General features: G+C 39.1%; 1 protein-coding gene across 2 annotated transcripts; it reads right to left on the bottom strand.

The window, feature by feature from the left end:
* Positions 1-16394: 16394 nt before the first annotated feature.
* LOC104150508 (chromodomain-helicase-DNA-binding protein 1) lies at positions 16395-69044 on the bottom strand. 2 transcript variants are annotated; one of them, XM_068925081.1, is made up of 37 exons: positions 68915-69044; positions 67014-67218; positions 52995-53199; positions 51855-51962; positions 50478-50545; positions 48202-48351; positions 47623-47903; positions 45892-46117; positions 44910-45010; positions 44478-44656; positions 43860-43987; positions 43311-43527; positions 42653-42742; positions 41597-41787; positions 40303-40491; positions 39797-39959; positions 37706-37858; positions 37342-37413; positions 35413-35562; positions 34569-34717; positions 34214-34310; positions 34025-34120; positions 33063-33239; positions 32722-32882; positions 31357-31398; positions 30451-30581; positions 29884-30022; positions 29006-29156; positions 27899-28021; positions 27379-27516; positions 24778-25041; positions 24203-24343; positions 21874-22052; positions 19865-19961; positions 19587-19644; positions 18423-18633; positions 16395-18219 (listed from the first exon to the last, which is right to left on the bottom strand). In XM_068925081.1, exons 2-37 carry the CDS (start codon positions 67064-67066, stop codon positions 17856-17858), a joined length of 5442 nt encoding a protein of 1813 aa, XP_068781182.1. In that variant the 5' UTR covers positions 67067-67218; positions 68915-69044; the 3' UTR covers positions 16395-17855. The 2 variants fall into 2 exon arrangements, with proteins under 2 accessions (XP_068781182.1, XP_068781183.1); XM_068925082.1 differs by lacking the exon at positions 24778-25041.
* Positions 69045-72089: the final 3045 nt, after the last annotated feature.

Raw genomic sequence — 72089 nt, 5'->3', positions numbered from 1 at the left:
ACACCTCCCATCTTTGCCTGCCCGTATGTACAATCAGTTCAAAGTGCCCTCTAGCAAACTGCTCTATACTTTTCTCAGCATCGCTGCCATCAAGCCAGAGAGCGAGACAGAGAGCTGGCCTTCTCGGCACCTCTTCCTCTAGAGAAAACAGCTTGGCATGATATTTAGGTGGCAGGTGGATTTGAAAAAGGCTTAGTTGCAATGCACCTTTGTGCCAAACCAAATTTTGTCTCAGCTGGGCCTGCCAACAGAGGACAGACTTACCCAGGCGGAGGACAGTGACAACAGGGAAACTGGAAGTGGTAGCTAAGGAGGAGCCCAACCAACAGTGATTAGGAGGGCCCACAAGAAACGCTACTCACGGTACGTGTGACTGGTGACTACAGAAGTGTTGCATTGCTTATGACGGAGGGGAGTCCTCCCTTGCTGGCTTGAAGATGTCTTGGCAGAAGGCTCAGCAGACACCTGCACATCAGGCACACCTGTGAGGAGAAGCATGTGCCAATCCAGGACACAGAGAAGCCACTGCTACACAATGGGAAAAAAATAGCCAGAAGAAAAGCTCCTTTCTGGGAGGGCAGCCTGACACAATAATGAACAAAAAACCCAGCATATTCTTGGTGATAAAAATAGCAAAAGCTCTTGGTGTTTAGTGCACTGAGACCCAATGCACATATTAATTGGAAAGAAAGGAGAAGGCAAAACACTGAGGAGACCAAGAGAAATGCAGAAGAGGATTTGGAAAAGTTTTCAGGCACCTACGGATTTCACAAGAATGGAAAGAGAACTGCGGGTAAATCTTCAATAGGCAGTTTGCCCACTAGAGCCACAGCTAGCCAGGAAGAGCAAACCTGTAGACTTGCATGGGGTTGATCCTTCCCAGGTGCAGGACTTGGCATTTCCCTTTGTTGAGCTTTCTGAGTTTCCTATCTGCCCATTTCTCCATCCCGTAGAAGTCCCTCTAAATGGCAGCACAACCATTGTGCTGGATGTATCACCCACTCCTCCCAGTTTTGTGTCATCTGCACGCTTGCTGAGGGTGCACTCTCTCCTATTGTCCAGGTCATTAATAAAGATGTTAAACAGTACTGGCCCCATTATCAAACCCTGGAGGGCACCACTAATGACTGGTCTCCAGCTAGACTTCGTGTCACTGATCTCAACCTTTGAGCCTTGCAGTTAAACCAGTTTTCAGTCCACCTCTCTGTTCATTTATCGAGGCTGTATTTCATCAGTTTATCTGTGTGGCTGCTATAGGAGACTGCACCAAAAGTCTTGCTAAAGTGAAGCTAAATATCACCCATTGCTTCCCCCTTATCCACCAAGTCAGTTATTTCATCGCAGGAAGCTATCAAGCTGGTCAAGCATGATTTCTTGTTCATAAAGCCACGCTGACTACCCCCAATCACCTTGCCCTTAAGATGTTTGGGAATGGTTTCCAGGAGGATTTTCTCCATCAGTTTCCCAGAGATTGAGGTGAGGCTGACTGGCCTGTAGTTCTATGAATCCTTCCCCCTGGCTTTCTTGGAGATGCGAGTGACATTTGCTTTCTACTAATCCTCAGGAACCTTCCTCAATCACCATGACCTTTCAAAGAAAATCGAGAATGGTCTCACAATGACATCAGCCAGCTCCCTCAGAGCTTGTGGGTGCATCCCATCAGGTCCAAAGGACTTGTGTAAGTCTAGGTTGTTTAAATGTTCCCTAACCTGATCCTCCTCCACTAAGGGTAAGTCTCCCTTGCTCCAGACTTTCCCACTGGTCTCTGGGGCCTGGGATTGCTGAAGGGAAGTCTTGCCAGTAAAGACAAAGAAAGCACTGAGTACCTTGGCCCTTTCCCTGTCCTTTGTCACCAGCCCCCCCCCCACCCTGTTCAGCACTGGGTCCACATTTTCACTAGTCTTTTGCTGCTGGTAAACTTGTAGAAGCCTTTCTTGCTGCCCTTCACATCTCTTGCCATATTCAGCCCACCCCTGCATGCTTGGACACTGTTTCTATATTCCTCCCAGGTCACCCGTCCTTGCTTCCACCTCTTGTCTGCTTCCTTTTTATGTATGAGTTTTGTCAGGCTCGCCTTGATTATCCATGCAAGCCTCCTGCCACCTTTGATTGATTTCCTGCCCATCATGGTGGATGAATTTTAACACGGTGATCCTTGAAAATCAATCATCTTTCCTGGACCCTTCTTCCTCCAGGGCCGTATCCTACGAGATTCTTCCAGGCAGATTTCTGTACAGGTGAAAGTCGATCTCCTGAGGTCCAGGGTTGTGGTCTTACTATTTGTCTTGCTCCTGCCTTGCAGGATCCTGAACACCACCATCTCATGGTCACTGTAGAGGCTGCCCTCATCTTCACACTCCCAACCAGTTCTTCCTTGCTTATAAGTATGAGGTCCAGCAGAGCACCACACCTCATCAGCTCCTCCATCACTTGTGTCACCAGTGCACTTCAGAAACCTCCTGGATTGCTTCTGTTCTGCTGTGCTATCCCTCCAGCAGATACTGGGGTGCTTCAAGTTCCTCACGATAACAAGAGCCTGGGAATGTGAAGCTTCCGCCTGTTGTCTGAAGAAGGTCTCATCTGGGGCTTTCTGATCAGGCGGTCTGTAGCAGACACCCCCCACAACGTCACCCCGCACTGGTCTACCCTCTAATCCTTACCCATGAGCTCTCAGTTGACTCATTGTTCACCCCTAGGCAGAGCTCCATGCATTCCCACTGCTCCCTCATCTACAGGTCAACTCCCCTTCTCGCTATCCCAGCCTGTCCTTCCTAAAGAGCCTGTACCCATCCACGGCAGCACTTCAGTTGTGCAAGCTATCCCACAACATTGCTGTGATCCCAAAGAGATCATATATCTGCAGCTGCATGCAGACCTCTAACTCCTCCTATTTGTTCCCCATGCTGTGTGCATTAGCGTATAGGCACCTAGTCATGCTGATCTCCAGAAAGGGTGTGATACTCCCTCCCCCTTCCCCAACATCATTCCTAGGTTAAAGCTCTCTTCACCAGGTTGGCCAGCCTGTTGGCAAAGATGCTTTTGCCCCGCTTGGTCAAGTGGATCCCATCTCTTCCCCAACATCATTCCTAGGTTAAAGCTCTCTTCACCAGGTTGGCCAGCCTGTTAGCAAAGATGCTTTTGCCCCGCTTGGTCAAGTGGATCCCATCTCTTCCACACAGCCTGATTCTCAAGGAGGGTCCCATGGTCATAAAAGCTGAATTCCTGTTGTTGAATCCCTGTTGTTGACACCAGCTGCCCAACCAGCAGATGTTGACACACTGAATCCATCCACCTCTCCTCCTCCAGTCCTTCCCCCTCACTGGCAGGACTGAGGAGAAAGCCATGTGGGCCTCCAAGCCCTTAGCCCTTGCTCCAAGAGCTGTACAGCCACTCTTGATACCTTCTAGGTCTCCCCTGGCAGTATCGCTGGGGCCCACGTGGAAGAGCCAGCAAGGGTTAAGAGTCTGAGGCTAGACAAGCCACAGCCTCCCTGATCTGAGCCCCCGGCCAGCAGCAAACCTCCCTAGGCAGCAGGTCAGGTTGGCAGATGGGGGCTTCTGTCCCCCCAGCAGGGAGTTTCCCACTGCCTTCACTTGCCACTCTCTCCTGGTGCTGCTGTGAGGCTCGGGCTCAGCCAGCTCAGGTGCTTTGTCAGACACAGCTCCCAGGGCACCAGACCTGCTCTGTAGCAGAGGAGGAGGAGGAGCAGAAGCCATCCTTCTGGTGCCAGCAGTCACCAGCTTCTAGCCTTTGTCATCCTGGGTGTCTCTATGTGCCAACCCAATAAGCACAGACTCTGCCTGCCCTCTTTTGGGACAGCTAGGGGTTCAGGCTTTTCAAGCTGCAGGGTCTCGGAGGAGCTTGCACATCCTGGATGGCTATGGGGACGCCTGATCATCAGCAGTCCCTCTGTCCTTCAAAGACAGCAGACTTGCTGAGTCGAGGGAGCAGGGGAACCTGACAGGCACAGCACGGCTAAGTACACATCCTCTGCCCTTGCAGAGCTTCAGACCTACAATCCTTACTTGCTCCATCCTTAAATACCACCTGTACACAGTCTCCACAAGCCTTGTAAACATAACATCTCTTAATTCCCCTCTGAACATGTGAAAATCTAGCTGCTCTCAGACCATTCATGTTCACTGCCTCCTGCCCTGTGAAAGCACAGGGCTGCCCCGGACTACCAGCACTCCTCTTGCTCAAGCCTTGATGCACAGGCTGCAAGGAAGCTCCAAAACTCTGGATTAACTGAAGTGAGGCACAGGCTAGCAAGGCTGAGAAGCACTGCCCTAGCCTTCACGATCAGTGGGCTGTTGGAAAAACTTACCTTCTTTCTCCCCTTTGTTCATTTTTGTGTACCTTATGGGCTGCACAACACTCTCAGGATGTTCTCCAAATCCATGGTAAAAGTTTTCTTTTCTTTATCCACGAGCTGCGACATCCACTCCAAAGGTTTTCTCTTGGATTCTACGACTCTGCTATAAGATGAGATTCTGCCAAATTCTCTTTCCTGTTTCTGATGTCATAACCTTTCCTAGGAACACACATTTCAAATAATAAAGGAAGTCAGAGGCAACCATAACAACATCCTCGTATTTGTGCAAAGATGGTCATTTTAGAATCTAATTGTTCTTCTAGTGGGAAAGTAATACAGGGACTTTACAGTCTGGAAAAATATGAAATTAATTGTACTGTCTCATTCTCTGCCTTTCAGTACCAGGGCTCAGAACAAGAGGATTGCTCTGCTCTAGAACCCAAAGCACAGCTAGCGCGTATTTTACATATGAATTGAATTTGACAGAAACGCACAGAGGAGAGGAAGCACCAAAATCTCACCTGTTGAACTATCCACAAAGCTCATAATAAACGCGAAGAATCTTATGGTTGATCTCAAATGTTTTACCTTTTAATAAATAATTGAATATCACCCAAACCTTTATGGAAAAAAAAAATTCTTATTAAAAATATTCAGTGCAGCATATTCCTTGAAATTACTGACCATCTCCAGTAAATTTAGAAAAAAAAAAATCAGTATTTACTACTTACACGTGATTGGGTATGCAAACATTTTTCAGGGGTTTTCTTTTAACCATTAAGGCATTAAACTTCCACATCAACGCAGTCTTAAAATGGACACTGCGCTGAATTTTCCACAGGAAGCATTTCAGTTCACCTGTTGTTGAACATAACTGAAAGTGCACCTCCCTCTAGCGGCTCAAACTAGTCCTTTAAATATCAGGCAGGAGAATGAACATTCTCCCCTCCATCTCCTACCATATTATTATTCATAATGAAATGTTAAACCCTAATTATAAAAATGCATCTCTATCGTATCAGAAGATTTAAAAGGAGAATAAAGGGGAAAAGAAAGTATGCACTATTACAGAGACGAAAAGATTTAAAGTACATTTACTAAATAAAATGAAGCTTAGTAAATAAAACAGCTTTCAGGCCAAGCAGTGCTTTCAGACTAACAAATAGGTCAGTACTTGCTGCTGACTCATACAAACACTTGTTCTTTTTACTTTCTAAGATTGTGTTAAAAGACACAAATAATAAAGCATTTAGTGTTTAAGAAATGATCTTAGAAATAATAAAGCGTTTGAAAGACTTGCAACATACAAGCAAGCAACTACAGTTGATGCCATAGTGCTGTCTCTTGGTCATTGTGTGAGGAGGAGAAATAATCACAAAGAAGAAATGAGGATAATCCATAAGAATCTGTCTTTTCAGAGACATTCCCCTTAATCAACAGGCTTGGCGGAAGAGACTAAAATTAAGATGCAACATCTGTGCGTAATAAGTACGGTAAATTGTTCTGTCTAACCATTTTTATTGAAATGACAGAACAAAGCAATTATTTTTAATTTAATGCAGAATGCTTGATGCAAATGGTGTCCAAAGAGAGTAACTCAGTAATTCATTGAAATTCTTCAGTGATAAGCTAAAAACTACCAGCTCCTAACATAGCCACTACTGAGGCAGACTTTTGCAAATTCATGCAGCTGTATGGGAGAGACAGTGTGAGGAAGAAACCTCAGGAAGCAGCGCGTAAACAGCACCCGTGGGAGAGCCATGACATCTCCACGTCTGCTGTGAAGCACCAACCTCAGGAGACCTGCCTCGGAGCGGGGGTAAAAGCTTTTCGGGTAAAAGCTTCACAATCTCTCACTGCTTTCCTTACGGGGGCAGAAAAGCTACATCTGCGCTGGCACGCAGCGCGGTGCAGCAACACGCTCAGGGAGCTGGGGGGGGGGGGTTGCTTGAGGCAAGCGTCAGTGTGGTCCTGTGGCTGGATGCTCACAGGGCTGGAGCGCCTTAGGTGCTCTCCTGGAGCATGTCTTCCCGTTTAGCTTCACCTGAAAGGAATCAAAGCTGTGTGCAGGGAGACTGCTCTGCAGGGCAAACCACGGTGCGGTAAGCGTAGGGAATCAGGAGACCACTTCAAAGACTCACTCCTTACCTGAACGAAGATCCTATTGTAGATGGATGGGAGGGTTTGCTAAGTGTTTCATGTTTTCTCAAAGATTCTGTACCTCCACAATGAAAACAATCCTGTACCTGGCTCAAAAGAATCTGAGGATGGTTTGGGACTCAAACCTTTTAAGTCAGTGTTACAAAAGTTTTGAGCTTCCGAAAACAACCTGCCAGATATGACTGCAGGTGTTGCTGGACAAAAGGATCTGAAAAATATGACAAAACAAATCAAGCTGCTTTTTCCTTACTGGGCTTCCAGGAAAAGATTATTTCCATTAATAATACCGAATTCCCTTTGATATTTTACTAAATTGCTATTCTATCGTCCAAAAATCTCAAATTTTTTAGTATCTAGAATCTCCAAATCCAGGCGGCCAAATGGATATTTCTCAAGTGTAATTATTGATTCATGGAGGCTGAGGATATCTATTCACCCTGCAGTAATTCCGATTCTTCAAGATGTTGCAGTTGAAGAATCAGAATTACTACAGGGTGAATAACTTCCTTAGCGTCCCCAAGTCTGCTGTTTTGGGGGAAAGGTTGTTTTTTGTTTTCTTTAGACAGTCATAACAACACATCTGTGTCTAAATTCCCTGTGTCCTTTCCAGGCTGCCGCTGGAGAACAGGAAGGTCCCAAAGCTCCCAAGAAGCCTGACTGAAAGAGCAGGCCACGGGGGCCAGGAGGCTCCCAGCTGCCACAGGGCACCTTCAGCTATGTGCTCTGATGAGTGACTTTGGAGCAACTTTGTACAAAAAGGGCTGGAAAGGAGATTTTTCAGCTGTGTCTGTGGAAGAGCGGTTTTAGGGCCAGTCTCCTAAACTTGGTATCTGCCTTGCTACTAGGTTCAGTGTTTGGCAAAGATCGAAAGAATTGCTGTCTTACGGATTTACTGGGTTGTCACACTCAAAGCAGGTGCAAGATACGCTGGAGTAATCAGCCACGATGTCTGGTGAGATAGTAGCTAGCTAATTCAAGAAACTACTTTCCAGAGACGATGCCAACTATATAGCCCAAAGGCTGCTTACTCTGTCATTCTGTGTAATTTCAGCACCCGAGAATACCAGTGTATTTACGTGGGGCACACCAACAAGGCCAATAACCAGACTTGTGCTGTGTTTAGTTGTAAGATTACATCTGTGCAATAGATGGGAAGAGAGAACCCAGGCAAGCTGGTGGCTGTTTTGCATTTGTTTTCTTACAGAAACGCAGGCAGGAGTCGTACTCATGATGCTCACGGGCACGTCTGCTCCAAAAAGTTACAGAACGAGCAACTTTATCAGAACAACACTAGTGCACTGGAACTCTTAGGCTGAGCTATAACATTTTAATTCAACATAGCGCACAAGTTTTGAGGTGTGGAGAGAAAGGGGACAAGGACTGCACGTGAGTTTCTATTGCAGAGGAGTAGAACAGCATTTACCCGCTGCCCATTTCTGACATTTGCAAACTGAGGCATAACTCAAACAGGTCTCTGCTAACATGTCTGCTTTTAACTTCCTTGTCTGGCTGCTCACAGCTGCTGAGTATTTTATTTTTAAGTGAAGAGCCAATGAAGAGCCTTGGTTTAGTAATCAGAGTTCCCACAGACTAACTCTTCTTCTGACAAGCGAAGGAGCCGCTCCCCATCTCCCTGCCTGCCCTGACAGGAGCGCTGGCACAGGCAGTGTTTGCTTCCCAGCTGCAACCCGAGGTCATTCCTGTAAGGCTTAGCAATGAGCTGTGAAAAGGAATCAGAAAGGCTAAGAGATGTGAATCACTCCTGATGGTTGAAAGAAGATATTAAGGGATAAAGAAACACCAAATTAATTATGATATTTGGAAGCATCGGGTGAGGATAAAGATGCACAAGCAATAAAATGCCCTAATTAAAGTATTCTGGTACTCAAAAACAACAGCCATTAAAGAGATCACTATTAATTGATTTGTGTTTCAGGTTCCCCTAGTGTTATGCTGGAATCATACCAACTCAGCTCATGAAAGAGAGGTTTCAGAGTGTTTGCGATACCAAACCGAGCGCACCACAGCGTGCCCGAAAGAAATAATGAGCTTTGTATTCTGTAGAGAAGTTAGAGTGTATCTTGTGATCATATACTGAATAACAGTAAAAGAAAAGACGTACTACATAACTATATACTTGGTGCTTACCATCTACCCTCTACAGTGAATGAAGTGGGGATCCCTAGAACCTAGAACTCTGTCATTAAAATTGCATTGACGGGATGGCATGCAGGGGTCTGAAGTAAGATTCTGCAAGCAAACTTGATTCTGGAGTGTCCTAACTTTTGAGTGATTCACATGCAAATATGAAATTACTCTTACATTCGTGAAAGACACTTTGAAAATATTCCGACATCTAAAAACATTCTTGCCTCAGTTTTCAAAGTTTACTGTATACTGACTGAAAGCTTTTCTTTTGTTAATGGTAGGCATTCAGTCCACCTGTTTATTCTGTATGTTATTACACTACAAATGAACTAAAAAAGAGTTTGACTCATAGGTAATAAGCAAAATTAAAATTAATAATTCCAATGTATTTTTTTAATTATGGAAGCATTGGTTGTGGTTCTCAGAGTAAAGTGTGAGTTGAGTTTTATACTTAAATAACATTTTGATCTTTCTATTATGTATTAAGAATAAATTTCCACCAAATTACAGGCGTGATCCTTACGTACAGATGGAATATTCCAAAATTCAAAAGTAAATTGGATAATTTACAAGTAAATTGATGCTTTAAGATACATAATACTTCCTTGTTTTCAAGACTGCAATTTAAAATAACATGAACTCTTTAAACTTGATGTTTAAATGTTCTCCCATTGCCTCTTAAGCTATGACTGAGCAATTAGTTTTTTGGGTTTTTTTTTTTCCACTTGCAGTCACGATTATGGAGCTTATCTAGAATTTAGAACTGAAGAAGAGCAGCCTGTGATCTTTTGAGGCTACACCCTTGAACTTCACAAAGGTAACATTTTGAGACCTATAAATATTTGCATACTGTAATAATTTGGCATACTGTCCCTTTCAGGTAATTTCCTGTTCATTTGTTCTGGTGTTCTTGTCATATTCTTGTCTGAGGATAAATATCGTCCATCTTATAACAGACTCATTTAATTAAAATAGAGCAGGGAAGTCTATCAAAGATTCTATAGTAATATACCAGATAAAAGGGGAATTTATACATTAAAAACTTGACCTGAACTTGATGGAATGGTGGAGGACCCACAGCGTACAGAGTTCCATCTCTAGGGGTCTGCTAGCCATGGTTATACACTGCGAACACCTCTCTCTCTCTTCAGTTCCTGGTTAGAGGTTGTCCCAGTACAATGCATTGGAAGGGAAGCATACAGTTTTAAAGCACTAAAACCAGAGAATTTAGCACCTGAAGTACATTTTTGGGTTTTTTGTTTGGTTGGTTTTGCTTTTCCATTAAAGCTGATAATGAAATATCTCTTTCCTGAACATGTTTTCTCTTTAAGGTTAATGAGTAACAAGATCCTAACTCTTCAGATGTAATTACTTCGAATTTGACATGACTTAGTGAACACTTAAGATCTTGGGAGATAAGGGTAATTTTCCAATCCTGTTTACTTTCATACCGGGAAAAAGAGTCAGGATTAGACCTTACCCTTCTAGATTTGATAGTTTTCATTGATTTCAGTGAAACAGAACTACACTGTTTGGTATTGGAGATCTTTTTAAACTGATCTCTTGCTTATTCCATTCTGGAAAGAGAATCCATTCCAGATTTCATATACAAAGAGAATCATCAGTCCCCCAAAATCTAATTTTTACTTTAAAATGTAAAATAGGAAGCTAGCAACTTATTCGCAAACCAAAAAGGAACAGAGGATTCCAGAAAAGAGAACAACGGAAGTCATTTAAGGTCATGGACTTCTGCAAATCTTACTGTGGATTCTCCATGCTGAAGTAGCTGTGTGTGTTGTTCAGTGATCCACGACATTTCATGGTTCCAAGATTCACAAGACACAGCACGTATTTAGGCTACTGATAGGCACAGATAGTTTCTCAGAATATATTCTCTGAAGTTATCTCAGAAATTTCTACTGTAAGATTAAAATCAAGCTTCACTTAAAAGAAAGATGGTTTGATAAGCTCACGTATCCCACAGCTTCAAAGATCTCTTTGCTCCTCTGCGGTTTACAAGCAATGTTAAAGAAACTTCTGTTAATGTCAGTTCTTCTGTACTCCACTGATACAGTCAATTTTGCCATAATGCAAACCAAAAGCAGTAGCTAGAGTGAGAAGATTCATTTCCAAATGTTCCAATTATTTTAGCAAATATTAAATGTATTGCAGTTAAAAGTCAGTTGAGGTCTTTGAGTACAGGAGGAATAAAAGCTGCTCTGATTCATTTCTTACATGTGATCAGTGGTATGTGATTTTCTGACATCATTTCAGGATGTTTATCTTCAGAGAAGACAGGCTCAAAACTGGGCTTGTTGAAACACCTGTGACAAATAAAATATTTAACTTTAGCAAATAAATAATAATAATATTACTCCAAGCATAATGAAACACATGTGTTCTTTGGGCTTCAGCCTTAGTGTATGAACTCAACCCAGATCTATATTTAAGCTTTCTGAGTGGACCAAAAGTTTATATTTTAAAAACCAAGACTCCTGAAGTCTTGCTTCTGAGTTTTCAGTAATTCTTCAATAGTTACGTATTCTTCATCTCACTTTCATTAAAGACTGCTAGACGTACTTTGACAGTAGCTGCTCTTAGAGTGACTGCATTTCAATTTTAGCATTTCACCCACTATTAAACTTCGACAAGCTGCCGAACTATCAAAAACAGGGCGACTGCAACATTAAGCAGCATCTATATTAAACACTTTTCAGGGTGGTAAGGCTTAAGTGGAAGGGTAACATCTCCAGCACATTCTGGTTTAACCAGTTCTAGCAGTTTTGCCAGCTCCTTGCTAGCAGTTTAAGAACAGACTTGCAGCATAACCTCACCCTCTCTTGCTCACCTTCCTTCCTCTACATGTTTTCAGCCCGACTTATTAGGCCCTCAGTTTAATTGTAAAGTCAGATGTGGACTGTCCATTAATCATTTCCTGGGAACACATCTGCCTTTGCAGAATTTTAGATAAGATACATGAATAACTTTTCCCTCCAGATGTCCTCTTTTTCTCTTCTCTGAATGCTCTCTGGGTGGATTTTGGGGAGGAGCAGCCTGCCTGGATTTCCAAAACCCTCACCAAAATGAGAAATCAAGCTTTGATTTTACAGGGCCATGCAGGCGTCACCAAGTGCAGCAGCCAGCCAGGAGCAAAGATGGGTATTGGCAGGCAACAGAAACAGCAGCACATTCAAAAATGAAACTGCAGAGCAGCTGCAGGCTACATGAGTGCATTGAGTTAGAGGCTTTGCAGAAAACTAATTAGATACTGCAGATATAACAGGGTTTGTAGAAAACCAGGGTAGGGTTGGGGAGACAGGTTAAGAAGCACTAGAGAGGTGAGGAGGAGGAGAAGGTAGGGGAGAGGTGTGGAAAGAAGGGCTCCACTCTCCTCCCACCTCATCTCTGGGGCAGGTTGACCAAAACGCTCAGTGAGGAGCTTGGAGGGGAAGCTGCGGGGTGGAAATTTGGGCTGGGAAGCTCAGGGGTGTCAGTGCCAGGTTGGGCTGGGGCACTCCAGGTTTGGGTAGCAGGGGTCAGAGGGACCAGTATTAACCTTGGGGCACCATCTACCTCAACCCTTAATCTGAAGATCACTTAACCAGCACCGTAAAGACTCATTGGGCTCTTCTTCCCCACAGAGGGTTGCCAGGCTCCCCATACAAAGGTACATTGCCGTCCTGCTAGGAATACCCTCCTTTTTGTTGATGCAAACATGGTATCTCAAACTACAAGAGATCAACTGTGCTAATTCCCAGGTCCTACAATTAGTTACACTAATTTCCACAAGTCTGGGATTAATATTTTTGGCAGGAAAACCTAAACAGAAAAATATTTCACATGGGTTTTAGTCATTAGTATGTATTTTCACTGGCTCTCATTTGTAACCTCCATACAAAAAGGTACTATGTTGTATTAAAAGTTTGCAAATCAGTTCCAGAATAGAGCTGGTACAGCTGGATTAATTTTCTTAATAGGAATGTGCCCGTTCTGTGGTTTGCCAACCAGCTCTGGCCTATGGCCCATTCCTCGCAGACCCCTTTACTACAGGCCCTTCAAATGTGGCCCTGGGTTGACCTGGGCAATGCACGAATTGCTCTGGCAGCCTGTGTCCTGCTACCCTTTTTCCGGGAGTGCTCCGTAGTACTTTGCAGCCATGTGGTTGGGAGCAAATGATCAGCACCTTCTATATATTCAATTGTGTAACAGAGCCCACGTGCTGCCAAGAAACACTCTTGGAAGGCAGGGTAAAATAGATACCCATTGTCCGAGTGCTGCCATCATATTGGCAAAGTATACCATGTACTTTAGTCCCATGGTGGCAGAGGTCTAGATGTACACACTTGCATACGAGGCCACCTTACCTGCTGTGGCCAAAGGTTGTGGGACACTCGTCATAGAAAGATTAAGTAGTTAATCAAGGTTCAGAGAGCAGCTACCTCAGATATAATTTGTAGATATTAATGTAGAACATTACACAGCTACATTTTTCCTTATAGCTAGAATAAAAGGAGTGCAATCAATTGAACTTTGACTAAGTAGATTGGGTTATAATTAGGTCTCAGGTGTTGGGTAAACACAGAATTACGATTAATCACTTACCTTTCAAACTTCTTCATAAAACCCAGATAGCACTATGTACCTCAAAGGACTGTTGCTCAGTGTACTTCCTGTGAACGGCTTTGAGAATCATGGAGAGAAGCCATATTATATAACAAGAGATGACAAATTAGAAATACAATCTTGATAATCCACAATAAACGCATGCAGATTTTCTATATGTAATTAATTCAGTTCATATAAATGATGAAGTTCTAGTGGAAACTGAAAAGCAGAAACTTAACTAGGACTTACTGCTTTTCTTTAAAACAACGTCCTGCCCCCATTTTTTCCTACAGAACATGTCATGTAGAACATCAGAACATATCTGATTTTTTAATTTATCCTGTTACCATATTTTAAGTGGGAATTGTATTGATACATACATTAAAAGCCTAATGCTTTCTCAATATTAGACTGTAAAATAAAGCAAGCAGCTTCTACAACTGGTTTATAAAGAGATTCTACAAATAGCAATTTAAAAAAGGAATATTATCTCCTTTGTATATTAAGTATTTCTAAACCTATCTTTTTTTTTTGATCAGGACAATAGCACTACTTTCTTTTTTACACAAATTAATAATCATCATTAAATGTTATTATTTGCCCCAAAGCAATTTCTAAATTGTTTATCACTTCAAAATAACAAAATGATAGTTATCAATTTGTAATAGTAGTGTGTGTGCGGGGGTGTCAAGTATGTGCCAGAAACATTCAAAAAGATACATTTTTTTTTTTTTTAGTATTAGCCATATCCAAAGGGAACTCATTCACTGACCTCACACAGTGCTGGCACAGACTAGGTAGACCAGAATGTCCTCCCCTACACCCCAATACTCTCAACTTAGTATCTCAAAAAGAACAACTAAATAACAATAAAGAAAATAATAAAGAAAAACGAAAAGGAGGTTAAGAAAAAAATCATGAACTCCAGAACCTCTTTTTCTTTCTGCTCCTAGCAGTGTCTCACACAATTTATTTCTCAAACATAGCTTTTGGAGCCCTTCATGTTAATAAAAGCTTCAGCATAAACTTTCAAGAACACAGTGTAACTTCCAAGGGCAACCATAACGTGTGTACTGCTTGCTAGAACGAACAGAGCTGCAAGCGACAGCCTTACATAGTCCTAACATAGTTCAGTAAAGCAAACCTTCATCAGTACAAGTGGACAACTCCTAACAGGTGTCTGTTAACCACTTGAATAGCCTCTGTACAGAAGCTACTCTCTCTCTTTGAGATTTTGACAATGAAGATATGCATTGTCTACAAAATTTATTTCTGTAAAGGTAAAAATAAGGGCACCACATTTCACCCACAGCATGCAAAAGAAGCTAGGATTCATTTAATTTTCTATTCAAATAAAAATTGAGCAGGCAGAAACTTGTAATACATCCTGTTTTATGATGAGGCGTTGTATGAGGATGATTCTCCCTTAGCGACTTTAATCTTCCCACCTTCCCAGGTAAGGCTGTGGTCATTTCCTACCAAAAAAGCCACCGTCACTTAATACTGAGCCACTAACACTAAATATGGACTACACACTTAACAAACCACTGGAGACAGAAACAGCCCTCCTCAGAAATGCATCACAACTACAGTACTTCACCACCATCTCATACCTTAAACGGGAAAACTCTTCAGCAAAACGGTAAGGCCTGTGGAAGTAACAAGCAGCACTGAGCTGTAGTATCCACGATCCATTGGTTGATGATGGAACAAGCTGATCAAGTTCCAAAGGCAGCACATGGACATCATCCAAGCCATTCAGCCAAAGGAGGCAGCCCGCCAGGCTGCTGTACTCTGACACTGTGCTGCCAGTGTGCCAGGCATCACTTTTTATAGGAGTGACATTTTTCTGCAGAAATAGCCATCCCGTTGCTGCTGGCGCTTGATTCCTGTGCAAGTCCTGCACTTGACAGCACTGTGCATCCCTCAGAAACCAGAGGCTCTTTGAGTGCAGCTTAGATATGAGGACATCCGCACTGAAGATCAAAATGGGGAAAACACTGACTTACGAACGGGTGAATGCTGATGCCAACACAACAATGGATGAGCTAATGGTAACCAGTCAGAGAATACTGTTTGTCCCCAAAACTCATAGCAGCAATGAATTTTTTAAATGTGCCTTTTTAGACAGACCAAAAACCTTGTTTTAGGTAGTACTGGAGATAGCAGATTAGAAATATTTAACAGGATTGAGAGGGAAATCTTAAGACTTCCACGTATGGTAGATGAAACAGGTAGATGAATCTATCAACAGCATGAGTTCTCTCAGAGCCACCAGATTTCTTACTTCCTAAAACACCTGGTAGATAGTAAACTTAAGATTTGAAGCAAGAGGCTGTTGTCAAATGGATGCTTTAGAACCAGAGTCCTCATAGACTTTTCATTACAAAAGAACTAAACAGAGATCAAATCTGCATGCATGGAAAATGAATAAATGGCTTATTTACAGAGGACAGGGGATTCTCCTGAACAGTAAGACATATATCATAAAGGTTAGTCGCATAAGCAGTGGAGAGAGCAAAGCGGGGAGACTCTCTCCACCAAACTTAACTGAAAGCAAAGGGGAAAAATTTTAACAGCTGTAATGCAGTTAAATAAAAATTAAACACAACCTAAATACGCTAATTGCCAAAGATCTTGACCAAAGTCACCAGATCAGCATGTTCTCCGTCTTGCTTATCTCAGAGAGACCTGAGGTGCCTTTAACAAAAACGTATGTAGTCTCACCATGTCATGTTAGATATGCTTAGCTGCAGTGCCATGCTAATGTAGCTGCACCGATGGTGAACCCGACTTGGTAGGACTGCTTTATTGATAGGCTATCATGATGGATCTAAGACTCCAACTCATTACCCAAACAGTAAGAACAAGGCAGTGATTGGTGATGCTCTTCTAGGTTTCCACCACTGGGAGAGGAAGATGCACAGCACACATGCACCACCTTGCTAGGCACCACCAGTTAAACACTGTTTCAGCACTTAAGCACAAAAGTAGAACAACGCAAACCCCTCTCAATCCTGAGAAGAGCTAAGTAATGAACAAGCACTAGTTATCAGAGTACCAGCTTACATTAAATTAGCTTAAGCGTACTTGGCTAAATGATATAACTTAAAACGAGCAGCAACTGTGCCTACAATGAGACCCTAGCAGACACATACTCTGTGAAAAGGTTTTCGTTTGATTTTAATGCTTTTATATACACTTGGTTAATTGGGAAAAAACGTTCAACATTGCAAGACAAGAGAAAAAAAAATGGAGCAACAGCTATGGCTCCAACCACACAATACTAGGCTAGAAGTTTATCTTTCCTAATTTTCAGTTGCGTATTAAAATTTAGTATTTACAAGAGTTTAATGATTTTATACTTAAATATGAGAAAGGTACATTGTAGAAAAACACCAGTAGAAAACTACAAGAGCCCACATATCCTTTTAGTTTAAATTTAATTTGTCAGATAGAAGTTATCTATGTACAATCAGTGTGCATTGTAACAATTCTATTAATAAAGTCATTCAAATCTTCTAAAATATTAACTGGCTGCATAGCACATTTGACATTATTGCCCATGTTAAAGAGGGAAAACAAATGGATTTACAATAAATTTTGGCTGATTTGGATTCTGAAGTGTTCAGATATTGAACACTCCTTCTTTAAAACCAATGCACCTGAAAAAATTTCCAGAGCACAGTTTAGCTAAATATTTCTCACCATTTCATTACAACAATCACAACACTGAACAGTTTAATAGAAAAAAAACCAAAACATGTATCTAAAGTATCCAATAAAAAAAAAGGGCACTAAATGGAATAAAATGTTCCCTTTCCCCATTTTTACATTCTGAACAGTGATTCCATCAAGATATTTTATTAAAAAGTGTAAGTACACTGATTTTGTTTCATACTTGTGATAAGAAGGCCTGAGTTGGTGGGGAAAGGAACAGTCAAAAAAAGCCTGAGAGGGGAAAAAGCTCATTTAATTAATTTACAATAATTTACAGCCATTTTTGTGTTTTTTTGTTTTGTTTTGTAAAAAGGCATTACAACTGATCACGAACAGGAGAAATCCTGGCTATTTTACAGGTATAGGTACAGAATTTAAATATTCAAGCTTGTGATGAAAAGCGGCAAGGTGGTCGCAGTGTACAATGTAAACAAGTAGCTTTGGAAAGTGAACAAAGTCCTTGAGAGTTCTTTACTAAGAAAAAAACAACAAAAAAAAACCCAAAAAACCAAACTCCTCATTCCTTCCTGAAACATGATCACAGGTCAGTGTTTAAAAGTTCATTTACAAACATAATTTAAACTGTGTTCAGCCTAAAACCACTTTGACATGAAGAGTTTTATAATAAGATCCAGTCTGAACGGGGCAGTGTTGAGGTCCCTGTAAAAGTAAACATCTTCCATTTCTTAAAAAAAAGTGCCACAACATTTGCAGCACAGTGCAGCATAAACTTTAAATACAAAAATATTTTTCTTCTGTTGGGATAATAGACCTTGCATCCTGGAAAGAAGTAACAATACTGCTACTGATAGAATATCCAGTCCATATCTTTCAAGTCATGTAAGGCAATTACTGTGTTAGTTTACTGTATATGGCTAAAAGAGGGTCCAGAAAATGTCAGTCTTCGTTATGTTTTCCGGCTACTCCATGAATGTTCAGGTGTACTTTTGTGATCTGATGAGTGTTCAAACGGAGATCTGTGTCCTAAGGGAGATCTTGAACCGTAAGGAGACCTCTGATCTAATGGTGACCTTGGGCCACTACCAGAAGCTCTGTGGTCCATTTGCCAGTCTGAGTGGTACCTATAATCTCGAGAAGATTTATGATGACTGTACTCTGAAGTGGAACGGTGATCTGAATGTATCCGGTGGTCTGAATGGGAACGGTGGTCTGAATGAGGCCGACTGTCTTTTAAACTTCCTTCCAAGTTTGACCTGTGATCTCTGCTCCTGTGATCATCCAACTTTCTGTGTTTACTATCACTGTAGTATCTGAAAAATAAATTATTTATGTGAGTGTTACTGAATCCACAGTAAGAATTACAATTATGCCAGTTCAACAAAACCGCATCACAGAGATAATTTCTTTGAAATTCTGCATTCCTCACAAGAGACGCTTTGATGCTTACTACAAGCATATTACAAACAGAGGAAGGGAGCTCTGAACAGATTTTACAACTGCTGAAGCAACTCACCTGCTGTCTTGTTTGTAGTGATCCCAGTCTCTATGATCTTTTCCATTGCTGAAGGCTGAATAGGGCCTTTTCCTCGAGTCACTTTTTTTATAAGCATCTCCCTGATGCCTGTCTTTGTGATGATCATGGTATTGTGACAGGTGTCTATCAGAAGAATAACTGTCCCTGCTACTGTCATCATGATTTGTATTCTCTTTCAGTCTTTCCACATCTGTTTAATAAAGCAAAGGTTATAAAGGAAGTTTCATGGACTATAAAACTTTTTCCTTACCTAGTTCAAACAGCACTTCTACATGTCAGATTTAAAACAACGCAAAAGTGACATTACAATTTGACAGAGACAACATCTAAATAGCTGAAAGACAAGAGCACTACTGTGAGTGAACTGAAAGACACCTGAGAAGTAAGTAGGAGGGAAACAAGCTAGAAATGTAGCTGTGTAGGGCTGAGAAACTGAACTTTTCAGCCTTGCAGACCAAATGCTTCTTAAGTGAAGGAAAACAGTGTGGTCCAAATGAGCAACAGTAAAGACCTGGTGCCTTTAGTATAGCAACTGTAGACACAGTGGTAGAAGTTACCTCTCTAAGGAGGGATGGCTCTAGCACGCACATGAGTTTTAAAGGTATACTTGGTTAATGAAAGGTTTTCAGTGGTATTCCTAAAATATATTATATACATTTTAAGCCCATTAGAATAGTTATAACACAATATAAAAGCAAGTATTATAAAAAGGCAAGTGTTTGAGCATAGAAAGATGGTGTCAATAATAAAAGACATCCCGTATAACTGATTGCTAACCACGACTTCAGGGAATACCCTTCTTAAACCACAGTGACATTACAACTGCTACAAATAAGCACAGAACTCCCAAGTTTTGAGTAGACCCCCTCCCTCCCCAAAATTAAATACAAAAAGTTTTGTTTGGTTGGTTTTTTTTTTTTTTTTAAGAGGATGGTCAAATAACTTACTACTAAACCCAGAAAGTACCAGGTTCAGTCTGTGCTCAGTTCAATTTCATCAGCAAACTACTTAAATTACGCTAAGTCAGCATATCCCTATGATATCTAGCAGTATGGAAGCTCTAGGAGACTGGTTTTGAGGTTATTTCATTTCACATACCTCATCTAAGATATCCAGCACAAGAATATATGTCAGATTTCTTACCTGGATTTCTAATTACATGTGTATTCACATTGCTGCTGATATTCTGGTCGTTGTGTTGCTAAAAGAAACAAGTACAAAAACTGTCATTCATAAAACATAAAGTTACATCTGAATACTTTAAAAACATCCCCCTGCAAACGGCTAGTTACAAACACAAAAATATACCTCAAGTATTTTTTTTTTGTTCCTGGTAATCCATTAAACCGTTACTCTAATAATACAGCTATACTACTTAAAATATGTATTTTTTATATTTAGAGAGAGTCTGGAAACATTACCTGAGACTCTTGACGTTTTTTGATTGCATGTTTGTACAGCTTGTGCAGCTTTCTGGCATCAAATTCTGTAAACTTAGAGACAAATATCCACAGATTTCTGAGGAAGAAGAAAGAGTGGTTATAATTCTTCTGTATGTTAGTTTCTTCTTGTATCATGCAACAGAACATGGACTTAATTGAAATTTCAGCAGTACTTTGGTAAACTAAAATCGCTGTAAGAGCCACTACATAGCATATTATCTAGCTGCATAACGAACTAGCTGGCTGTATTTCAAACAACTGAAAAATTAATTCCTTTAACAACTTATTGCTTTGTAATATTTATCATAATGATTTCAGAGTACAAAGACACGCATGAAAAGTTATATTTAAAACAATTCTGTTAATAGCATGATTTGTAAGACTACCTAAAAACATAGCTTTCAATTTGCTGTGGAAGTCTTTCGAAAGACTGCTTGAAATCTGACAGAAAATCTGGGTATTTCTTACTCAATAATGCTTTTTCTAAGACTGAATTATTTTGTAGTGTAAGACCTTTGACCTACGTGTCTCATTTCCTAAAAATATCAGAGAGAGAGAAAATTTTTCCCCACAGAAGTCTAAAGTCTAGTCAAAACTTTTGAAATCAAATGCGAAATCTGAAAGGGAATGGAAGTGGCATGGCCAAAACTTCAAGTCCAACCTGGAGTATCTACACTATGAAGCAAGAAGAACAAATCAACTCTTGCTCTTGAGAAGCCAAAACGCTGAAGAAAAGGTTTGCTTCTACAGTCTCAGACACCAGATCTAAAGTCTAGAATTCTTTCAGTCAGATTTACAGGTGGAGTGCTTAAAAGCAACTACAGAATGTTAGTGTTCAACTTAGGGCTTAGCTCAGAAACATTTTAAGTGCGTAGGCTCAAGAAGCATCAGTTTGCTCTTCTGCTGTGATGATTTAAATACTATAGTTTTTGCTTAGAGGTTTGCAAAAGTAGATACAATCAATCAATGGTCTGCCTAATGACATCTGTATAACTTTAATAAATGCAGTGTTACTACACTACACATCTTAAAGACAGGTAAAATACGTATTTTAATAATCTGCTTATAGTATTGTAGCATTATTACTAATTATTATTATAGTAGCTGTATTATGAACTTCCACTAAAAGAAATATAACGTTTACCAAGATGCCTTTGAGACATGGATCTTGCTTTTATATTTCAGTTCACCCTACTATTTTGAAGCCAAAAAAGTAAAACCAGAAGCATTCTATGCTGACAACAGTCTGTAAGGAAATTAAACACTTAACTGAGTGTTGTATACAGAAGTTCAGGATATGTTTCAGACATAAAGGATTTAAGCGCACATTACGATAAAACCAACTCAAACTATATTTGTTGAAAACAAAGGAAATATTTGAAGTTTACAAAACATTTTTTCCTAATTTTTGAAGTTATCTCACACAGATGCATAAAACATTTAAAAACCTCTTCTTTCATTTTGGAAATACATCTCTGAGTACATGTTATGGTAACTGTTTCTATGAAGTCATAGCTAATATGTGATTTAATTCTAGAGTGTATTTTAAAAAGAATAAAGGATTTTGCAACTCTAAATCATATAAGCTTCAACACACAAAATTAGAATAGCTTACTGGCCTATGGCATGAATAAAAACCCCTCAAAGTTGAAAGAACAGATTTTTTTAAGGATAAGAACCCTTTTCCTCTAAACTTTCAAAACTGTTTAAATGCAGTTATCTTCTGTTTGCTTTTAGTTGTAAGAAGTGACGTGACTCCACCTACTGGACAAAATGCATTGCTATTCCAGCGTGAAAAAAGCGAATCCATTAAAAGCTGGAGCCATTTATAATCGTCTTTTAATAGGTCCCTATTTAAAACTGCACAAAGTTACAAGAAAGGGAGAATAAGTAGTAAGAGAAATAATTAACAATGATTCTGCTTAATAGAAACAATTGCAAATTTTCCCTTTTTCGAGGGGAAAAAAAAATCACACAGAATAACTTACTTCCTCCATTGTTTAATTTGTTCAGGATTTGTGTACTCCTTTAGACATTCAGTAATGTGATCTCCAATTTTGATTAGACACTGTCTAGTATGTTCTAGCTGTTCCCTTTCAGAAAGGCCTTTCTCTGGTCTATCCAGCTGTTTCAACGCTGCTTTGACAGGCCTCATTCTTTCTTTGCACTGTAAAATGGAAAGAAGGAATACATTTATTCAAAGGGGGAAAAAAAAAAAGAATTCTAAAACACGACCCACCCTTAGTGTGATATTTATATAGGCAAAGACAGTACTGTTGTAAGCCAAATGAAACACAAGACTTCGCTCACAGCTCTTAAAATTTAGTTTTACTACAGGTTTCCTTTGGAAAAAGTAGTATTTTAAATCCAGCTGGAAATTTACTCCTATATGAAAGCATTAGATTGTATGCAACAAAGATATTAAAGATTTAAGAAAGCACTAATTTAATGTAAAAGATTTTCTGAGGGAAAGAACCTATTACAAATGGATTTTACAATCATGGTTATAACTTTCAGCACGAGTATATAGGACAGGACTTATTTTACCTTTTAGGACCTTGAAAGCTATACAAACTCAGTATCAAGATTAAATATGAGAATGTTAAATACATTTTAAATAGATACATTCTGCAACAATTAAAATTAGCATTCAGCAGATGTTCAGCATTCGTTCTTCGAGGAGTTTTTAAGCCTGAGTTCTATGCAGATCCTAACAGAGCTTGAACTGTCTAGGGTAATGCTAGTTTAGGTATGCCCAAATTAGCAACGATGGTGATGGCAACGCACACGCACCCACAGACACATTTCATATGTCCGTTCCTGAATTTTCACATTGTAATTCAAATGTGTTGATGGTAAGCGCAGGTAATCCAGTTAGCATGTTTTAAATTACAGACACTTGCTTGGAAATACTATCCAATCACGATGGCAAGGTAAACAGCTGAAACGCACACTGCCACAAGTCAAATGAGTTAGCCTCAGCAACCTATAGCAGTAATTTCCATCTGAAAAAGTAGTTAAATATGCTAATTAGATTGCATCTGACTGTGGCCTAATGATGAACACACATTCTGCAACAGAGGGCCTGTCCAAAAAAAGTTCAATACACAACTCCAACCTAGAATTGCTCCCTGTAGCGGAAAGAAGCAAGTCTGTATATCCAGAATCAAACAACATGAAGGATTTTGGAGAACATCACTATCACTTTGTTAACATCTAGGGATAACTCAGAAAAGTCCCTAGAGCTGTTCTATTGCCAGCTGATGCCATTAAGTAACCAAGGAACTACACTACATACTGTATTAGCCACAGCTTAGCGTAGCCTTTAAAACACAATTTTACAGAGTGCGCTGCTTAACTTAGTATAAAGGCGGTCAGAAAAGTTTAAATGCACATGGAAACCAAGCAGTTTTCAGTCACCTAGCCACACACAGACATCTACCTGAATCATTTGAGACTCCTCCTGGAAACCACAGATGAATCCCTTGCCATGTTGAGATTAAAAAAAAAAAAAACAAAAAAACCCCCCAATAAACTGGTCACTGCCATACTGATCAGAAAACAGTAACTTGCCTTTCACAGCCAACACCAGAATAGACCCAGTAAACTTGCCTTGCAGTAACAGATAGCTGTTGAAACCTGAATGATAGAACATTCACAGCAGAAAAGCAGAGGCTCAAAATAGCTCCTTGGCATTTTTCCAGAGGCCCCAACTGACCTACACAAATCTGCACAGACTGAGCCTATCTACCTCTTTTCCTCCAATGCTGACTCTGTTGCAGTCAGCAGCAGTGATTTAACTGATGTTCTTCAGTATCAGATAGATTACTCTGGCAAGGTATTTCTAAGGGCTTTAGAATTTGTTTCCTCCTGTGTCTAACAGTGAGTCTGTAATACTCAAGGGAAACTTTGAAACGTCATTTCTCTTGTCTGCTGACAGAAAAAATAGGGGCATTTGATAAGGCCAAACCAGAGACTTCAGCAACTGTGTTAAAGTTAATTAATTTCTATCCTTTAAGAAGCAGCAGACACGTGGGTTATTCTTGAGGACAGATAATCATATTTTAAAACTATTCGGTGCACAGATCAGTGGAAAAATACTCTTCAGTGAACTGCAATAAATAAATAAACAAACAAAACTGCTGGCCTGAAAACAAACCTGACTTCAGTATGGCATCCACAACCTTCACTGATCTGAGATTTTACTGGCAGTAGATCATCTGTACTACAACGCCTAATGGCAGAACCCAGAACGTCAGAAATCGCATCCACTTGGCACATCAGGCATAAACACTAAGTTATCAATAAGGGCCTTACCACACTGAATGTCTTCTGATCAAGCTCTTCAGATTCCTCAGATATAGGAACTGGCTCACTAGTTGCTGTAATATGAACCGGAGTATCCGACAACGGAACTTTTTTAGTTTTTTCTTTATTTTCAGATTTGGTTTCATTCACCTAAAAACAAAATATGAAAATATATCTGGTAAGAAAACCTTGTATTTGGGTCTGGAATTATTCTGTAACTAGGCAATTACCATAAGTACTGCATTCTCTTCACTAATAACAAGAAATAATATCCTGACATGCAATGCTGGTAGATTTTATTTTCTGTCTCTGAAGGATGGAAAAAGAGAATGGAAAAGAAATAAATGACTTTTAGGCCACTTGCAGCCCCATTAAGCCATGTATCTTTAAAGGGTAATTTCCGATTTCATATGCCTGTTCTTGCAGTTGCAAAGGGTAAAAATAAAACTTCAAATTATGTAAAAGATTTCAATGAAATGACAACTGATCAATAAATGATCCAAAATACCTTTTCAACTCAAAATCATTCAACAAAAACCTGAGGGCCTTTTCTAGTGCTACATAAGACAAGTAAACCTAGTTACCTTCTCTTCCTTTACTTCTTTTTCTTTCTGTGTGGATTCTTTTACTTTGTTTTCTCTCTTTTCTTTAATATCTTTTTCTTTTAATTCTTTCTTATCCTCTTTTTCTTTTTTCTCCCTTTTCAAATCCCTCTTATTTTCCTTCTCTTTTGTCTCTCTTTTTTCTTCAGCTTCCTTCTTTATACCAATATCTGGCTCAGGCTTTTCTTCATTTTCTTTTTCTGCTTTTATTTTTTTATGTGGATGTTTCACTGAAACAATCTCATCCTGCAATACGCAAGCATACATGTCACATCAAACTGAGCTCCTAGCTATACAGTTTTGTAACCATCAGATTAAAACATACTTTTTCTCTGTAAGTAATTACTTTAGACTTAGATTTAACACCTATGAAATAGAGCTGGATGCAACTGCAAAGAAAAATGAGGACCCCTCACTCATTTCCTTGATGTGACACAAAACAAGTACTGATTGGGCAGTAGCAATGGGAGTGAGAGATTAAATCCATTTAACTTTCATATTCCCAAGGAAACCTGCCCCGTAAAATGTAGCTAAGCTGTAAAGAGTTTAAAAAAAACCACAGAAGCAGACATCACAGAACTGAACTGATTGGTCAGGGCACTCAAGTGATGGTGATAGAATACCTCTGTTCTAGTTAGCTTTGTTCCAGTAGCTTTTACTGATCACATATTAAACATTCAAAAAGAACAAAGTCTCAACCTCCTCTTGTCTGGGGCGAGGGGGAAGAGTCTTACAGATCATCTGAGAAGGGCCCATTTAATTACTTCATGGTGAACAAAATCTCTTCTGAGAAAACAACTTCACAGCATTCCCCTACTGGCATTTACAATATTCACTTTGGAGGTCTGAGATAAAAGCTCAAATTCTTTCAGACACAGAAAAATACTGTAACAATAACAAGCAACAAAAAGGTACACGTGGAAGAATCATCGTCATCATGAACGTATCTGAAACGAATCCCGGGAGAACACATAGAGAATTCAGGCTTCCAGAAAAGCCGGTGAAGGAACGTCTAGTACACGAATCCCAGCAAAGTACCTAGATTAGGTAGCTAGCAACAAGCTCAACCAGGACTTCAGTATTTAGGGGGAACTGCCAGCAAAATAAAACGAAACAGGGACGTAAAGCGTTTCCTGAATGCTACAGTAGTTAAATAGAAGCTGTACCTGAGCTTTAAACACTATGGCAGTTCAGTGGCATTTAGGTTGTTAAATCCTATTGCTGGATTTGGCCCAGGTTTCAGAAGGGCAATTATTTTGTGTGTGCAAAACAGAATTCAAACGATGAACATCCGTTATTAAAGAAACAAAAGGAGACAGCATCCTAGGTGCTTTCCCAAAATACAAGACAATTAACAGACTGCCAGTGCCATCTCTTTCAAGTGGAGATTAGTGTCCAATGCACATTTTAAGCAGACTGAAGACCTAATTTACCTAATTTTATGAATCAATTGCCCATGTATTTAGTGGGATAAGACACTTACAGTTTAGTTGTACATTCCAGACCAATTATTGCATGAAAATATTAACAAGTCCTCTTTCAAAAAAATTTTTGTTCTGACTTTGTTTTATTTTTCATAATATAATTTAAACGTATATAAGAACGCTTTAATCAAGACTGATAATTTTATATAAACATATCATGATTCTTTTCAGTCTGACTCAGGTTTAACTGAATATTTGAATAAATATTTTTCCCTTACCGTAGGGCCATTATTATCTTAACGTTTTCAATGACTTGTCATAGTTTAAAATGGTTAAGTAAAAACATTTATTTCAGTTTAGTTTATTTTAAACCACGAAGGAGGTATTTTAATGATACATATATATTTACACCAATTTATTTCAACTGCCTTCAAAGTCACAAAACTGGGTTCAACACGTCCCTAAACTTTTTCCAAGTTTTTCTCTTTAGCAGTTTTACTGAGATAGATGTTAAAAAAAAAAAAAAACTAAAAACCACCCACACACCACACACGGAGAAAACCCAAAAAATTCCAACAGAAGCAGAATACACAGTCTTGAAAGAATACATCAGTAATAAAACATAACAGTGTTAAGCAGTCTATCTGAAGAATGAAAGCTGTGACATATACAGGCCCTTTCACTTGAATGCCTCAAAACATCATTTATTCATGCTGTTATTTCTAATCAAACTTCATTTTTTTTCCTAAGCCTGAATAAAAAAAATCTACCTGCAGAATCTGTATCAGCAGTAATAACACATTACTCAGAAACATTAGTTTTACGTTCAGACGTTACATTAGACTTAAACACTTCCAGCAGATACGATGCTGAAGTCATTAAAGAACCTCGAAATTGCACAATGACACTTGTAATCAGACTAGAATGTTGTTTTATGACATAATAATTCAGAAAAATCATAACACCTCAGCTACAAGCCTCTCATTAAATTAATATAGATACAGTCCTCCATATGACTGTACCGATTCAATATTAAGAGTAAATGCCACAAAAGGATGCAAACAACAGAAGTCCTCTGCCGGAGGAATGCCATTCAGGCATTTCAACTTTACAACAGAAACAACTGAATAGCCATCTTTGCCACATGAAAGATGTTTACCTTGTTATCCTCATCTTCATCTTCATCAGACTTTTCTGAGGGTGGTGGAGAAGAGTCACTTTTTATTTCTTCTTTTACTTTTGCAGCCTTTAGCACTTTATTCTTCTTAGTTCTTGTTTTCCTCCTCTTTGAATTGCCCTGAATGCAATAAGTATCTTTATTATGTCAACTGACAAGTATCTTTGCTCCGCAGTTAGAGGAAAAGATCTTTTTCTATGTTAAATAAAGGGCTCCTCTTATTTATTGCCACTGACGGCCACCACTTTTCTCAGGAATGTAGACAGAACACAGTGCAATAGTAAAAATTAAGAGTACAAGTAAGAGAATAAAACAATATTAAATGTGCAATTCATTACTTGAGTTAGTCTCATGTAATATGATTAGCAATATGGAGAAAAATTGCACAAAGAAAAAGGATGAGCAGAAAGAAAAAAAGAAAAAAAAAAGAAAAAAGGAGGATCACTAACAAGCCCATAAGCATATTATTTTATCTCACTACTGCATGTCAAATTTTACTTACTGCACCAGCAAGTCTCTGTGCTTCCTTTCTTGCAAGGTCTTTATTCAGTAATTTAATGAGGTAGTCTGCACGGGTCTGTAACTGCTTGGCCTGGGGTTTCTTATCTGGATCGTCAGGTAAAATCTGAGAGGAACAAGGGTATTGTCAACTTTGTGCAGAAACCGTCAAATTTGCGAGCTACTAGCCTGGAGCACTGGGATCCGAAAAAGCTGCCCAAAAGGTTGGGAAAAAAAAATCCACTCCAACTATACGTGGCAAACATGCCAGCAGGCTTAAAGGAATGGTGAATTTCTTAAACATGTCATTTTTCCTCCAATCACATAACTAACGTAGACAGTTTTGAAAATCGTCTCACCGAATTTACAACAAACTCGAGAAACCAGCCTCAGATTGCTGAGTTCCTGTACCGCTGCCAGCCACAGCGCTCAGAGTTCTGCCTCACGCTTCGAAACGCAGGAATCATAGCAGTCAAAAATATAAATGGCTGTGTTCATAAAACAGACTAATCAATGGAAGGCAGGAGTAGAAATCATTATTAAACGGATTTGGACACAACTCTGGCTCCTTGAATCCCAAAGCTACAGGTTGTTGGCAATATCATTAAGTTTGCTTCACCTACATATCAGTTACTCGCTACGGTTAAGCGGCTCTTGTGCTACTTCTGGTCTGATGAGTACAGCTATTCTCAGGTTGCGAAAGAAAGCGTTTCAAGTGAAGGAAATGGGGACTAAGCCTGGGGGATCAGGGGAGACAGGGAAACACACACCAGACCACATGACAGCCTCCCTTCCAAAAACTCAAGAACAAAATGAACACAACTAGAGCATCTAAAACGGGGAAACAAAAGATCCGAAAGGAAGAATTCAGGTGACAGAGGTCCAAGTACATGGAAATATGGAAACATAATAAGCTAAGAAGGCATACTTTAATAGAATATACAAGACCTTGAAATCTACCACAAGAAGGGTACAAAGCAGTAAAACTGATATACAACTTCTGTGCAATTTCAGTTATCATAAAATACGCTCTTTCAGTGACTGCTCTTATTAGCATTACTACCTAAACAAAAAAAGTCCTTGACGACGGGAAATTCTGTAGATGACATACCTTCTGTGTCAAACTGAGATCAGGATCCATTTTTATCATTTCCCAGCTGCCGTAACCATATTCATAGATGCCTATTAACAGATTGGAATCATCTTCCTTACCCCAATCTATATCAAAATGAGCTGCCTTGGTGTGGCAGGGGACGACATATCTAGTGGAAGTAAGTTAGACAATAAGTGATCTTTACTTCTGAAACTTAGCAAGGGGGTGGGGAACATGCTACAAGTAGGAAAAATAAAAGTTATCACCGAGATGCTGGTGTATTTAGGAAAGTAATTCAGGTATCTATCATCGGACTTTCTTACAACTTCTTTAAAATATTTACTGAAATCAGTATTATAACATATTTTAAAGCAGGTCCAGATTAAGATACAAGGAACAACAGGTACTGTCTATGGCCATGGAATGAGTCATGAGCTGGCCAGCCGTCAAGAAAAGCTTAAAACATCACCCAAGTGTAACCGCTAACTGAATTTGTGGATAGTTTAGGGAGTATGATATACAAGGTGGCAAGCTACAAAGTTAAGAGGGTGAGGACTGAGAAAAACTACCAGCAATGACTGTCTGCTCTGCTGTGACAGATACTACTTTGCCTCAGGCAGAGATAACACAAAGCAGCTCCTCAACAAGCCTGACTTCTAATCTAGAATATTAACTGAAGCCAGTCTGCAATGAATACAGTTCAGAAACCAAAGCAGGTACTGGCTGCTAAGGGGAGGGAAGAAAGAATAACGACACAGAGCAGACCGCTGCTGCCAGTCCTTTACAGGGAATGGAGAGACACTGGTGTCACAATGTGCTTAGTCTGGACTGATAAAATACATGCATAAGAGCCTTCAATAATCTTCTCCATTATGGCTTGCTTTAGAAAAAATTACCTTTTCCTTTCTTCTGGATCTGAAGGAATGGATTTATGCAACGGTGCCAACTCTTCTTCGTGAGAAATGACGAGCTTTGCATTTACTTGCACTCCTGATATTCGGAATGTTGGGCCTTTAACTTTCCCAAGTCTACCTCCTTAAAACAAAAGGCCAAAGTACTTAGGCTTTATGTGTAACTTACAGACAAATGTAAAGAAAACAAGAAAGATTGTTGCTGTAGCAGCACAGCTTCAATTCTATCAAATATATTTTTCGTAACCAAACGCCCCAATTAAACTTCAGAATCTCAAGGTCTTCCATATAATAATATCAGATTAGCTTTAAGTTTCATGGTAAAGCAAAAACTTACTGCATCCTCCTATGACGATTCACACAGGGAAGGAGTGTGGAGAAAAACTCCTCTTCCTACAACCCCCTTTCTAATAGCCTAACATGCTAACATATATTACTTTTATTTGTATTTTCTCCTAACACAATTGTTTTGTCTTATAATCAGCATGCAAGAACAACTCAGGCTTCTTGATGCTTTTCATTCCTCTTCCTCCCCACCCAAACACACTGTACCTGCTCTTTCTGGTCCGGAAGAATTGTCCTTTAAAGCCTTAATGCATCCATTATGTACAAGCTCTCCCAGACGCCTAAGGTCGGTCTCAGATTTATCAACTAGCTCAGCATCTCTAGCTATAGCGTCTAACCTGTAATAAAACAGATACGTATTTTTCACAACTCTACAATTTTACTAGTTGGTGAATGACTCCTTCAAATTTTGAGGTTAGAAAGGTGATCATGTAAGCTATCTGTTAACCACACCTGCTGCACTGTGAGCAATTTTGATCCATGCAGTTGAAAACAGCTATAGAAAATTATACAAAAACTATAAAAGGAAAAAAAAAAAGGAAATAATATAATTCATCCAGATACCAGAGGACAATACAACAAGAACTGTAAAGGATCCTAACTATATAGCTTTGAGTTACGTTACCGCGTATTTTTTAAAAAGAACAGGAACTGTAACATGATCACATAAGCTATAAATATTTTTAAGGAAAATGAAGATAAGAAATTATTCTCAAACAGTGCAGTAATACAGAAAACGTAAAAATAAGAACTGACAATAAGTAAAAATGCAAAACTACCTTCGGCAGGTTCAGTGGATAAAACCACAGGCTTTCAACAGACTATCAAACAAGACAACTAAACCATTATCACTAACGCACATTAAACAAGATAGTATGTAAAGTATAAGGAAAAACCAAATAGTCCTGCAAAACTGAGGGGTTTACATTATTGGCTGTCTACATAAAGGCCATATATGAAGAAACGAAGATACTAAACTAAATCCACGTTAGAGTTAAGGCAACAGATTAGGTACGCTATTTTCTCTTCAACCTAAGTTTTCTAGGTGTATTGTTCTAATTTTATCAAAACAAGGTTCCAAGTTGCTACACAACTATAATCAAATAAGTTTACCTTTCAAGAGGGCCACCGAATTTCTTGTAACTCTTGATAAATCTAGTAATAGAAAATAATTTTACAGTTTAAATAAATTCTTAACTAATCACATTGGTTTTAAAACTTTATCAATAATTTTTAGTACAACATAATATGTACAATGCAAAGAAAATAAAAACTAAAGAGACTAGGGTAGCTTAGTATATCAAGATACCCCACATTTAAAACCACAGTTCAATTGGTTTAAGGACCGATACAAATACAACAACAGATGGTACAATTTATTTCAGAAATTACTCTACTATGTTCATGAGACAAAAGATTCAGCAACTAGATGTGTCTAATCATAAAAATCAAATGCGAATTTACAGTAAATAGAGAATTCAGACATTATGCTATGCCTCATATAATAAAGAAGAGCTAGCTGCAACTCAAGATAGATGACTTTATGATTTTGGAAAACATAACATGAAAGATATAGGAATGTTTGTACCCTCAGAAAAAACGTGGACGGTTGCAAAGAAACTGGAAATATCTGGGACACAGAGAAGGAACGAAATAAAAAAGGAATTTTCCTCAACAAACAAGAATCCAAGTTACTAGTGCAAGCACAAGAATAACCTTGTCAAAAGCTGCAGTCCATTATGTTGGATGAAATGGAAAGGGAAAAAGGATCTTGTAAAGTTGTTTCTATAACCAAAAAATATTTTGGAAACTTTAAAGAGAAACCTGAATACTTAAAACTCCAAAAACAAAGTAGCGTTTCACAAACCTGTAAAGATAAAGCAAAAACAATTCCTCTTCCTTCTTTTACAAAAAAATATTTTAAGCATCAAATACTGATGGGACCAGCTGTACAGATTTACTTATGAAAATAGATTTTGCGTTATTTAGTTTTAAAAAGCATCGTATCACAGTTATTCAACTACAGTGGCAAAAAGTCTAAAACAAAACAAAACTCACTCAACTTTTGGTGGGTATCACCACAAAAACATATGTACTCTTTCTTCAATTACAATTAATACTGATGGGAAGTAGAACATTTTGTTTATTTGCTGGGGGATAGGGGAGGTCACCCATTGTAAAAATTGCATTTTGGAAACCAATGTCTTCAGGGGATGCAGGGATTAGGAGTAATGCATACTCAATCAAGAATATTTTTCCAGCCTAATTTTATCCCTCACCAAAATGAGCTCAAATTCCGGACACTACAGTCCCTTACGTCAGCACTGTAAAGTACACAAGGTAAAACTTTAATGCCTTGAATAAAAGTTTTCAACTACATTCAGGAAAAATAAACTGTCTTTGTATTTTTAAACTCTAAAATGATTTTTAAAATTTTGTTCTGTCCCATTAATCACGCATGTTCCTCCCCAATCTTACCGTCTAATCTCTGCATCACTAAATCCTTTAATATTCTCTCGAGGAATAGTTCGCGGTCTTCCACGTTTCTTTGGCCGTTTTCTTTCTGAGATGGAGTCACTATCAGATCCAGAATACCTTCTGTTCCTACTGCGTCTTCCTTCGCTTCCATTAAAGCTGATCTGGAATTTCAGTAGTTCAAAGCAACATAATTAAAATGCATGAATACAATTATCTAGTCTGCCAAAAATACATTGTAGGAGAAGGGGGGGAGGGGAAAAAGAAAAAAAGCAAGCAATCCAAAAATAAAGACCAAAACAACAGCAACACAAAAATGAAAGTCAGTCAAAAACCAGACATACCTGTTTTGCACAGTTTCTCATCCTTGGGAGCATATATATTTCTTCAAGTTCTTTTTGTCTTTCCTCCTCTTCTATTCTTCGCCGCTGGACTTCTGGAATGATTTCTTCCCAATTTCTTGAATTTCGTTCTGGTTCCAACTCAATGTCATCTTCATCCATATTGGAAAAGTTGGCCACCTTACGTATCAGAACACACGTATTTTCACCAAGTCAGTACATAACTTTGTTTAAATGAGAGTCAGCAACTAAATTTTAGGAAAGCTTCGTCCACGATGGCATATTTTATACAGACACACACATGATGAAAAGAATATACACACATATAATATAGTTAATAAATACAAAATACTTAATGAAACAGTCTCTAATGAAAATATTTTCATACACATGTATATACACACACACGCTCCGCTCAACGTGGTTGAATATAAAGATTGGAATCTTGTTCTTATTCATTTAAAAGTTAACTAATCAAAGTACAATGAGACAGTCTCCTTGATAGCTGTAAGACTATTATTTAATTGTCCTTCAAAGCAAGGATAATGGCATTTGAATGGCTAAATTAACGCAAAACTAATAACAAAGCTAACCATACGTTAATAAATTGTAGAAATCACAATATGCTGCCGCATCATCAGCAGGAAGGTGACTTAATATTGTAATTATTAAATCAAAGGCTAATACATTTGTAAATATATCATTTTTCCCCTTTATGTGTTAAATATATAATATATGCAAAAAATACATATACTATGTATTTTTAAATTTTTTTTTTCCTGATTGTAATTATTCTGTACAGGTGAAATGGCATTTTATGAGAAAAACAGAGTATTGACTTATTGTGGCATCTATTTCACAAAAACAAGAAAAGACGGATAGGTACACAAAAGAAAAAAAGAACAGTAGCATTAATAAAGGGAAGTGTAGTTACAGGAAGAGAGAGGGAGGGATCACAGCAATACCTTAAACTGTGAAAGCAGCTCATCTCCTACAGTTAATGGGCCTGGCTCATTTTCCCGCGTTTCAGCCCTCTTCAAGATTTCATCTATATCCATTTCCTGAAACAGAGTAAGTTTCTCTTTATAACAAAATAATTTATATATATTTTTGGCTGTTATACTCATCAAGTGTAGAAGCACTGTTCCATTTACCTGGGGCTCCTGTTCTTCCCCTTCTGGTTCTTTAAAAAGTTCCTCAGCACCAAATTTCAAAATTGCTGATAACTCTTCCTTATTAAAGGGCGTTGAGCTGAAATACAGGAATTTCAGAAAAACATCTTAGAGAATTTTTCCAAATCAAGCTTCTACTTCACTTTAAAAAAAGAAGCTATATTTAATATGTAAATAAAGATGTGCAAAGGCAATATACTTTGCAGTCTGTCTTGTCTTATACAAACCCTTACTGCCTATTTTTTGCCTTTTATTAACCAACTCAGTAACTTGCATTTTTACTTACTTGCCGAATATACTTAAGGGTAAATTGATATAAAAGAATATACAAATATACCTTGAAGGAGTAGAGCCTGTATGTAGCACAGTTTTCCCTGTAGTGTCCATCCTCTGAATTACTAAATGATCTAACACCATCTTTTTCTTGGCTCTTTCAAGAATATCCTCTTCTACTGATCCTTTTGTGACTAGCCGATAAATATTAACCTATGTATATTAAAAAAAAAAGGGAGAAAAAAAAAAGCACCTCTGTTTACATTTTCTCAAATTACATATAAAAACAATACTTTCTGATGAAAGTACCAAGCTAACAAAAAATCCCTTAAGCAACAAGAGGGAAAAAATGTCAGTCCTGACTACAAATCTTCTGAGTTTTATTAACTGGTCTCGTTTATGAGACACTTCTTCAGTCATGTTACTGTAGTCTCTACATAACCCATTTAAAAATTGAAGAAATAAATTCTCAGACCTCTCTTTTATAAACTGCAGAGATTAGGCATAAGCATGGCCAAAAACAAAAGTGTCTTATTTCTGATATATTACTTGATGTCTTCTGCAGGAAAGAAACCTGGAAAGAACTAGGAAATATTTCACTTCTAAGTAAAGGGCATGTGCCTGAAGAAATAGTTATTTTCTAGAATGACATGGTCCCAATGAATATGGGACAAGTCCACAACTCCCCTCCCCATCCATATACACCTACAGCTGTCATACTCTCTCCCCATATATGGGGGCTGAAATAAATAAATTGGATGAGCACTATTAACATTTTTAGACACACTAATCAAATATTAGCTACTCTTGAAATACATGAAGACTGTCATGGCCCCTAAATACAAAACAGACAGCTACTGTGTGGAACCCTCCTTCACGTTTGGAGCTTAAAGCTGAAAGGTACGTACCTGCTTCTTCTGTCCAATCCTATGGGCTCTAGCCTGCGCTTGCAGATCGTTCTGTGGATTCCAGTCAGAATCAAATATAACTACAGTGTCAGCAGATGCCAAGTTTATACCTAATCCTCCGGCTCTGGTAGACAGTAAAAAGCAGAAGTCCTGCAATCATAAAATAAGAAATAGCTTTATACATATTAGTTTTAATATTCTTCAGGAAACCAATATGACACTTGTCTATATGTTCTGTGAAGCAGACTATGAACTCATATGCTATCAAACACCTCTTCCATAGGAATTTCTTTAAAGATGAAACAAACAGTGATATCAATGTGCCTTGTGGACAGTTATTTATTCCTCTGTGGTTTAAGTGAAGCAGCACCCTAGAAGATGAGCACCAACAAACTGGCGGTGGGGGGAGAAGGGGAAAAAAAACATCAAACAAAACACTAGCCAAAAGTTCAAAACAACCTGCTGTTAAAAGTCTTGTAGGTGCCAAAAGTACCTCATCAACATTTTTAAAGAAAACTAAGTAGCCATGGCATAGGAGGGAAGGCCCTTGGATAAATAAGAGACAGGAAGCAAGCGTTCTGCCTGGATCAGTGCTGTTCAATAGGAAAATGGGATGAACAATACGCTGACAAAATTTGCACATGACGATACACAGTTATTCAGGGACAACTAAAAAGGACTGCAGAAGGATCTTATGAGACAGGCATAGAACAGCATATGAAATTCAAGATAAAAGTGAAACTGGAAAAAAACATCCTAGTTTTACCTACAGAAACAGGTAATAGCAAATCATTACCACGCAAGAACTGGTACTTGGAGCTGTGGTAGATATTTCCGCAGAGACCTCAGTTGAGTAACAGTCAAAAAGCCACACGAAATGTTATGAATTATCAGCAAAAGAGTAGAGACTAAACAGAGGACATAATTTTGTTGCTGCATGTGTCTGCAGTTTGTCTACATTCTTGATTACTGTGTGAAGTCTGGATTTCCCCCTTCATCTCAAAAGCTGTACAGTAGAACTGGCAAGATTTCAGAAAAAGGCAATGATATCTGTACTAGAAACGTAAAACTTCTGTTTTTCACAAGCATCTGCAGTTTAATGTTATGCAGTCAAGTCTTTCCTCCTCAACCGTAGCAAAAACTTAAGCAGTAACTGACATATGCTATCCTTCCATTATCGCAAAAAACCCTGCCAGGGTAGGGCAGGGATCTAAGATGACCAAAGGCATGGCATGGCTTCCATATTAGGAATACTAAATAAGCTGGGAATCCTCCAACCCAGAAAAGAAAGATGCTATAACAGAAACCTATAAAATTACAAGTAGGCTAGAAATCAGTTCTTCACTATTCTCTTCCAGGGCAAAGAACTAAGAGTCAGATGTTGATAACACAAGCCAGAGTTGAAGATGGTTGTACTTCATGCAAGGATATATGCAACTCAGTTCTGCCCACTTCCAAAGGCTGTTTTTGATGCTAAAGGCTTGCCTAAGTACAGTGCTCTTGTAAAAATTGTAGGAGTAAGTCCTACACGACAACAAAGTCAGGAAGCTACATTTTTCCGTGCTTATACAGTACTTTCAATATTTTTTCAGTGTTCTTTGTCAAAGTAATTGTAATTACAGATTATATTAATTAAACATCATTTTCATAAGTTGTGTTCCTATTTAACCTCATCTTAGAAAAAAATTCTAACAGTTGTAAAAATTGTATTCTAGGCGATAAGAAGGAAACGTCAACTTTACAGATGCATCCATCACTTTTCTCAGCCTCCAGTTTTTATGTAATGTTTGTTATATTTCTTAGGGATATATTTTCATTTTCCTGGGTAATTTCCCTAAATTGCTATTTAGTATATTTCTTTGGAAGAAAAATAAAGCTGAGCAGATTCCTTAAAAAAGGAGAAAAAAATAACGACAACTCATACTATACCTCTGATCCTTCTGCATTAAAATGATCCAGTGCTTGTTTCCTCAATTCCCCTTTTATTGACCCATCGAGTCTCTAAAGAGATTAAGTACTACAGTTAAAAAGAAACTCTTATACTATATTCTAATCAGAACAATTTGAATTTCTCAATTACTAGAACAGTTATGTGAGAAAAGAAAAAATCCCAAACCCAGCAATGTAACATTTTACATCATCTTTTCCATCTGTTCCATTTCAAAATACCATTTAGCATGCAGCAATTGCCAGGCTTCCTGTACATAAAAATACATTTATATAGAGGAAAAAAAAGGGGAGGCAGGGGACAAGGGACAGCAGGCTTCTTAGCTACAACCAACAAAATTCTTACTTGAAAGGGAAACTGACGATACTTCAAATACTCTGCTAGGATGTCCAGCATCCTCACCATCTGAGAGAAAATCAAAACTCTGTTGCCACGTTCTCGGAGACGAATCAGTAGCTTGTCAAGAAGGATTAGTTTCCCGCTGCTACGTATTAAATGCTACAAAAACAATGTAAATGTATATTACAGAATAAGTTCACCCAAACATTAATACACACTGCAATTGGTTAAACATTCCTTTTAAGTTTGCTTTCTTGTTTACCGGTGTGAGAAGAATGATAGAAATTCTGATATTCCTTTAAAAATATTTTAATATGTGCACACAATAGACATGTTCCTACTACTAACACATGCATTCCAGTGACCATACTACACTGCTATACAGATTTACAACTACGCAGCACTAACTGAACGTGCAAGTTTAATCAGTATTTAGCCAGTGTCCGGATCTTGTAGAAAGGCATTATAAAAGCATCGAGTATCTTAACTGAAATCAACAGCAGTATGAATTAGCATGTTTTTAAGGAAATGCATTTCTCAGCTCCTGCCTATAAAACAGCATCTTAACATTCCACCAAGGTGTTAAGTAAATATACTGGGCTACAAATTAGTGCAGTTAAGGTGCAGTCTCAAGTGCTTTTCTGCCAAGTAAACAATAACTTTTTGTAGTCAGCAAAACACTTGAGATTTTATATATGTGCGTGCGTGTGTATGTGTATATATATATATATCTATATATAAAGGGACTACTTTATTACTACTTTCTCCTCACTTTCCATCTTATGAACAGAGACAGGCACTGCTGCCTGATCCTGTAAGCGTTCTTAGACAATGCCTATCCTTCAAACCCCTCACGCCAGATAAAGTGAGAAGAACCTTGTCTGTGGAGTCTAACAGGCTTTAGGCTACAATGTTAAGCTTTCCCAGCTCCACTGGGAATAACTAGAACAAAAACTCCAGTGCATATGCAAATTAATGTTGAATATTTTAGGCCTCTTTAGCTTGAAATGGCTCAAGATACAATTTTCGGGAATGAAAAATTTGGAGTTTGGCACTTCTATTCTTTATGCCAAAAAGGAGGAGGATAAGTTGCTCCGAACTAGAGCTAACAAAACGTATTAAGATGGGCCAAAGAAGTCATTGTTAAAAGTATGTAGTTATTAGAAAGAATGGTGGAACAATTCTGACGAGTTCCATTATGGTAATTCAGTGTGCCAAGATGTAAGTATCCTTTAGCTTTTATAAATACTTTATAACATTAAACAGCTTGAAATCACAAGTCGTCACTGCACAACCCAGTACTTTTCCCAAAAGTATTTAAATTGCTGACTTCAAAGCTTACAGAAAAAAAAAAAAACTTTACAAACTTTCATGGTGGTATAAACTGCATCAAATGATTCTCAACAGATACAGTACAAAGATTAGTTAACCTACACACACACACAAAATCACAGACCATCCTTAGCAGTGATGCTACAGTTTTCATTTATAACAGTAACAGCAAAAATCAGACTGTTTTGGATGTTTGTCACTTTTTATTTCCTTTCATTTTGGCTGTTTGGAGGCATACGGAGAACAGTGCTTCATTATTAAAAAAAAAAAAAAAAAAAGAAAAGAAAAAAAGAAAAACCAACCAACCAACCAACCAACACCTTAAAAACATTCTGCAGATCACTTTGAGCTATCACATGGATTGTTGATGTACCACTACCAGTCCATGCATTTGTATTTATATCACAGTTACCAGTTTAACTATTTTTTTTAAACAAGGTTTAAATAGATCTAGGTCTTAAGTTTATTTTGTCTGAAAATATACAGCCTATTTCAAACTATTTCCTTTTTGTTTTGATTATAATCAAAATCAGGGATATTTTATTTAGTAATGGTCTATTATTCAGTTCTAATTCAGAAACAAAAATTAATTTACTTAACTTGCAAAACCCAGGATGCACATTTTATAGAGATCTTGTTTTTACTTAATATACTTTAATAAGAACAAATAAATTGCTTCCACAGTATAAAATTACTGCATACATATTACAGATGTAAAACAGAACTTACTTTCTTTTTTTAAATTAAAAAACAAAGCGGTATTACCTGTAAGGCCTCCTGTTTATTATAGAATTCATTATCATCTGGTGGTTTAATGAGGTAGCAATGGTTACAACACTTCTTGAGTTCCATCATGATGTTCAAAAAGCCTGAGGTACTGCCTTTTGAACCTTTACTCAGAGCTTTGTAATTCCTTGTTAAAATCCACCTATGATATAGAATGTACAGTGTAAATAATTTCTAATCCTTTGTGGAATTGAGATACATGCAGGCTCTCAAAGCAGAATCAAACTGAAGACAAAAAGCAGCTCCTGACAAAAAAACCATACAAATACGCCATACAATAGAAGCTAAATGAACAGAGGTTAGACCAGTGTAATTCTTAAGCCTTTGCTCCACGGAATTTCACTGTGCTAAAATCCTGAAAGATACTAGGTTTTTACTTTTTTTGCTTCAAGCTCAATTGCATCACAAAAAACTATGAAACTTCAGTTATTTGCAGGTAGATATATTACTTTAAAAAGTAGGATTTTAAAAGTGTCATTTCTTACTTGTAATATTGCTTTTGCAATGCACTCATTTCCATCCTCAAAATTTGTTCAACCTTAGCAGGTAAAGACTTTTCTACATCTTTTTTAACTCTTCTCAGTAGAAATGGTTCAAGTTCTTTGTGAAGACTTGCATAACCAAACTCTCTCCCTTTGCCATGCTCCTCTTCAAAATCTTCCCAGGAAGAAAACCTTCAACATGAGAGAATAAGTCACTATGAAAATCACTACAAAAATAGTGATGTACTGTGAATGACCTGAAGAAGCGGTAGTCAAGAAGAACTAGAATACAAACACACAAAGCCCATAAATATACCACACATGCGTGTACACATATGGACTTCTTCCCTACTCCCTTGGTTTAATTTTCATCGCACAAGAAATTCCAAGTACCTTCTTCTCTGTAAATAGAAGAATGGAAGTCTCCAAACACTTTTGCAGAATTAGAACTAAACTACTGAATTTTAATTTCCCCACTGGAAACTAAACATTTTACCTCATCTGCAAGGAAACCCTAACAGATGGTTGCAGAAATCCTATTTATCAAGAGCCACCTGAAAAATAGTTGTATGGCTGGAAGAAAACGCATGAAAACAGACCACTTCGCATACTTTTTTGCAGTTTGTATGCTGAAAGGTGAATACCCTCTGATATATGCTAACAGACTAAGAGAATGAACTTTGTGATCAGATGAAGAATGGGCGCTAGACAACAACTTTATTGGCTGTGCTTGTAAGGTTCTGAAGAAGTCAATGCAAAGTATAGCTCCCAAACTAATTGGAGCTATAGTGCTTTGCATTTACAAGGTATCTGATAAGAACGCGTGCCTAGAGTTCTCATTTATCCTAGACATAAACAGAAGTCAATACAACATAAGGTCAACACAGTACACTTACTGTAGGTAAACCACATGGGCAAACTAGCTATGTGATTGAACTAATGGGTATCGGGCATCTTGGTACAAACTTGTTTTCATTAACGGTACTAAAGAGAAAAGACGGTATCTGCAGCTCCATGCTATCTCCCCAAAGTAAATCCACCAGGTTTCCCTTTTAGACTAGGATAAAATATTTTTTCAGGATTCTGATCCATACATCAATCCATCTTTTTTGTGGATCAGTAAAACAGAAAAAAGTAACAACCGCCACCAGAATTATTTATCAACAGTAGCATGAAAAATGTGCATGTCTGCTTTATACAAAATATTTAAACTGTTTTATGTGATTCTCCCAATCGCTACAATATTCCATAGTAAGAAGCTTCGAAAAAATTAACACAGATCATGTAAAACTCTTACTTTTCTGGCATGATGAAGTGAAGCAAAGACCAAAGCTCCTTGAGGGAGTTTTGCAGAGGAGTTCCAGTAATAAGAAGACGATGGTTAGACTTAAAGTCTATTAAAGTCTTGTACAGAAGGGAATCGTCATTTTTTAAACGATGAGCTTCGTCAACTCCTATAAATGCCCAATTCAGACCACCAAGGAACGACTTAAAGAAACAGAGGTGAGGAGGGGGGAGAGAAAACGTTATATTAATAAGCCTATTATGCAGTTTCTCACATTTTAATACCAGGCTACAAATACCATCACTTTACTTTAACAAAACATGGACACCTATGCATCCAGACACCTAAATGTTTTGGATTCAACAAAAGGCTATGCAAGCATCCCAAGGAAATATATGCTAAGTGTAAAAGGAAAGAAAAGGCCAAAAATCTGATCTATATTAATTTTCACGTTAACAGAAAGAAATTACTATTGACCTCCTTCAAGAGGTCAATAGAACAAAATGAAGATTTAGAATAGAACAATAGGTCAATAGAGCAAAATGAATTTGTTTCAATAGAAACAAATGAAGTAAAAACGTTCTGCTCATTGGCTCTCCATAAAAATTTTGATATGCTGTTGGCAGATTTAATGATAACTGTGTGTGACCATCATGGAAACTACCATACAAAGGAAAAACATACGGGATTTCAAGAGTTCTGAATCACAGATGTCAGGGGTGGTGGGCTGATTTGTTTTTTCAGTTCCTTGATGATGGTCTATAAGGAAGGAGAGTGCTTCAAGGTGGAAATTGATTACTACAGTAATGAGAAGCTCAAACAAACTGAAGAAAAAAAAAGAAGTGTCACCCATTCAATGAGGAGGGAAAAAAAAAAAGGCATAAAGCCTCATCATATATACAGAAAAATCTAAAAGTACTTGAAGAAAACTATACTGTTCTACTTTCAAAAGCAAAGCTGTCAAATTCCCCATCCATTTAGAGATCCAGAACCCAACTATGTGTAACCTTAAAGGAGTTCTGCACTGGACAAGTGACTGTATCTCCCTGAAGAAATAAGCGTGATTACCTTATCTTTCAGCAAGATTTCATAAGTTGTTAGAAGTATATTAAATTTTAATCGCTTGGTCTGTGGATGCATCCATTCATGAGTTCTTATCTACAAAGAGAATTAAGTGAACTGTAAGCTACAGAAAAATAGTCTTATTGATTGGGATGATTTCAAGCACTACAGCAATGTAATTGTTTACTGACATACAAGAATTTGATCACCAAACAGAAGCACAGCACGCTAACATATGCAAGACTGCAAGTTCAAGCTCTCTAAGGATCCCAGGATGTTTTTTTAAACTTATGAAGAAACGGCAAAAAGTTTCTGTAAAACTTTTTTTTTTTTTTTAACTTTAATGGATAAGATTACTTACACTACTCCTTCACAAATTAAGATCATGATTGGCTTACCTTTTCAAGCACCTAAATAATCCCATGGCAAAAGACAATTTATTCTCAAGCTCAAATTTGCATTTTTAATCGTTTTTATTAATTAGTAGGAAGGAAATTTTTCACATGTTTACATCAGATCAAAATCTAAGCTCACACTTTGCTTTCTAAAGACATACAGTATTTGCTCATTCCTAACCAAAATACTGGAGAGTAACAGAAGACAAGAGCATGAAATAAGTCTTGTTTACTGCTAAGCTTTTTCAATGATACAAAGAAATACTCACCATATTTCTGCTAGTTATATCTCCTAAGTAAACCACAGCATTCATCTGAGGAGCCCAAGTCTGAATCTCTCTTTGCCAAGATGTCAAGGTGGAAAGTGGCACGACGAGCAAGAAAGGTCCATATAGTTGATGTTCATGAAATAGGTAGTTCAGAAAAGAAATCGTTTGTATTGTTTTACCCAAACCCATTTCATCCGCAAGAATACAACTATTCCCTCTGAAAAATGCAGAGAAAAATGGACAAGAAGAGATTATTATTTTTTGAGCATAAAAACACTCATGCAAATTCTGAAGATTTTGCAACTGTAAATCTCCAAGAAGTCTATTTAGATACAGTTAGAAACAATTTCAAAAATCACATAATTTTTAGCATACTACTTATTTTTCAAGTGTGTTTAACAAAAAGCTTGCACATGTTCCTTGCATATCTACTTTAAAATTATAAAAATAATGTTGACCTTTCAGAAGTTTGCTTTCTTTTAACAGATGACTTACCATCACATCTTACAATTTACAAACAAAGAAAAATTCATTTCAGACTATACTTACTTGCACCATGAATGAGCAAGCCAGTTCAGTCCATTTAACTGATAGTCTCTTAATTCTAAACTTTCATGCCCTCCAATATAAGACGGTTGCTTCTTTAGCGCAACAAACCTTGGCCTCTGTTTTAGAACCTGTCAGAAGGAAATTATACATCAGTCCTCTAACAGGACTAACAGAAGCTACCAAAATGTTTTCCTGTTGAAGCAACATAGCGTTAGAAATGTGTTGGGTCACCATACCTAGTCTTTATCCATCACAGACAACTAGGCCATACAGCAACACCTGAAATTATTTTGATTGCTGATCTAAATTTCACAACAGGAAAGACATTAACACATTCACAAAGGTTACTTTCAAAACAAATGAAACTAAACTCATCTATGAATGCCAGTAAAAAGAGCAGGGGACAAACATAAACAAAAAGCTATTCTCAGCAGTGATACTTGCTCGCTCGCGCTCTCTCTCTCTCTCTCCTCTATACACACATATGTATACATATCCCATTATTATTATTCTGAATAACATAAAAATATTATGTAATATGTTATTTCCATGTTATTTCCAGATGCACAACACTTACTATCACAATTGATTATAAACCCATTGCAATTACACGCTTACCTTGCAGTCCTTAAAGGGAGTGGTCTTGGATTGATTTCTGCTAAAATACTCGTCAATGCGTGCCTGAAATTTTTTAGCAATGAGAGCACCATCTTCCCAGCTGCATTCTGAGTAAGGCAGACCCTGCCATTTGCAATAGTAATCTGGATAACCAGCTGCTGATTTCTGATTTGAATGAGCTGCAGAAACGCATCAGAAATATCAGTTCAGTATTCTCTTTCTGTATTTTAAGAAAACGCTCATTTTAAACAAGACAATTTAAACTAGTTTAACAACAAAGAAAGTAGAATAAACCTTTTATCAGAAGTTTTGTTTTGCATTAAAACATTGGTCACATCAATACTCTAAATTTCTTAACTACAAATGCAATATACAAGCAATAAGCATGTAATATGCTCAACACTATTTTCTGTCTGCAAGTTTGTTACGTACCAATTATTCTTTCCACTATTTGATATTGTTTATGTAGATCATCTGTAAGTTCCTGCTGGCAGTTATAATATTCCACATCTTCTGGAGAAGCATTTTTCAGCCTGAAATAGGAATTTATTTACAGGGCTTATTACACTGTGCAGTTCTAAAACTAAGAAAATTCGGTAACTCTAAAGCTCTGAATGTAAGCATCACAGGAATGCTGCTCAGAGAGCTTCTTTGAAGGGACTACAACTCAAAATCTCGCTAGAGAAGCGTTCCATCTGGCCTAGGTGCCTCATCGCTAACGACTGAGGAAGCGTATGAAGACGACACTACAGCTTGCACTTGTCATGCAGATAAATCAAGAGGATCTATTCTCAACCGTGTGCAGGGTACTTCACAGGATACTTTCACGGAACAACATCAGGGATGGCTCACTCTAAGAATGCATTTTATGAGTAAGATTCCCTAAAAATCCCACCAGTGTTTGTAGACGATATTAAAATACTAATGACATTGAACATCAAACAAGTGGCATTAAAATGTACAGATTTCTACAGTTCTTAGCTCTGAGGCTTTGAGAGAAGTTTGAGCCAAGAAAACTAAACACTTAGCAAAATAATCTCTGCACTGATTCCTGAAGCACTCTGATCAAAGTATAACTACAAAACTAGTAAAAGAGGTAAGACTTAAAAACAAAACAAACCCACCCATCTTGTGCAAACTTCATTTATAACAGACATACTAAAATTCAGGAGCAGAAGCCGCCTGCTTAAAGATCCAATTTTACATGATGCGTCACCTGCTCAACAAAAGAGTCAGCATGCTCAGAATCTTACAGGATTGTAAGGTGTTAGGGAGGCCTCAAACTTTTTTTTTTTTAAAGTTTTTGTCTTGAATCATGCCCTCACAAAGTAGCAACAGATCTCACAGAAACACAATAACACATCTATATTGCTATAAAAATATGTAACATGGAAGCAGTTATAAAAATATTCACCATCGTTTTGTTTCCTGATCCTTTTTCTTATAATTGTCCAGTTTCTTCATTCCTTTAACATTTTGTTGCTTCAAAGTCTCCTCAGTTTCCCAAGTATTATGGATGTGGGACCAGCCTTTCCATTTAATAAGATATTGTACTTCTCCTGGCTCCTTTGACTTTTCGAACCCAGCATTTGGATCACCATCTGCCTCAACTGCATAGATAGTGGTTGCAGCACCAGTGGCTGAGAAGGAAACCATACCATAAACCTTAATTAAGTGTGCACTGCCATAAATTAACCAATAAGAATTATGCTGTAGAAAGCAATCAGTGATGCTTTTAAATAAATTATATCTACAGCTCTCAGGTAATCACTCTTATTTGAGCAATTACGATATAGATATGTTAACACATGCACAAGAAGTCAACAGAAAATCAAAAAAGCAACCAAAAATCCTCTGCATCTAACCTGTAATATCTCATCTTTTCTTACTAGAATTTTCCTAGTATTCCTAGTTTCCCTACTGATCCCTAGGGAATGCTCCAGTAACATTACTTGCTGTCTTCCCTACTATATCCTTCTCATCTCTGAACATATATTAGACGTCTGACGTTATGCTTGGTCAGGTCTGAGACATCAATAACCTGCTATTAGGGATCCTATATTTCTTCCTAGACATATATTACTGCATTTTCTTTTCCTGCCCTTGGAACCTTATCTAAGGAAATTTTTAATTAAATACAGTCTGCGTCCCAGTTGAAGCGTACTAGCATCAGGTAACAGGCTCATTTCTGTAAGGAGGGTCAGGCAAGGAATGGGACTCAGCCAGCCGCAGGGGCCAGATATGACAGAGAGTGACAACAACAAAGGACAGCACAAACAGCGACAACATCTGAACAAGCAAAATATAACAAGCATAGTCCAAAAGGCTTTGAACACAGTGGTGTTCACACTGCGTGTTGGAGTAAAAGACTTGAGAATAGACTGGAATTCAGGACAGCACAGGAGAAGAGAGTTGAGAAAAGACAATGCAAGCTCCAAGATGGGTCAGAAACTCTAGACACTGGTTATAATTAACAGAAAAAGGTAGCTCTGAAGTGTAAGGGGCCCAAATTTTCTATAGATAGAACACTAATTTACAGGCCAAAACACACACAGAGAACTGCGGGACACTGCAACCTATCTGCTGGGGGAAATATGACACCCTTACCATCATTCACAGCAACACTTGTAGAAGTTCACCTGCAAGCATGCCACCGAAACCTTAGACACACTTTGCAATGTATTCAGACAATTTGCACAGGAATAACTGAAACCACAATCTCAATGGTTCAGCCTTCCCAACACCATCCTTCAGAGTTCAGATTACTGCTTAGCTGTCCTACCAAGTCTACTTTCTCCCCTCCCAATGTATACAATGTATACCTATCAGGTATCAGAAAGCGTACAGACAGTGCTGTGAAAACATGGTATGCATTTATGCAATATGGAGCTATTTTCCACTTATCTAATTTCTTTTTGCATTACTCAGTTACATAAGTGCTATGCTTTACTTTATAAGGCTTGAAAAGGGACTTTATTTAATGAGCCTCCTTTTCAGGGTGAAAAACAATACAAGATGACTTTCTGGTATTTTTAAAATTACTGTTTACAAACATCATGGGTGACCTACAGCTGAGAACAATTGCTGAAGCTGTAACACAACTCACTTCAGCATCTTAAGAACACCGATAAAAAAAAAAAAATACCTCCTTTTCGGCCGATTCGACTGTCCATAAACTTCTCTATAGTTTCAAATTCATCTTCTTCAGGTTGTGGGACATCTTCTCCACAGACTTCCAGCAAGTCATCAGAATCTGTCTTAGTTTCTTCAGCTTCTTTGTAACTAACATTGACTGTTGCCTGGCGACGAGATCCTCTCTTATCATAATCATCATCGTCGTCGTCGTCGTCGTCGTCGTCATCGTCGGATGAATCGAGCTGCCTCTTTTTCTGTCCTGTACTCTTTTTGCCGCTTTTTGGCTTAATTCTTAAGACAATAAGATATGACAAAACAATGGGGTTTCAACACGGAAAACGACAAATCATCTGTATTTGTTTCTGAATATGTTTATTTCATGACTGTTCAGTTATGCCACTTTCAGTTACAGCCCACAGGAAAGAGGCATTCACTACAAAGCACTGATACGATGACATCTTTTGTAGCTTAAAAAAATTCTCCAATTTCTGTAATAAATATTTACATTTTCATTTGTATGTATAGTGTACAGTGCACAGATTATTAATTAGAAACAGCACCAGACCATGCAAAATGCAAGACTTCTTACCTGCTTGGAGGTTTCCGGCTTTTGACCTTGTTTTTTGGCTCATAGTCAGATTCACTCTCTTCACAACTGCTTTTCTCTCTATCTTCCTCTGATTCAGAGTCGGAGCCAGTTCCTGATACTGACCCTGACCCAGACATTTGCCAGTCTTCACTGTACATATTGAAAGACAAAACAGTAACTCACATTACTCAAAGTATTCATCTACATGTTTGCTGCTGTAATCTCAACCTTCTTAACAGAAACAGAAATCCTCTAACAGTTATTTCAGCATCAACTGAAAGGACAGAAAATTATCATGAACAGATAATAAACAAGTCAAAATACCTAAAGTCAACACCTCTGGGCCAAGTTTTCTATTATCAAGAGGTAGATTTAAAAAGAAAAACTCCAAAACAAAGATCTGAATGTTTACATAAATTACAAAAATTTGAATTTGCCTATGAATTACAGAAGTGAATTAATATGTTAAAGATATAAATTACAAAAATTTGAATTTGCCTATGAATTACAGAAGTGAATTAATATGTTAAAGAAAGACTGATATTAAAAAACCCAAGTACTTCGCAAGACTTTAGCTGGAAAGACCCACATTTACTGTAGCTTATCCATGCTCAAATCATAAAAACACTGTAACATTATTAGGACACAGAGTCCAATATTCTCTAATAGCTATGTTCCCCTGTGCCTCGTGTGAAGAATCAGCAACTTTGCCACAGGAACAAAGAATAATGCAGAAGCACATTTGAGAAGCATCCAGAAAGACTAGAACTGCAGCAATTTGTGAGAGGCATTTGGCTCCTAAGAGCTCCCACTGAGTTCTCAAATCGGTGCTTCACAAACAGGCAAGATACTACAAGCAAACAGCTTGTGACTCTTGAGAGGCAGTACCTCCTTACTCCTGCTTAGCTGAGATCTTCTACTTTGCAACAGGAAAGATGTACCCCCCAATCAACAGCATCTTGCTTTGGATTCCGAGTTTGTACAGGCAAATTAGTTTGTACAGGCAAATTTAATCTTAATAGCTTTGTGATCAAAGCGGGGCAGGGTGGGGGGAGAAGGTCTGGCATATGTTCTTGAAAGGTTGCTAAATCTTTATACTACCATTTATCATCAGGTTTATGGCTCCTTGATCAAGGCCCTGGAACAGTACTAACGTTTTTCAGAGGTGGATTATCACTCAAAGACCTCTGCATTAAATATCAGATCAGGAAGCTTAGGAATCAGTGCTTTGACATCCTCTCTCCCCGCAACTTAAACATGCATCGGTCCTGGAAGAAATTACGTTTCCATCGTTCCAAGGCACACACATACACTGACCAACGCTACAGCATCATTTGTATTATTAAAAGCCTTTTTATGCATGCAGTAAGTTAAAAAAAATGCAAATCCAAAATCTGCATTTATTTGGTGATAGAGACAACAAATAAAAAACATCACCTTCTAGGGCTTGATCCTGTGCCACATTATTAAACAAGAAATCTCTCATCTGCGTATCGGACAATAACTGCCAACATGCTCGTTCAAAATAGTCAAAACAAAATTCAAGTACTGAGTATATGAGGTTATTCGGTTACTAGTTTCTAGTAATGCTTCTCAAAGACATTACACTGGCAACCCTGAATACTGAGATGACTCATTAATTGGGAGAAAAGGTAGGAGAGTACATTCAACTGCTATATACCATTCATAAAAACATAGGTCAGAGTCTATTCTCCTCTCATTGTCATGAGGACAAGGTATAATCCTTTTCACAAACTTCTATATCTACAGCTTAAGAACAGCTTAATTTCAATTAAACTTCCTTGAGTAGTCAATAAAGCCAGTTACTGTCAGACATGTAATAAATTCTAAACAGTTCAGAGAAAAATCAAAAAGGATTTGGCATAACCTATGGGATTCCAACTTAAATGTGATCTCAGACAACCTGCTGAAGTAGTATCCTATTTCTTCAATGATTTTTAGGGAGGACCCTCAGCACAAAAATATGCTGCACCTAAGAATATTTTTAACATAAAAGGGCTGAAAAATGTTTTTGAGTAAGCCTGTAGGTAACACAGGCTCTTCTGCTCAGAAAATAGGTATGATGTATATGTTTCTTTCAGACTTTTTACTTTAAAAGTATTCCAAAGCATCAATCAAAACTGAGAAGGACAAGATAAAGATGAATTAAAAAGGGAATTTAGTATGTCAAGTGTGGAGAAATGAAGCACGGGTAATTATGAGCATACACCACCATGACAAAATATGATGGGATATTGTTTATGAAAACATCTTACTCTTTATGTTTTTTCTTCTTGGTTTCACTGGATGAGTCATCTGCAGAATCTTCACTGCTAGATGAGTCCTGCAGATGAAGAATAATATACACGATTCATTATCACAAAAAGAATCAAGTATTTTTAGTATTTAAAAGATAATTCATCTCCCACTTTCACATTGGAATCATGTTCTTCATGTTTTATCCTCTTCATCCCCCTCAGTGTACCTAATGATACCGAACAAGAGGAGGATTGGTGATTTTGTTGTATTTATCTATCTATGAATATATCATGTCAGCAGAATTTTAGAAACCACCACCAAAAACCTGACTTAAAAATAATCAATGTGCCTAGGTAAAATATAGTCATGGTTTAATTTGCTGCAAGTTAATAAATCGAGATGAAATTCTACCGAAAGCCTAATAAATATCTCCTGCCATTTCAGAGCTCTGTCACCTTTCATATTCTCTCACATTTAAGCACCAGTTTAAGAAAAGTTTGAGAAGAGTATGTAGGTTTCTTCTCTTTCCAGTCAACAAGAAAAGAAATTGATGAACCGTCTTAAAACTAGATTTTCTTAAAACCAATCTCACAAGGATTAGGATTAGATTGTTCTTATTCTGAAAAACAGCGGTTGAAAAAAGAATTCTTAGCAATAGCTTCAAATTAATATTTTAACGATATATGACTGGGTCCTTTGTTTTAACAACGAACAGCTAAACCATACCAAAAGAGAAATCTGGAACGACGAGTAAAGATTTGTGACCACAGTGCTTCATTTTTATAATGAAGGAGATATGAAATGCCTGCTTTATACATAAATTCCATTTCACAGTCACTAGTGTCCTTAGGAAAATGTTCCGACTGCACAAGGTCGACACTTGTTTACTCCATGATTTAGATTTTAAAATATCTATCGAGGTATAGTTCTTAAAATACAAGATTTCTTTTGTAATAATTGTTATGAAATTTGCAAAAATGCAGTTTTCTACTGCATGCAGTATTTTTTGACAACTACAGCAGCTGCCTGTATACAAAAACAATAGCTGAGAAGTCTTTTAGCATTTTTAACTGTATTTATGAAACACAGAAGCCAAAAACACAATGAAAGTCTGTACTACATAACCTGAAAATTTTGTCCATACATCAGATTACCTAGCTAAAAACACCAAATAACCTAGGCTGCTACAAATTTGGCATAACTCAGCTGGAAACATGCAACTGAAGATATTTTTACGTTTCCTCATAAGCCTGTCCGCTATTTGTATATTACTTTTATAGACTAAAACCAGACTTTTACACACACTTAGAGAATACAATTTGGCTCTACATTATTTTATTCCAGCATATGGGGCAATGAGACACTTATGTTCACATTTTAAAAAACTAATTTACCTCTTCTGAACCACTGTCTGATGAAGGTGCCTTTTGTTGCTGTTGCTGCTGCTTCTTGAGCACTGCTGATCTCTGCACAGCAAGTATACTTGGACTGGACTTCCAAAACTGAATCAGAATTCAGACAGAGAGTCATTTCAAAATACTGAAACTTTAAAGTTTACCACATACTTACATTTCTTAACATAAGCAGCATCACTAGTGAGACTGATCTCAATTTTATCAATAATAAAAATTCATCATAAAATACCGTATGCATTAATAATAACAGACAGCAATTTCAAGCAGTAAGATTTCTACAAAGCAGAACACTACGTAAGAATCGCCAGCACAATTTTTACTGTAAACAATAGTTGTGCAGGTCTCTGTATTATTACAGTAAAATATTTTTAAAGTAAATTGTTAAATTGGTCCAGACAAATCCTTTCAGGCCACTCAGTTGACATAATCTTCCAGTAGTTTTGCTTCATGTGGGAATAGTGAAGTACATGAACAAAAATACAAAAGAGCATTCCTAACAGGCTGGATCTTATGGTAACGAGTATTTTAATACCTTTAATTTATACATGTTCTATCATCCAAATAAAGCCCATATTACACAGAGAAACAGAGGAGAGTTCAGGTAATTTTGATCCACTGGATTCAAGAGGATTTCTAAACAGTAGTTTTTTCCTAAATTTAGCAGACTTCTGTCATGCAGAAAGTCACCTGTATGTAAACTTACAATTTTCATAAAGCCATTTATTGCTAATAAGAGGAAAACAAGTTTTAGAGAGATAACTTCAAAAATTAAATGTTAGAAATAACAGGATGACGTGGCTTCATCTTCAGAAATGAGCAGTAAGTAAATAGGTGCTTTTGACGATTAACATTTTAGGTAGGTACTTAATCATGAATGCCTATAAATGCAAGAATTTAAGAGCATCAAGACAAGTACTCATCTATGAAAAACTTGGCCCATAACAAAATGTTATGACAGCTAAGCACGTGCTTTCACTAACCCTCCCAAGTTAAATTTTAATAACAATGTTTTGATTACCTCATCCTCTTTATTCTTTTCTTTAATGAAAACTGCTCTTGAAACTAACTGCACAGTGATTTTTTCCCCCCACAAGTGTTCATTTATATGTTTCGTTTTACCTCAGATCCATCAACTTTTGGTGGCTTAGCTTGAACTTGTTTCTTCTCTCTAGATGTGTCAGACTCTGACTCCGATTGACTGCCTGACTCTGACCCAGAGTCAGAGTCACTGCTACCTGACTGGCTGCTACTTCCATCACTACTGCTTCCAGAGCTTGAACCAGATCCAGAACCCGATGCTGACCCAGAATCATCATCTGATCGGCTGCAATTAGAAGATAGCAGGATATTACAAAATAGCTAACATAACAACAAAAAAAATATATAGCAGCATATTTCTGTCACAGCAGAAAGACTTTAACTTCACCCAAAATCAATGGTTAACTTAGTCCAAACATACAGGAAACATACAAATGGATGCAGTGGATTAAGTCAGTCAAGAATGAGAATTCAGAGCAAAATAATTTCAAGTTATATTCACTTGAACTGCAAACATTAAAAAAAAGAAGAAGAAAGAAAATGCCAAAATCCCAAACAAGAAACCCAAAAAGGTGGCATCAAAATCTATGCTATCACTGCCTGCACAAATCATCGGGGTGGGAGGGGAGAGGTGGCTAATTGATCATCCTCTGCCCTAGAATGCACTTACTTGACAACAAAGCCAAAGCACTACTTTTTCTGCTGTTGCTAACATCAGTGAAACTGGACTAGTGCGGGAGAAAGGAAAGAAGCTATCCACAGACTGACTCCTATAGACAGCACTTCAATTAGTTCTCTGCATCTTTTGATTTTGAAAGAAGATAGAAAGAGAAAGAAACAAACCATGGTGATGCTTCCTTGTTCTGAGGTGGGGGATATGGAGAAACACACTACTGGTGGATTTCCTCACACTTGCTGAGAAGAAGAAGGAGATCAACAAACTCCCAAACTTCCCATTTCAGTTATCAAGGGCTTACTTCAGGCATGACGCTGAGCACTAACATATTAATATATTACAATACTAATATATTAACCTGACTTGCAAAGGAGAGTGAGGCACCCACTGCAGAATGACTGGAATTTAAACTCTTTACCAGAAATTAAGGGTAATATCCGTCACGATTTACTGAAGAGATTTTAAATATAATAGTATTCTTGTATACAAACGTTACCTTACTTTTAATGCTGGTTAAATCAGAACATTATAAAATAATAGCGTTTCTCAGCCTACCAAAGTGCCATAGGTAAATGCCATGGGGACTGTGGAAGGCAGCACTAAGTATAAATGAAGAGAACGAGGTAAGAAAATTCAGTGAGGAGAAACCTTGAGACACTTGTAAATACTGGCTAGACAAATTCCAGTGACAAAATGCCACCAAAAACACGTAAATCCTACAAAGCCTTGGTGAAGGGAAAGGGAATCAAACCCTTTCATGCAAGACTAGGCTTGCCCAAGTTGCCATACTTGGTTTTGCTCATCCATGTTATTGCCCTAAGAAATGTACAACAAAACACTGAGCCACAAGGATTGCAATGATTAGGGTAGCTTTCCATAGAGAAGCAAAATATTTCACACATGTTAATGTACTGCTGTGCATAGGATCAAGTACATACACAGCCAAAGGCAACCAAAACAAAGCATCTCTTTTCTGAGAGAGGATGGGGTGGGAAGGGGAACCTGATACTTAAATAAACTCAAGATGGTTTATTATTAAAAAAAGATTTCTACTTCATTTAGATAAATAAGCAAAAAATCAGATCAACAAGAGACACAGTTGATGGGGAATTTTACCATTTTGAGGTTATTCAAGATAGGAATTAAATGGCGAGTTCAAAAACAATAAGAAAAAATTTTAAGAAAAAAATAGTCAAATAGATTACTAATTGTTCTGGAATTAGATGTAAAAAAATCTCTTCTTTATGAAGAGATCAACTAGTTACCATCCACGCGCTCCACTAATATCAACCGCTCCACAGATGTGGATCATATCAGTGCTCAACAAAACAGACAAACTCCTTATCTTGCCAACATCACCCTCAACAATAGCAGTCCGGGAATGGATTCCCCACTAGGCTTACTGGCAGGGTCAGCAGAATAAGAGTCACCTATCTTATCATCACTCCTGCTTCTCACAATAAATTGACCTGATCTAGACGTGAGCAGGGGAATACAACCAGACTGCATATCAACTGACAGTAACATCCGTTAAGTTAGAGTAAACTTTACAAAGTCAGTATTCAACCCTCCTATTAATAAACCTAAGATTATTTAAAATAAAAGTCTGTAGCTAAAAGCATGAGGGATAGGAGAGAAGAACATAGGAAATTACAAAAAACGAGAAGAAAGAGCAAAGAGTAAGGTTCACCACCACTGATTTAGGGCTGGCCTAACGATACCATATACAAAGTACAATTCAGGATCAGTACCATAGACTAACACCTAATTCATACTTTATTCTAACACCTAATTCATACTTAGAATAAAGAAAAAACAGAATAGTAAAATTTAAAGGCTCTAGCACCACCAGGTCTTACTAAGCTTTCTCATACCACAATACTATACCAGCACAAGGAGGAAACAGGAAAAGTCAACTGAGCACTGTTAAGTAACTTTAAACCTAGAAAAAAGATACCATTTTTTACAAGAAGGCCTTGCTAAAACGTTTACCAACGCTTAGAGATGCTATAGCAATGTTCATATATGCTTTAAAAGTTTTAAATTTACTAATAAAAAGTACATAAAAAATACATACGGGAGTTCAAAGCACACACGACTAGCGCATATTGGGTGGAGCTTAATTCGACTCTAGTCATTCAAATTAATGCATATGTGTGAAACTATGTTAGAGTTTCTGCCTGTACACCCTCTTACATGCAGCACATATTCCCAGAGGTCTTGATGAAACTACAGCACATACAATAAACAGATAAGATGAACAGCTTTGACTTCGTTTCTCTAAGGTGTGGAATACTTACCTGGGCACTGGCCACAGCACGACCAACAGCGGAAGGCCCTGAGGACTACCAGCACCCGTTTAATTTATCACATGTTCTCACTGCAGAAAGTCAATTTCTACCCCAAACTTCAGCAGAAATTTGACTCAGAGGCACACCCCTAAAAGGCAGTACTCTAGCCCCCAAACCTAACGTTCTGGTTTCCAAAGCGGGTAGGAAATCAGGCGCTATATGAGTAAGTTCTGCATATTCTGCAATGAGGATAAACTGGAAATTGTTGAGAGAGCACAAGCAGCACTGCAGCACTGTACGTATGACAAGTGATACTTTTAAAACCCCAATAGCTGCAAGAGTCTGGCTATCAAAAACTTTCCTCTGAGAAAACTAATGGATTTGAACCAACAGTAACAGTGATGGGGAACCTGAGGCAAAACACACATCATACAGGAAGTGTTACAGTAGATGTTTCATTTTCAGAAAAAAAAAATTTCCAAACATCCGAAGAGAAAAATTACATCTTGCTTTTTAGTACTGAGATCATTACATCCTAAGGGCCAGTGCAGAACAAGTTTATGCCAAGGCATATCACTAGCTGTCACATATTTCTGGGTGCAGACTGTGTCCTTGCTTTTCCTATGCTTAGGTCAAACTTTCACAAATTTGATTAAACATTTCTAATGATAATTTTCTTTCACACAAACTGTAACACTGACGTGTTAGCATTTTCAGTCTACGACATTCAACCAACTTTTCAAAACACTTGGCACGAGCACCTTCCATTTTCAAAGGATTTTACACTAACATAGGTGGCAAGAAAGGACTGAAAAAGCAAGGAACCTAGCTCAGCCATTCCCTCTGTCAAACTCACTGCCTCTGCTCTCTCATAACAGTTACTTTTTCTTAAACTAGGAAATAAAACATAATGGAAAACTCATTCCCTAACCAAGCTATTTGGAGATGCCAGCAGTTAAAAGAAAACCTCTTTGTATCAACATCACAAAAAAGGTCTACTGCCTAACAGGACTACCTATCCAAACAGATGTTCAAGGAAATTTTCAGCAAAAGACATATTTCTTAACTAGCTTTGAAGGTAACTACCTATATGACACGCAGACAAACCTGAATACTAACAATTTTTTTGTTTTTGTTAACCTCTCATGAGAAACAGCTTTAGACCCACACCAGGCTAGACTACCAACTTGCATTATCAACTTCTGAGATGAAGCAATGCCTTATTTATTTTTGAAAAAATAACTTTAAGAAAGCAGTGACAATAAAGTAAGAACATCGACCTTTCTAACTTTCTAAAACTAAGAAAGGCATTAAAATACGCAGAAATTTCTAGGGATAAAGCAGAAGAGTTATCTAAAGAATAAAAAATGACTTTTCCCCTCACACCAAAATCAAAAAGGAAAGTGCATCTGCGGCCTGCTAGCCATGTCTCCTAACCAACATCCATAATGAAAAACTCAGGTATTGAAAATTCCATCTTACTGAAAAACTACTGTAGCAATAGTTTCCAATTTTGCCTTCTGTTCAACACAGCTACAAGCAATTGGCTGCACCAGGTCAATTCACCATCCAGTCAGTATCCTCTCTGGAACTTGCCTTTGCAGATACAAAAATACTAGGATATATTTGTACTTGGCCATTTTGTGTGTTCCACTTGTGCAGTGCTGACCTCCTCAAAATTTAACAAGGAATCGTTGCTGCTCAGCATCACTTGAGCAGGGCCCAGATTCACCCTGCCTCAGATAAACTGAGAAACCTCTGAAAGCCAGCCTCCCTGGTGAGAAAGGCAAGCCAAAGGCTGCAGTTGCCTATATCTTCATACTTCTGCTACGACATATGAAGAATGTCAGGATTTAACTGAAGGCTTGATTATCCTCTAAGAAGCCAATCTTCCAGGTACGGTATTTTAGCTAAGAATGCTTATTCCTGGAAGAAAAAGAGACATCCTCCTGCCCTCAACACACACGTTTTACTGTGAACACAAAACTACTGGCATAGTAGGGGGTAAAAGTCATCGCCTTGCAAATACAGGGGAAAGGAAAAAGGAACTTCAAATTTTCACTTTAAATGCTCCTACACTTGCGCTGAATTTCAGTGATTTTCACAGAAGTTGAAAGACAAGTAGCAATATGAGCTTTCACAGCTGAAGCTGAGCACCTTGAAAACATCTTAGTCCTCAAACAATATAGTCACGTGTTGTTGAGCAAACTTCCACAATAGTAATTTATTCTGACATCATGATTGCTGCCCTCTCCAACCTTCCCCCTCACTTCCACCCTCCAGCACTCCCTCAGTGCTGTCAGTACAGTCTGTAAAGGGAATAGATCCAGCTTGTAAAAATATCCTACCAACCCACATTGCCCACGAAGCAATGGAGCAAGCAAGCAGGAGCGAATAGGGCAGTATTTAAGATTGCTATCCTGAAACCAAAGTATAAGATGCTGCAAATCAACACAGAATTAGGAAGAAAAAAAAAAACCTAACTAGCTTTCAAATGATTTTTTTTTATTTTAGTACACACGTTCCTTGTTGCATCCTGAGAGACCGCAGGTGTTTTTCTAAATGCTTAAAATTCTATACAATCTAATTCCTTTTGCTCTTTCTCCACAGAGCATCACTGATGTGTCTAAGAGAACAACACCATGCAGAACTCTTATTACAATGCAGCATCCACCAGCATCACGGTAAGTTCAGAAAGCTTGTTTGCCAGCATTTTTATAAACTAACAGAGTTTTTGTAATTCACAGGAAAAGACATACAGGATACAAAAGTTTCACACAGATTTCTAGCAGCCCAGATTACATTTTCTTGGTCTGCTAAAACGACTCCTGTAACAGTCAGCTACTACAGGGCAAAGACAATCATGATCAGCTTCAGGAAAGTTTGAGAACTTGAAAGACAAGCAATCTCTCACTCTACCAACTTGTATCGGTAGCATGCCAGAAGTGGTTTAATTTTTCTTGAAATAGAAAAGGAGATACAGTCTAAGAAGAAAATAGTGCATGTTTTCTAGTAATAATCATTACAAGCTATCATTGCTAACCAAACTACAAGTGAGAGCGTTTCATACTGTATCAAAATTTGACTTTTAAAACATTCCATTAAAACAACAACAAAAAATCCTGCATGATAGAAAGACAGTATACTTGCATTAGAAGGAGAACATGAGATCTATAATAAAGATGTTAAAATATAAACTCAGGGAGTAAAATATGACCACCTCACAGCTGTTGACATCCTTGTCACTTTCTGTTTTCCTCTTTTGCCTATGGGTTTTGTTCATTTTCCCTGCACTTTTTTGTGGCATAGTATACAAGCACTGCCTCCTCTAAAGGGCTTTAAATATTATCTGATGATTTTCACCCAAGGTCCATAATTTGCCTAACTCTTCTCACAATGGGCAATGCCCATTAACATGATGAATGCACTCTGGTCCAAGCAGCACCGATGACCCCTGCAAGACGAGTCACCTTAACCGGCAGTACTAATTACTGAGATACTGGTATCGTATCCCTAGTGCTAAGATGCAAGGAACATGGTAAACTGAAATAGTTCTTCAAGCAAGGACTCAGAATACTATTGTAATTCCCTCTGCTACCTGCTGCCTAAGGCTGTTATGTAAATATCATCTTAGGAACAGCAACCATGACCCTCTGTTCTTCACATTTCCTCTTACATAAGAGGACAGGCAGAGAGCTTCATTTCTTGCTTCCTTCTCTTCCTGTACAGTCGAGGGTTGGTGCCCTTGATTTAGGCACTTCTATTTGAAACAGTTCTGCAAGAAGCAAAAGAGGACATGATACTCTTCCTGTTGTGGACAGCCGGGGTAGTGCAAGAGAGAGAGCTTGGGTACAACATAATCAGTCTGTGCACCCATATTCTCTTTGCTCCCTCTCCCAAAAAAGCCTGCTTGAAACGGGAAGGTAGAAGGGAATCTTTGCTTTCTTCAGGCAGCTTGCCTAAATTAATCCTCCCTGTCCTTCCTTCAGCCTTTCTGAATGTAGTCAAGAGAAAGATTCGCCACAGGACAATCCAGAGCAGGATCCTACCTTCAACTTTTCTAGAAGAATAACTACACATACTTTACATACAACCAAAGAGAGGTGTACAAAACTTCATTCTCAGTTCACTATTCAACTGTATTTGTCAATTAACCCTATCCCACCTTGTCACATTATGTCTTCCCTTTACTCTGGTCCTGTATTGCTGTTCTCTTCCAAGCACCTCTATCCTGTGATCTGACTGGCTTTTTTCCCCCTCCCTTCTTCACTGAGGGCTTCCAAGAAAAGACCAAACATCAACATAAGTTATAAATACTATCATGACTATAATAGGAACTCTACATGGAAAATAATAGGACACAGCAAGTTAAACTACAGAATAGAGATGCTGTTAACATGAAGTATACAGAAAGAGAATACTCTGATGATATCTTCAGCCCTGTCGGAGCAAAACTATTTCTCTATCATGGAAACAGATCACTGCAACGATGATAAAGTTAGCTGACAATGCTAACTTCCAGTAGTAGGCACACAGCAGTACATACTAAGAACGAATAGCATGTTCTCAGAATGGGACTTCCACATAAAAAGGTGTAGTTTCATGTATGTTGGCAAATCAAAGTAAAGGCGATATAGAGTATCTTCCAGGATATTTAGTAAACAAGCCTCTCTCATACCTTGTCCTGGAACCACGTAGTTGCATTTGTACAGCAGCATATGTCAAATCTGATTTGGTATGGAAGTATGACACAGCTAAGAAGTTTGCCTGCCCTGATTTTACAAACACCACTTCAGGGTCTTCTCAATATATATAATCAAGAGCAATTCACGAGAGATCCCTGAATGTAGTATTTTTTTCCAACTGTTTTGCAAAAAAAGCAAGATAGTTTGATGAAAGTACTGAAAGAAGTAATTTTTGAATTTGCTTATACCTGTTGATTTTTCAAACCCCAATATATTTATTCCTGTGGAATAAAATCAGAGTATGCTTTAGGGAAAGGACAGAAGATATACTTAAAAGAAAAACATCACTGATAGTGGATCAGATTAAAAGCCAGTACTCTCACAGAGTCACCAGTTCTTTTCAACGGTCTCTGATTTAGCTTTGCTACCCTACTTCTCAAAACAAGGTCTCCCCGATAGAAACATGCAATGAGGAACAGTCACCTAATTCATACAAAGCACTAGGCAGAGAAACTCCAAGATTGAAAGCTACACAAGCTATGCTGCAAGAGCACTGCCAGAGCACTTAGTCTCCTGTATAAGGTCTAGGGTGATAATGGACTGAGAGAGGACAATTTATCATTGCTGATTTAGAGTGCATTCATTATGTTAAGCTGCCTTAAAAATCTTCTGTTTTAAAAATGACAGGAAACAAAAATCAATTTGAGCAAAAGTTCAACACCCCTTCCCCCCCCCCCCCCCAAAACAAAAGGCTTGCAGGGTCTTTGAAAAGGACCTGACATGACAATGAACTGTTATTTTAATAAATCAGATGTCCAAGGAAGGGATGTATTTCAATACGAAGATCTCCTTCCAGGATAAGTAAAAGCAAGACACTAAATGCCAAGCTCTTAAAATCGCAAGGTCACAGGTAACTTTCTTTAGGTAAATGTGTTTTTCAGTTTTGTTTTGTTTTTAAGGAAATTCAAACTATTTAATCTGATCAGATGTGTAAAAAAAAGAGTTACCTTATTTGTGACCACAGGTATAAAGCAAAGGGGACAAAGACTACAAAGTTCAGGCTATCAAGAAGCATTATTTTCTGTCCACAGCTATTACAAAGCATAAACTCAATTCAATTTTCCTGACACAGGCCTGACAACTGGTAGGACAGTAAGGGATATGTTGTATCTTCAGGACTACTATAAACTTTCCCCCAAAGCAAATATATCAACAATACACTGTTCATCTACTAACTTTCATGACCCTATGGACCACATTGTAAAAGTCTTTATTGGAGAGCCACAAGTCACATATCTTGCAGAGGGAAAGAGGTTTGGGAATATCTCACAGGCAGGAGATATCAGTGGCTCCTGAGGAGTCTACTGCTCTCATGAAATGTGATCATGCTGAGATGTGCAGCTGGTTCCAGGGGCAACACAATGTCTTTATCAGAAGCTCCTTCTAGGTCATCAGTAAACAGAAGTATTAGATAGAGTTTAATAAAAAAAAAAAAAAAAAAACAACAAAACCCACAAAACCGTAACCAACCAACGAACCAAAAAAAACGTACTTGAGGGACTGTATCTGGCTAGATCTGGTGTATATGCTAGTTGTATTGCAGTATCTTAAAACTTTACCCTTTCTTGGGAAATGTGCAAAGCCAGCATTGCTAAAAATTTGAGACTGTCAGAAGAGCGGAATAGAATCTAGATCCCGTGAAACAAATATTTGCCAGCTCAGTTAGATTAGATAAGGACTGAGATCTGGATAAACTCAGCAGGACTCCTACAGCCAAGCTAGAAGCCATGCGCAATGATAACTGTATTGTGAATTCAGAATTTCTTCTTTAAACAGCAAGGGCCAAAATACTAGCCCCAAATACTTTGTTTTGATGTATATTCTACCTGAACTCTTTAAGATAAAGTGAAAAGATGTTTTTAACTTTGAATAGGACAGTGTAGACTTCAGTATGCTTAATTCCGTAACGTGTCAACCTTCATAAAACTAGCAACTTACTAACCAAAGAAAAGATTACTGCTAACAGAAGCAAAAAGCTTGCTTCATCCACTCGCCATCCACATGAAGTTCTACCTACAGTCTCCTTTACTATTTAAGTATTTTGATGGATTTCAGAAGTCTTCTGTGCTAACAAATACATACTTTCATATTTTCTTTCTCACTCTCTCCTTCCTTCTGCATCTCTCTCTCTCTACACACACGCTGTTATATTACCTATGAAGTGTCTACCAAAAAGAAACCAGTAACTAGGAATACTTCTGCAAGTATGTTTAGGGAAGCTTTGCTTTAACTCCCACTTAGATTTCTTGATAGCAAGAACCTAGAGTAGTAGCTTCCAAATTATCTTTTTAATCTTCCACAGAAGGTATGGCTTTACATAGCAAATTCAAGCCTGCTGACAAAAAACTGGCTTTATTTAACCATCTTTTGTGGTCCACAGACTATTAAATAAAAATGAATTAATGAAATAATGTAATTTATGTAAATTTAAGATCAGCTTCCCAGTGTGTAAGGAATAGTAAGGGTCTTTGGTGCAAGAAGTCACTTTCTGGTTACTGGAAAAAACAGAGCACAATGCACCCTTCCAGATAAGCTATACTGAGCACAGCACCTTCCACCTACAGAGAAGGGAGGTCTGCTTCAGTGATCCATGTCTTGTTCTACAGGAAACATAGGAAGGGCAGAGATGGGAGAAGATTTCTGTTCAACTGGCACCAGTGTTTCACTTCGGCATTCCCTGCTCTACCTGGAGCTCACGTTGCAGTTCAGGTATAACTGCCCTTCCTTGCTCATTAAGCTTTCTTATTACTAGCTAACCGGCGCGTATTTTACTCCTATTCAAGTTTGCAACAAAATGTGTTCAAGAACACTACACAAAAATGCTTTGCCTAACTTTTAATAGGAGTCAGCTTTTCTCAGGGCTCTGCTAAAAAGTTTGTGTGCTCACACTTACTTGCTATCCAGATGAATGGTACCTGTCATATTTTCACCTAGAGCTACTGAAAATACTCCAGGACAACGATTTCAAGTAAATAAAAGACTGGATAGTACACTCCACTGTAATTATTACACAGAAATTGGAACATCAGGCAGCAAGATTAGACGATAGCATTTATGTCAGTCTACAGCTTTCATCGCGTTTGGCATTAGCACAGATTTATAGCTTCAGAGGTTGCTAACATAGCCAAGGAAAATTCAAACAGTGCGACAAGTTATTCAACTGTGAAAGTACAACAGATGCATTTTTCCTCTTGTGGTGAAACAGAAGTTCAGGCATAGCACCTGCATCACGGGAAGTTTTTCCGGTCATCCATCAGCCAGGTGAATAGACTCAATGGTAGAAAGGACCACAGGAGCATGACAAATTGGCCATTTCTTTCCCATATGCTTCAGAAATGCATCCTCTTCATAGGCAGTCACAGGGAGTAGAGAACAGCTACCATGCCTTACCACAGTGCTGGTCAGTGCATAATGTCTAAGGCTTCTGATCCAGGCCCTTCTCCAGTCCTCCTACTGCTGAGGAGGAGGATTCCTTTCACTTCCAACCTACAGACCTTCCACAATTTCTTCAAATCATGGCAAGAATTTCTTTAAAACAATATAAAAAAGTATTGATGAGGCTGTGTATTTTTGTAAATCCAGCCCTGATCTGCGGCATCTCTTAACTTTCCAAAGTAATGGTGGTGGCTCCCCTCGATCAGGCTATATTTAATTGTGATCAGGACTATCACCCCATAGCAACAGCCACGGCAGTTTACACAGGCATTAAAGCAGGAAAAATGGCCTTACTATATTTGTAAAGTCTCGAATTTGTAAAGTGACATACTTTTCAAAGATTTGTTGCAGTTATCACCAACTGCATCACCAATGCTGCTACTTGGATTCGTTGCTGTATTCACCCTCATCTCTTGCTCCTTCTCTCCCTATTTTTGGAAAGTCTATCTTTTTGGCAGTTTCTTCCCAGCAGCAATTCTCAATTGCTTTCTCAACTCGTTTGGCTTCTCTCATTCTGAATGGAAGGGATTACTAAAGCCTTGTAATGATACTTTGCTATCAATAGTAACTATTTTGTTACTGATTTCTATTTCCATTCTGTAGAGTTCACATTTCCAGACCATTTGAAGGCTAAATGCAGTTTCACTTCCTCAGTTACAGTTAAGTATCTGCCTGCAGTCACAGTTGGCTTAGTGAATTCCTGTCCTAGTGAAAGTCATTTAGGCTTCTAGAGAACTTGAGAGGTAAAAAACAAACAAACAAACAACAAAACAAACAAGCAACCTAAACTTCCCCCTCCCCCTCAAAAAAGCAAAGGAAAATCCTCAAAAACCTAAACAACAGAGGCAAGTCACACTCAGGTATACCTTAAGCAAACTCTTTAGTGACAGTTATTTTAATAATGGAAATAGACTAGACAGAAAAGGGTTCAATTCTTTAAAACAGAAAGCTTTCGCCTTCCACTTAGAGCTTCCTGATAGCAAATGGCAAACATGTAAATAGACTTTCCAAGATCTGTCTGTTAATCAGACTATGAGGTTGATGACCGATACAAATTTAGGAGAGTAAGTTTTAAAGTTTTTGAAACTTTAAGAGGTTTGAAGTGTGCTCAGCAGCACATTGAAGATGCAGAACAAAAATCACACTTCACAGTCAACTCTCAAGCTCTAAGTACTTCCTGACACTTACTTTTAATGAAGCCACTGGAAAATTTTTATGATGTTTAACTGTTTTAGTCTTATGAACTGCTACAGCTTTTAAATAACTTTGATACACCCGTATCTAGGAGCAGTCATAGTTCCATACAAAGTATTTTTCCTACATTATCTTTAGCTAGGTGGCTTTACTTCAGTAATTTAAAAGAGTAAAACAAACAAACAAAAAAACCCACTCCCTAAATGCAAAGTCATTGGGGTTGTCCCTGACAAGTCAATGCTAGTTGGAGGTCTGATTTATGATTCTCAAAAAGTTCAGAAAACTAACCTCATTCACATTATTTTATTTTGCTCATGCTCCTCTGCTCAACTGACAAGGCTTGTTTTGTTTGTTTGTTTTTTTAAATAAGCAACCAGGAATATTTGCCACTTACTGGAAGGAATCCCAAATTTGTTTGCTAACAAGACAAGTACCATCTTTATTGGAAGCAGAAGTCTTCAAAAAAATATTATGTATTAGAACTTTCAAATTATTCACAAGATTCAAAGTTTGTCAGCTTTCTAGGATATTCCTAGTTATAACGGCAAGCTTGACATTAAGAACATGCAAAGGTTCTTAAAGTTTCTTTGGTTTTACTGCTCTCCAATTTCCTAGTGATTTGCACCTCATGTCACCTAAACACTGCTCTCTTCTCCTTTTTCCCACCTTATCATTCACTATGCTACATGATCAGGTGGCCATCATGTTTTTAATTGCATTTCTTCACTTGGGGCAATAATTTAGATCCTCTCCTCTACCCAAAGTGCAGTTTTCATAAAGCCTCAGAACTCAGTTGTCTTTATGACCTCTGACTGAGTGGAATCAACTAACAGGTTCAGCAGGCTGTGATTAAAGAGAGAGGGACAGTGAAAGATGGGTAGACTGACAGCATGACCACAACCACCTCTTAGAATTTTGTCTAAAATCGCTTCTTTTATTTGCAAGTCTGCCTTGCCTTCTTAAATCTGCAGCATTCATCATATTCCTAGTTTCAGAAATACAAACTTCCTAGCGTAGTAAAGGCTTGTTGAACTTTTTCCCTACAATTTCATTAACCTCATCTTGTAGCAGAAAATTTAGGAGTTTACAATTTAGGAGCAGAAAGTCAGGCTCTTCCAACCAAGGGGATACTTGAGAACACCAGCATCCAGGATCTGCTCATTTTTACATTAGAGGGTTAGATTTTTTAAAAAATTAGAAAAAAACACAGCTGGAAAACTACTTTCCTAAAGCAAATATGAAGTTAATACTCTTTCAGTTATATGGCTTTAATAGCTCAAGAAAGAAGGAAGTCTCATATCGGAAACTAGAATTAACAGCCCATTGTTCCTGCTTTAGAAATAGTCGTCTTAGGAGCTTATACAACACACATAATATGATGACTGGTGTGCCTTGCACTTTATAGACACAAGTTTTATTTTAACATTCCAATGCAATCTGTTTCATCTTTTGACATTTCATTTTTTTTCCCCCTCAAAGAGTAACACTATTCTGTTAGATGCTGATGCAGTTTTAATACTATTTAAACTTTATCATGTAAGGTGTACACATTGTACACATGATTATGGCTACTAAGTGAAGCAATCTGAAGGTAACAAGCAGGCTGAGCATCTGTAACTGGTCCTTCTCACTGTGGTCTGCTTGCTATCCAGGAAGTTTGGCAAAGCCAAAACATAGATGTTTTACGCGTAAAGAGTTCCAGTAAACACAACAAAGGAGAACATAAAGCCAAGAAGGACGGAAATGACAAAGTGCTTACCTTGACTCGCCACTACTGTTTCTTACACTTTCTTCATCACTATGCCCATTCATTGTAAATATTTAGAAGTTTAAAAGATAAATAAAAGTCCACTCAGGTTACAATGTGGATGTCAAGAATTCACTTCCTGGTACTCTGTGCGTTTTCCACGTGATGTGTTTGCTCAGTTGTTCTCCACAGGTATTCAAGATTTCTCCCAAATTACCTAAAGTAGTAAACAAAAATATTGACACAATTTGAAATATTTGATGGTTGCTGCCCAAAGATACTGAAAACAAGCTGGCTTGGCGTTTGTCATTTTCTTTTTAACTGAAGAATAGCTTTTGGTATTTATTATCTGCCCACGCTTGATTGTTTTATCATCGTTTTCTTGTTTGAAAAAGCCTTTTTTCTGATATCTGTGGAAAAAAGAGGAAATTCTCCTCAAAAGAAGGGACCTTTTAATTAGCTATACTGAAAAACTAAGGAACTAAATGAAATACGTAAAATGCACAAGAGGAAAAACCTCTCTAGCCTTTTGCCCAGCTGCTGCTAGGTCTCAAAACACAGCCCATTATGCTGCTTTCTTCAAATTTTCATTCAAGGTGCTATACAGGTGACAATTTCTGCAGAACCACTAGCTGCAGACTACTTGGTAGCCCACAGACACGCTTCACAAACACTATTGTCTGTAGCATTTTGGAGTTAGGAGAATGATTGATAGTATGTCTGCACTATACCTGGTGGCATGGCTTTCGCCACAGTGCTGTCTCAAGGACAGCCAGATTTAAGTTTTAAAAGGAAACAGCCTCCCCAGACACAAAGGTATAAACTACAGATATTAACGATCCGCTCCAGTCAGATCACTGAGAAGCGTTTCATGCACAAAACACTCATCTCAGAAGCATTTCCAGATTCAGACATAATGTCTTCATACAGTTGGGGGACAGAAGAGAAAGACTGTCCGACAAAAAAAAAAAAAAAAAAAGAAACGAAAGCGTTCAACAAAACCAAACTGCCAAGATCCCACGGATGGAAAGTTCGTTGTTTCCTGTACGAAGGCCTTAAATCAGACCACCGCAGTATCAGCCGCGCCGAGAGAAAGTTTGGGCTCAGTGTAAACGCCGCGCAGGCATAAACTCACCGCCGATCCGCTACGGAGCGGCGCCGCTCACGGACCCAGCGGCGTCAAAGCGATCGCGGCCCGGCCCGGCCCGCAGCCGCCTGCCCGGCCCGGCCCTGCCCCGCGGCCCCGGCCCGACCCGGCCGCAGGCACCAGGCCCCTCCGGCCGGCGAACAAAGGCGATGACGGAGCGAGCGGCCGGAAGGAGCCCCGAGACCCGGGCGGGCCGCGCAGCGAGGCCGCGGCCGCGCCGCCCGCCGGGCCCGGGAAACACCTCGGGCCCCGCGGGACCTGCCCGCGCTCCGCCGCCTCCCGCCACCCGACCCCGGCCGGCTGCCCGCCCGCCCGCCCGCCGCCCCCGGAGGCGGCCTGCGCCGGCGGCGAGGCCCGCGCGGGCGCCGCCGCTGTCCTCGCCGCTCGCTTCCCCCGGCGCCCCCCATGGCCGGAGGAGAGCGAGGGCCGCGCTCCTGCTCCCAGCCGGCTCGTCACGGGCTCCCCCCGCAGGAGCCAGCGAGCGCGGCTCGACCCCGGCTGCCCGCCTCGCAGCTCGCTCCCTCCCTCCCTCCCTCCCTCCTTCCTTCCCTCCCTCCCTCTCTCCGCGGAAAACAGGGAGCGGGCCCAGGGCCGGCCCCGCGCCGGGCATCCGCCCCCCCGGCCTCCCCGCCGGCCGGCCCCGGCCCCGGCCGCGGCCCCGCTCCGCGGCGCCGGCCGCCCCCACCCCCACCGCCCTGGAAAGCGGCGGCCACCGCGCAGCGCCGGACCGGCGAGCGGGAGAGGAGCCATGGCGGCCTCTGCCTACCTGCGTGCGCCGGCCCGGCCCGGCCTCCCCAGGGCCGCCGGGGCCCGAGACGGCGCTACGCCCCGCGGGGAGGCGCCTGCCGCAGCCCGCCCGGCGTCGGGGGCTGCTCCCGCGGCCAACGCGGGGCCTGGGCCGCCGCTCCGCTCCGCGCCGCGCCGCTCCGCTCGCCGGCTCCGGGCGGCCCCGCGCGGCGGGCTCGCTCGCCCGCGGCCCTCGCCCGCTCGAACAATGGGGGCAGGACGCGGCAGGGCAGGGAGGGGCGCACGGGGAACCGCGGTGGGCGCTGCGCTGCACCGCTCCGCCACCGCCGCCGCTTCTTAAGTCCTGCCGACCGCCGCCATCACGCTGCCGCCGCCGCCGCTCAGCTCTGCCCCCTCCCCCGCCCCCTCCCGCGGTCGGATGGAAACCCCGGGCGTGATGTCAGCCCTGCGCCCGCAGACGGAGCGCGGGGCGGAGCCGCGCCGGGGCGGGCCCGGCCGCCGGCGGGGAGGCAGCGCCGCCGGGCCGCGGCGGCGGGAAGGGCTGCCCGGAGCGGAGCGGGGTGGGGGATCCTCCGCTCCGCGCCGCGGCGGACAGCGGCGAGCGCCCCCCTGCCGCGGGAAGGGGCGCGCGGCCGCGGCGGGCGCCATGACCCCGAGCGTCGTCGCCGCCGCCGCCGCGGCCGACCGCGGGCGTCGCGTTCCCGCTCTGCGGCTGTGTGTGGTGGTGTTTGGGTTTTTTTTTGTTTTTTTTTTTTTGGCTTGTTTGGGGGGTTTTCTGTGTGAAATCCGAGCCCGGTAACGCACACGAGCGCGTTTCTCAGCCTTCCCGGGCGGTGAGAAGCGGCGCAGGGGCACGTCCAGGGAGAGGGAGGCGGGGGCGCTGCTGGAAGGAGCCTGGCCTCCATGAGGGAGCATCCCCGGCGGAGGCGGTTCCTCCTCCCGCCGCCCTCCCTCCTCGTATCTCACCGCCTCGCAGCCTCCAGGCGGTTGACGAGCGAGCCCCATGCGCGCAAGGGCCCTCGAGTTCGTGGGGAAAACACAACAAAACCCGCTGTTGCTGGTGGAGCCGACCTGTTCCCCCAGGAGCCAAGGAAAGCAGGCTCTTGCAGGCTTCTGTTTCTCTTCTTCAAGGGAAGAGAGAAAAACTCCCTTTGCCCTAGAGTTGAAACAACAGCAAACAAACAGAAAAGCATCAGGAAGCGTTCAGGCAAGAAAAGACCTTCAAAGCCTACAAAAAAGCTGCATGGGATCCTGTTCCTTATCGAAGCGCTTAGGTTTGCCTAAGCTAGTTCAAGGGGGAGTCCTTCATTGTGATAGGCAAGGGTGCCACAAGATCAGTGGACTGAAGTTTAAACCTAAGAACGTCAGGAGGAAAAGTACCATTTTAAATTAGGGTAATTAATACTGAAACAGTTTGCCAAGGATGCAGTAAGTTTTCCTTGAGTTGCTGCTTTTCCAAAAGTAGTGCTCTAGTTGATGGTTTTCAGATCCTCACTTCAGTTGACTATACAGTGGTTTATACCCTGATAGAAGGTTTTTTTTTTTTACTGTATTTGCTTTTTTTAAGGAAAGAAACAGTAGAAAGCCACTACCTTGTTCATCTAGAAGTTATAGGCCTAATGCAGAAATTGTAGGATAAAGCTATCGCCTGCATCGAGCAGGAGGTGAGACGAAGTTGAAAAGGATTCGAAAACACGTCAGGGATCAGGTGTATGGCTGATGAGGCTTATCTAGCTGAGTGACTTGAATTACATAGATGAATACTTGGATAACAAAACAGTTTTCAGTGGGTCTCCTTAAAGTTGGTTACAAAGCTCCTATAGGGTGATATATATATTACATAATTAGTCAATACTAATTACATAATCTACCCCTTCGATATCAATATGATCCACAGAATTAGTAAAACCTTCCAAAATGCAGCCATACCTAAATGCAAATAAAAGGAAGTACATGAATTTATCCTCCCTTTCTGTTTACAGAATATCTCTTACAAAAGAAACTGTTACACTTTGTCTAGTTCAGAGATATATCAGAAATGCTGAGGGAAGAAAGGAGGAACTAAACAAAGAGAAAACTAAATAAATTCCAGCAATTCCAGTTGCTTAGCCACAGAATGCTCTCGATTCATATTAACCCTCCTAGAAGCTAAACGTCAACAAAGTGGCCAGATGTTGGTCAAATTCCTCTATTTTTGCTATCCAACTTCCTCTATTTATAAAGTTCCTAATTATTCACAGAGATATAGTGTCTTTTTCATCCTTCATTTTCCTTTGCATCCCCTCTTTCCTCCCGCCTTGTAAGAATTCGCATATAGAAAATAGTTTTATCCTGGTAGCAAAGATCTTTCCAGGCTTCTGGTTAGAGTCACGTGCATAAGTTCATTTGGACATACATTGAATTTACATCTGTAGTAACATCAACAGCAGTAATAAAATCCTGCTGATGAGTGAAAGTCAAGTACTAGTCCCATGAGGCTTAAACATACAGGAGTTAACAAAAATACCTACTCCTCTGACAAGGAATCAAAGGGAGAAGTACAATTTTCCATCCTGTGTGACCCCTACTGCTTTGTCTTTTCTATGGTTACAGCTACTGTTACTCAATTCCTATATTTAAATATCATTGATCACACTGCAACTGCAGTTTCCTTTGCAGGTTAAGGCTGGAAATCTGCAAATGTTTTACGTATGCGCACAGTTTCCTGGTATCCTCTGAACATTTAGGTCCTTTGCTTCATTAAGAAGGATATATTCTGCAAAATTGTCTACACAGTAAGAAGATGTGACACACTGTGTGTGGTAAGTATATTTATAATAGCTTATTTTAGCTATCAAAAGTAACAATAGCTGTGAAAATATGGTAAGTGTGAGCACTAACATAAATCAATAATCAAAGTGTGCGCTAGGGCACTTTACTAGCAGTACTGCCCAGGTTATAAGATCACCTGTTGTGGCATATGCTTCCTTCTGCAGATGCACAGCACCTCTATCCTCTTTACTGTTGTACCCAACCCAGTATAGCAAAGGAGAGCTGCTCTGTGGTTGCTAGAATACTCTGGAACTCATGATGCCATTTAGGTTAATTAAGCAATAATACACATCCTGGCACCTGCTACAAATGCCCCTTTGCCAGGAAGGTATTTACATGTAATCTTTCCATAATCTGCTGCTATGGCCTGCTATGAATAGTCT

Source organism: Struthio camelus, chromosome W, assembly GCF_040807025.1.
Source record: "Struthio camelus isolate bStrCam1 chromosome W, bStrCam1.hap1, whole genome shotgun sequence".
Classification (NCBI taxonomy): domain Eukaryota; kingdom Metazoa; phylum Chordata; class Aves; order Struthioniformes; family Struthionidae; genus Struthio; species Struthio camelus.
This window is presented reverse-complemented; position numbering and strand designations above follow the sequence as displayed.

Coding starts and splice junctions, on each gene's coding strand:
- LOC104150508 (XM_068925081.1), bottom strand. CDS start 67,066: ATGAATGGGCATAGTGATGAAGAAAGTGTAAGAAACAGTAGTGGCGAG. Junction 50,546..51,854: donor CAGACAGTGGTTCAGAAGAG/GTAAATTAGTTT, acceptor CTTCATCTGCAG/GACTCATCTAGCAGTGAAGA. Junction 25,042..27,378: donor ATGAAGATGAGGATAACAAG/GTAAACATCTTT, acceptor TGCGTATTGCAG/GATGAGATTGTTTCAGTGAA.